Source organism: Leptosomus discolor, chromosome 6, assembly GCF_034619465.1.
Source record: "Leptosomus discolor isolate bLepDis1 chromosome 6, bLepDis1.hap2, whole genome shotgun sequence".
Taxonomy (NCBI): domain Eukaryota; kingdom Metazoa; phylum Chordata; class Aves; order Leptosomiformes; family Leptosomidae; genus Leptosomus; species Leptosomus discolor.
The window spans coordinates 4,262,431-4,323,378 of record NC_141396.1 but is presented as its reverse complement, the minus strand read 5'-3'; the positions used below and the strand labels follow the sequence as shown (position 1 = coordinate 4,323,378).

The following is a 60,948-nucleotide window of genomic DNA, read 5'->3' as shown; positions in this document are numbered from 1 at the left end:
GTAAACTGAATGCTACGGCGAGTACAGCTGGGTAGTGGTCCTTTGGCCACCTTCCTACTGGGGGGGGGGTGTTGAGCGCGGTGCCGGTAGCAGCCCTTGGAAAGAAAACAGAAGCCCTTAGGAATTACAGCCCCGGCGATGCACGTGAGAGCCCACCCAGAGCTCTGCGGCAGCAGCCGGACGTGGATTTGGGTGAATTTGCCCTTTTTCGGTCAGTCGGGAGCCGGCAACTGAGGAGGTGCCCGTGGCCAGCGGGAGCCGTGTGCCCCCGAGACCGGGGACGCGTCAGTGATGGGGGGTATCGAGCAGCAGGAAGACTCAAAGCCGAGGACGTGCTGTGGCTGTGCCGCTGCGGGGACACGGGCCGGAGGGGCGGCCGCAGCCTGGGGGAACGCCGGAGCGGCTGGACCCTCCCAAAACGTGTGAGACAGGCGGCGCCTCCCACTACGGGAGGGCTAAAAATGAAGCGGGGATGTATTTTCTTCTAAACGTTGCATCGAGCGACACTTTAAAAGAGCTGGAGGGTTCCCCAAAATGAAAAGACACCCCTGTCATCCCTTCCCCAAACATTTGGGGCTGGCCCTGCCTGCCAGCACCCGGCCTGGAGGGAGCGGACGTGGCCGCGGCGGCGAGCAAAACCTCTGCGGCGCCAGGGCAGGGATAAAGCTATATAACAGCTGACGGGTTCCACTGTGATGGGAGATGCCGCCCGCATCCCGAACCACCGCAGAAAAAGTGCACTAACATAACCAGAAATGAGGAATAACACCTGTACGAGCGGCTCTCAGCCCGTTCTGAGGTACCCACAGCGGTGCCAGACCCCGTTAGAACCGTCACGCCTAAAATTGCTGTTGGGATCAACGACTTTTCTTCCTCTCCCGCTTTTGCAGAGCTCGGGAAGTAAACCCTGAGCTCGAGGGAACCTGCAGAAGGGGCTGGAAGCCACTCGTACAGCTTTTCTAGAGCTTTAAACAAACAAACAGCAAAATAAAAAGAGGGAGAAGAAAAATACAGGTGTCCTTCTAAACCTGCTAGCAAGCAGACAGCTTATTTTTACCGAGGAGAATTCGTATCGTACAGACGTTAATGGTCACCACTTGATCTGTGCTTAAAAAAGGCACAGGAAGAGGAAAAGCTTTCAGTGCTGCTACCTGGATTTTCAGCCTTTCGCCAGCTGACTTTGTCAAGTAACCCCGCGGCGTGCCTCGGGCGCGCAGCCCCTTCACAGTAAGACAGAGGCAAAAATAAAAAAAACAAGAGGGTGGCAGCCGTGCCTCGGGCAGCAAAGGGGGCACAGCTGCTGGTAAATGGGTAACAGCCCAGCCCTGCTCCCAACGGGGCGCTGGGAACCCAAGCGAGGGTGGCACCGAGCCTGATCGGGGCTTTTTCCCGATGGGTTTGAGGGAGGGGCCTGGGGAGAAATAAAAAGAGGGGAGAAAGGCGTTTGAGCATCCTCGGGCAGTGCTGCTGCGGATGCTGCCCCGTGCGGGCCAGGGGTCCCTTTGATTCCTCATCAGGAAAAGGAAAATTTAAAAAAAATAAAAAAGAATTAAAAAAAAATCCAGCTCTTACCATTATTAAACGTCAGCAAAACACCTCGCTTGTGATTTCCTTCTCAGGGCACTGCCAGGGACGTGGGGAGCGAGGAGCGGGGCCGGGGCCGCGGGGGATGCGGCAGGAGAGGCGCCGCAGCCGCCCCGGCAGCCACCAGCCAGCGCTCGGTTTGCAAACCTCAATATTCTGGTTTTCCCCTACTTTTTTCCCAGGCCCATGGGGGGGTGGTTTCTCCTTGTGCATCCCTTGCTGAACAAGCGCAGGCGGGGCCCGCAGGGGGTGCGTGACCAGCCCCGCCAGCTCCCACCCTGCGTTGGCAAAAGCCATTTACTGGCTAAATGCGCGTTTTTGGCGATCCCTGTGCCTGGTTGCCCCTCCTCCCCCTGTCGGGCAGGCAGTTTCCTCCAACGAGCTGATCTCTGGCTACAGTAGTTACGAAGAATTTCAAGACTTACACACGCACGCACACAAATTGCTCTAAATACCTGATGAAATTTTGGCAAAGCTGCTTCGTCCCCTCCGGCTGGCAGGAGGAGAGCAATGGCAGGACCCCGCGAACCCGGCGCTGGCAGCGGGGAGCCCTCCACGGCTCTGCTGGCAGCCCCCTGACCCCGGGGCGAGAGGCCCCGCTCCCTCCTCAGTTGTTTTCTATCTGCTCGATATCTAGCTCGCCGTCCAGCTGGAAGAGGCTCTCGGTGCCCGTCCCACCGCTCCGCCACGCCGCCCTGTCCTCCTCCTTCCCGCCGCCCTCCTCCTCCTCCTCGCAGGAGAGGTCATCCCTGCTGGCCCGGCGCTCGTCGGCCCGTGAGCGCGGCGGCTCCGGGACCGGGGTGCAGGCTGGGGTCCTGCCCGGCATCACCTCCGGGGAGCGGGGGGCCGCGGTCCATGGCTGGGGGCCGGGGAGCCGCTGGGAGCCGTCCTCGGCCGCGGCGCTAAGGCAGGTAAGGCTGTTGAAAGTCTGGCGGTTCTGCAAAGACAAAGGGGAAGAGGCGGCTGAGAGACGCGTGGGGACGGGGACTGGAGGGAATCCTGAAGCTGCTGGGACACCAGGCGAGCCGAGAGTCCCCCGTGACCCCCAAACCTGTGAGTCCTGCCCCTGCAGCGGGCGGCGGCATCAGAAACACCCCCCAAACTTGGTCTGGATCAGCCCCATCCTCACCTCCACCCCACCCATCTCCCCAGCGCACGCGTTAAGGCAGGACAGAGCTGTTTGCAAAAAAACCCAAACGAATGTTTCCAACAACTCTCCTTATTAAAGCAGCCAAGAGAAACGTCAGCCCCTTCTTCAAGCAGCTGGAGCTCGTGCGCGGCTGAACCCTGTGCTGCGATGGCTCGCGGCTGTCCTCCCTTACTAAAGACCACGCGAGGTCAGGCCTCTGTCGCTCGTCTCTCTAACGACGAGGCTCCACGGCTGGTTGCCTTGGCCAGAAACTCGATTTAGTTTCTGTACCGTCACGTCTCCGAAGCCGTTTCGAACTCCCGGCAACGCCGAGGAGCTCCCAGGCATCCGAAGCCCGCTGCCGCAGAGCAGCCCCAACCGCGCGGAGAGGCCGCCTGACCACGAGCGCGCTTACCTGACCGGGCACGCCTTTTACCCGGGCTGTTTCTTGACAAAGGGCAAACGAAATCCTAATTAGCGAATGCCAATGGAAATACCGTGGCCACCCCGCTGGCCGGCGGCCAGAGCGCATGCTCGGAGCAGGAGAAGGCCGCGGAGCAGCTGGTGGAAGCCTCTCGCGAGAGGCAGCGGTCCCGCGCGGCCGATAAACACCCGGGGGGCAAGGCAGCCCCCCTCGCCAGCCGGAGATGCTCACCTCCTCTCTGGCCCCCAAATCCGCAGAAACTGCACCAATAAACAGGTACGAGCAACAACGCTCCCCTCCCCCTGAGGTTCTGCCTTCCCTGACGTGGGGCTGAGGTGCAGTACGAACCCTGAAGCACCTTGGCGATGAAGCAGGGCCCCGGGTTAGGAGATTCCTCGCTTTTAAAGACGCCTGTCTTGGGGGAGCCTGGTTTTAGTCCCAACGGAAACCTCCGCGATGAGAAGACCACAGCAGGGCTTATCTTTCGTCTCTAGGCTGGAGGAGATGGGCACATGGAGAAGAATTACTCTACAAGAGAGAAACTACACTCCGTGGTAAGTTATGGGCAGCTCCTGTCTCGGTGGAAATAAGGATCAGGCGGGATTCCCCAGAAGCTTCACCTGGCGTCAGTCAGTATCTTCTCGAACAGGCTGCCTGGTGGGGTTCAATCTGCAAAGACAGACACCAGCAGCTCTTTGAGAGTCCGGAGCAGCAAGAAGTTGGCAAGTCCAGACGAGGTGACCACTCGTTTATCCAGGGGAAGGCAAACCCTGGTGCTGTTTCCACCATCGCACCCTCTCCCCAAGAGCCCGGGCCAGCCTGAAGCCGGAGGAACCGGGAGAACGTCGGTCCCCGACAGAGCGTCGGTCACACGGGGCGCCAGGGCTGCTGCCTGCATCTGCTGCGACACAGTTCAGGGCCGAACACGCAGCCTGAAGGCACAGCCTTGCTCCAAACATCCTCTTCAACCTTCCCAGGGACTTTATGCACATTCGCTTGAGGTTTTTTTCCTTTCAAATCCACCTAAGCCGGCAGTAACTCTGCTAAAATAACTTACCCCAGGCTGCAAATGAAGCAAAATCCCCCCTCAGGGATGCAGGTCAAAGCCCCACCTAGTTCACGCTCCAACCATTTCTTAAGAGATCCAAGGTGCTTGTGCTGAACTCGTACCCGCTGACCACACGTCGCTGGAGGGGCTTTGGGCGCCGAATGACGCACGGCGGTAAATCGAGTCGTTGCAGGAGGTGACGCAGAGGCTGCTGCATCTGAAAGGAGAGGTTCCTGCTGCCCAAGGAGGAGCTGGCCGCTGCCCAGGCTGGGGAGGCTACATTTCACATGGCCTTTCGCCTCTGGAACCTTCCAAAAGGGGGCCTACAAGAAGGCTGGGGAGGGACTTTTTACTAGGGCCTGCAGCGATAGGACGAGGGGTGATGGTTGGAAGCTGGAAAAGGGCAGGTCTAGACTAGATACAAGGAAGAAGTTCTTCACCCTGAGGGTGGTGAGACACTGGCACAGGTTGCCTAAGGAAGTTGGGGATGCTCCATCCCTGGCAGTGCTCAAGGCCAGGCTGGATGGGGCTGGGAGCAACCTGGTCTGGTGGGAGGTGTCCCTGCCCATGGCAGGGGGGTTGGAACTGGATGGTCTTTAAGGTCCCTTCCAACCCAAACCATCCTGTGGTCCTATGATAAGCCCCAAGCCCATGTGAAAGAACAGGCATTTGTCCTTTAAAAATGCAACTGCACCCAGTCCCTGCCTCATCCTCCTCGGGCTGAGGCACAAGCCGTCCCTCTCTTGCATGGTCTGTCCTCCAGGTGCTGAAGGCGTAACGGCTCCAAGCAGAGCTGCACGGGGTGGTTAATGGACAACCTGTAACGACCACTGCACTTGGAGGAGCTCCGAGGACATAGGAGAAGCATTTTCTCAGTACTTAAAAAAATTTGCAAGCGTATTTCCAACAGTGATGTAGGCACTTGAACGGCCTAAGTCTCCTGGAAGTCAACAGCCCTCTCAGAAGTGCAAATCCCTTCTACAAACAGAACTCTGGCACTTCTGAGAACGTTCGTTCTTCTCCTTCTGCTAATCGAGCTCATCTCCTGGCTCCGGCTCGGTACCCAGGCACAGGTATGCCGGGCTGCTGCCGGTGGGCTAGAGCATCCTGTGAGGATGGAAGATGTTCCTCTCTTGGAGAAGGAGATGGGTGATGCCTGTAATGACAAACGAAGGAGGACGCAACCTGGAGGGCAACTACACAGGTCCACGGCGCACTCCTCCCATCCAAACGAAAAGTGCTTCCAAGCTTGGACACGTCTCGGAGAACAGCCACGAAGAGACTTGACTTCCAAGGAAATTCTGCATTTTACTGGACTTCTTCGGCGAAGACCATCAAGCCAACAGCCTCGGCCTCCCTGCTCCAATCCACACGTGCTGCAACCCCACATTTTCCACGTACAGCCTTGAGTCACTCCAGGTAATATTTTTACCTTCCCTGCAAGAGGATGGAAAACCCCTTCCGACGGTCCCGCAGCTTCCAGCGCCGCAGCGGCTGCTCCCGGAGGAAGGCCACGGGCGGGCGCCGGGCGTTGGCGCTCCCTCTGACGCAGGTTTGCCGGCGCTCGGCTCCGGAGAGCGAGTTCCCCCAGGCACCGGCTGCCGCGAAATCCCACTCGTCGCCTTCCTGGTGCGGGGAGGGGACGGCCACCGCGCAGCCGGCGTCGGCGTTGCAAAGGTGCGGGGATGAACGTTGTGGGGAAAGGTCCCCCCCAAGACGGTGTTAACCGAGCCAGCACGGCCTGTGCCGCCCGCAGAGCAGCGGTGGACCAGCCACCACCGTCAATGCAGCGCCTGTTCTCAACCCATTGGGAGTTTTTTACTCATTTTTTTATTTATTGGGTGAATTTAGCACGTGTTCAAAGTGCTGAGCTGGCAAAACGGGGCAGTCAAGTCCTTTACTGCTATCGGTCAAAGCGCGGTTTTGGTGGCACAATGCGGCACTTGTTCCCCCTGGCCAGGCTGCCCTGGGCCCCCTCTGAGCCTCTCCACAACCTTGTCCTTCAGCGCCAGACCGAGAGGGGCATCAGGCATCGCAAAGAAACCGGGGGAATCCAGACACCCTCCTGGATCTGACACCGGTGGCTTTTGGGAGGCGCTTCTGGCCATCCTGACTTCACCCAGTGAGCATCTGTAATCTTCCACCCACCAAAACACCTTTACTCACAACCACAATAACCCATTTCTGACCACTGGAGGTGCTGGTTCTTCTCCCCCCAATGCTCCCCGAAGCTGCAGCAATCCCGTATGCTGGGCAACCCCTCAGGGAGAGGAAGAAAGTGAGAGGTTGCTAAACCAAACACCTGAAAAATCACGTAAAATACAAATAAGAAGCCCTTGGCCACTTGGAACGAGCTGCAGGGCTGCCAGCCGACCTCCAGAGCAAAGCCCTTCTTGCACGGTGGTGACCAAGCTCAAGCTAGGTCTCCTTTCCGAAGGGCTCTCCCGATGCTCCGCACCGTGCAGGGACCAAGGCTAAAAGCTAACACACACACACCCACACCGCCCATCCATCCTTTTCTGCAGGTTTTTCCTCCCCTTGAGCCTGTGTCCCCATGGGGGACAGGGGCTGGCAGCCCCAACAGCGAGCAGGCTGGAGAAATCCCTCAGCCACCTCTCTCGGTACAACTCTTCCCCTCGTAAAATCACCCAGCTGTGAGCTTTTCCCTGAAACACGTCCCTGCAAACACGGTGGATCTGCTAGAATAAATATTAGCAGGACCGCCAGCCCCGCGGTGGTCACGGCTTTGGCGCAAACACTTCTTTTTTTGGTTGGGTTTTTTTTTTTTTGGTTTTGTTTTTTCCCCACCCTGCCAGGTGACCGCCGCAATTTTCCTGGGGAAGGTGTAACGCTACGAGCTGTCAGCACCGCCGGCCCTACCTACCAAGCTGTCATCACCTCCCGTTAGCACACTGGGCTACAGTTGCTTCATAAAGCTGAAAAGAAGCCGGCGCCAGAAGGAAAGGGGGAAGCGGGCGGCGAGCGGGGCTGCTCCGTGCGGGGACGATGTGTCCCTGCCAGCCCTCCCCAGCCAGCCCCAAAGTCACCTCCGCTGGGGGCTTCTCTGCCCAGCTCGGGTTTAAATCACTCTCGGAGGCGAACGCCTCCTGTAAACCACCTTCAACCCGGGTCGTTATCTGCCGTTTTGGTCGCCGGCATCACGGCAAAGTCCTACCTTGCGTCGTGCGAAGCGCTCGTCCGCGCTTCCACGGAGAACGGCCGGTGCTTGAGGCTGGAAAATGGATTTCCTTTGGCTTTAAAGCTCTGCAGAGCCGCATTACAGCAGCTGCTGTTTATTCGGGCCAGGCACACACCGCGGTTCAATACTCTCCACTGCTTTAAAGGCACCCACAACCTCCTCCAACTCCCTCCCCAAGGCTGGTGTCCCCACAACCTCCTCCAACTCCCTCCCCAAGGCTGGTGTCCCCACAACCTCCTCCAACTCCCTCCCCAAGGCTGGTGTCCCCAAGGCCGGTGTCCCGGTGAGCGGGAAGGTGTGGAAGGGAGATGGGGAGGGACCTGCACCAGGCACCGCTCCGTCCCCAGAGTGAATTCCCTAGAATTAACCAACCGCTCCTCTGGATAACCACGAGGAGCATCTCAGGAGCTTTGCCAACAGGCCCAGGCTGCAGCACTGCGGACGTGCACGTTACCGGCTCGGGAGACACCCCAGACAGGTCTCACCGGCACCTCGCTGGCTGCCGTTTGGCCTCCCCAAAAAGCAGGAGACGCGGCCGTCTCGCCCCGAGCAGCTGCACCATGGGGCTCAGCAGCACCGGCTTCCAAAATCAACATTGCCATCGGGGCGGGGAGCGGGGAGGCCTTACACCAAGCCTGTCCTCCCGCAGAAAGAGCCTCGGAGCGATGGATGAAGTGTCAGGAAAGAAACGGCTGGAATACCTGAGGCAGGAGAACACAGGAGGCAGTTGTGGGGTGTACGAAAGGCAAACGGAGCTCATGCGCCCGGTGCGGAGCCGGCGCTGGGTTACAGGCGGTGTCGCCGTGTCAGGGAGCTCCAACTCATCTGCTCTTTTAATTTTTTTTGGGGGGGGGGGGAAATTTTATCTACGGAGGCATTGAGTAATTTGCAGGCATCCCTGCACCCTTCGTCAGGGCGACGCGCTGCGGAGCGTGCCTGCAGCGGCGTCCCCTGCACGGAGGGGACGGCTCCCTGCGCTGCTCCCGGCAGGTACCTTGTCTTCAGGGTGTGCCCTCCCGGCTCTTCCCCTCTCATCCGCTAACGAAGAACAACATTTACACAGCCCCAGTCCTAATTAACCAATAACAGGCACCAGTGCTTAGACAGTGCCTGGGAAGTCCACAGCTTTAGCAGATAATTTTGCTTTTTATTCCGTTTGGTGTGAAAAACAGCTTTCACGAGCGGGCTCAGAAATAGCTATTATCCTACCAAGTTGCTTCGCACCACGGTTTTAAACAAACAAACAAACAGAAAAGCAAGAAGAAGGCTTCAAGTCATTAAGATTAACCCTGCCTTTGGAGCCTGTGGAGTGAATTTGGCTTTACTCTCAGTTTTGCTCCTGTTTTTGGAGCTCTCCAGCCGCCCCAATGACAGTGAGGACGTTCAGTGAGTTTCCACAAATGCCAAAGAAAAAGCTGCTGTACGACCCACCGACGGGAATCCCTCTGGTGCTACAGAGCGCCAGGGAGATGCTGGAGAGACGAATTCCAGAAAACACAGAGAAAATACAGCAGGCACGGCCACACACAGCACCAGACAGCAGTGGTGCTCTCCGGGGCCTGACCACCCCACCCATGTGCAGCATCCCACAGCGTCCTGCACGTGGGGACACAGTCCCGGCGCAGCCTCCCAGCCCATCCCCATCCATAAGGATTAACTGGAGGAAATCCTCACTACCTGGCCAAGAGCACGTATTTTCCCCCCCAGACGCTGAACCCTTCGCTATGAGCTGGAGGAATCCGTTTGCTCAGACAGGTCATCAGGCAACCTCGCCAGCGATTACTGGGTGTTTATTTATTCCTGTCCAGGTTGCCCAGCATCCCTCCCGTGCCCAGCCTTTCGCAGCCTCCCCAGCTGCGCCTCTGCACCCCGCAGGGCTGCGGCAGAGCATCCCTGGAGCACCGCGGGGTGCTCAGGCCGACACGCTCGGCGCTGCTGGCACCGGGGTCGGGCTGCTCTCCCGACGACGCTGCTGCAACGCCACGGATTTCAGTGGAGTGGTTCTGGCGTGAACAACGGTGAGCCTGAACCCGGCTCGTCCCCAGAGCTGGCAAAACTTCAGGGTTTGGAGGGGCTCGTCTTTGGGGAAATTCAGAGATGTTGGTATTTTGACTTGTCCCGGGTCAGGATGAAGCATCGCTAATATGGAATTTAAAATTTTTTTTAAACCACATTTTTTTGTAATCTCAGCCCTACTCCATTTTCATATTATTTTCAGTACAGAAATAATATTTCTATTCTACTGTGGTCTCACTTCATGCCCTAAATTATAAAGTGAGACCTTACAGATATTAAAACCAAACTTCCAAAAATCTCTCCATCAATTCCTCCAGCAAAATGCTTTCCGAAACTCTCTGAATTCACCCAATCAGCCCATTTCAGTGGTAACCTGCTCCAGCTGCACACTTTCACCCGATTTCTCCAGGTATAATTCACGTAGCAGCACCAGCTGGCGCCCAGCATTACGTCCTACACCAATCTTGTCACCAGCAATGGGGACAGCGCCACCTCACCGACACCACCTCCCCGGCAGGGACGTGAAGCACCAGCACTTTGATTTAGAGATGCCCCAAAGTGCTCCAGACAAACAGGTGACCCCCCCGTCGGGATGCTATCGATGCAGCAGGACGCTGCGTCCTCCGCGCCAGGGAGGACGCAGCGATGAAGAACTGGGGGGGCTGCAGGCGTGGAGCACCTCGGAGCTTCAGCAGCGCGGGTAAAAAAAACACCGGCGAGCAAAGGGATAAAATCATATCATGGATGAGCATAAATCCAGGATTTATGGAAAGGCGGCATTGCGGTGTGTAAACCTGGGACATCAAATGGGAGGCAGGAGGTGCAAGGGTGCACCTAATCCCAAACAACCCCCCGTGCCAGCGTCTCGCCTCCTGCAACACAGGCAGAGCAAGCTTAGCCCCCATGTAAGGTGATAAAGGCAGCCTGCTTTCCCCCAGGCGCCAAATTAACGTTGGGTTGGATTAAAGACGCGAGGGGAGTTAAGTGATCTGGAGTCGTAGAATCACAGGATGGTTTGGGTTGGAAGGGACCTTAAAGACCATCCAGTTCCAACCCCCCTGCCATGGGCAGGGACACCTCCCACCAGACCAGGTTGCTCCCAGCCCCATCCAACCCTTGAGCACTGCCAGGGAGGGGGCAAGTCATGTACCTGTAACTGCTCCTGGGGCACCTGCACCCACCGTCACACCCAGCACCGTGGCCTCCTGCAAATTCGCTGAAGACCTGAAGTACACAGCCCTTTCCTGACACACTCTCCGCTTCAGGCTAACCCTGAGCAACCTTCTGTTGAAAAGAAAACCGAGCTGCTCTCCTGGTTCATGTAGCGCTGCTTTCTGAACTGCTTTGGGAGAGTTTTGCAAGGCAAGAGGCTCCCAAGTAACTTCTGGCCATCACTCCTAAAATTCTGCGCTGAAAAAGATGTTTTCTACCAAAACACCAGCCGCCTGGGAGGCCAACGGCCACGTCGCCTCGGGCCCGAAGGAGCCGTTCCCACCGCTGCGCTGGGCTTAGCTGCACACCCAAACCCCGCTGCACCCCGCTCCATCCTTCGAGTGCCTCCAACATCCTCTGGCAGATGGGATCGATTAAGCACCTTTTGAGGGGAGAAAACCCGCACCTACCATCCGCAAATCCTCCCGCCGCTGCATCCACCGGAACCATGCGAGGGAGCAGCAAACCTGGAAATCTCCTGGAGTGTTGGGGGGTTGGGTGGGTTTTTTTAAAACAAGTGAACAACCACTTTTGGCTGCTATTTTTGAGTAGGCCGATTCATTCGAGGATGAATCTCTTGTCCTTTATAAAAGCCATTCTTTGGGTCCACGTAGCGTATAAACCCGGGGACCAGAGGGTTAAACAGCACGTGGTGGATCAGATGGGCATCTTTGGGATACAATCGGATTTTGTCTGTGCTTGGGACAGACACTGCCAAGCTTTGTTTGTGGTTCCAGCCCTGTCCTCCCATGTGAGCCTGAACGAGGGCACAACACCTGACCCTGCATCCCTGGACCCCACAGTGGGATGGAGCTGGGAGCAGGGGACGGAGCTGGGAGCAGGGGACGGAGCTGGGAGCAGGGGACGGAGCTGGGAGCAGGGGATGGAGCTGGGAGCAGGGAAAGGAGCTGGGAGCAGGGGATGGAGCTGGGAGCAGGGAAAGGAGCTGGGAGCAGGGAAAGGAGCTGGGAGCAGGGGATGGAGCTGGGAGTAGGGAAAGGAGCTGGGAGCAGGGAAAGGAGCTGGGAGCAGGGCAAGGAGCTGGGAGCAGGGGATGGTGCTGGGAGCAGGGGACGGAGCTGGGAGCAGGGAAAGGAGCTGGGAGTAGGGAAAGGAGCTGGGAGCAGGGGACGGAGCTGGGAGCAGGGGATGGAGCTGGGAGTAGGGAAAGGAGCTGGGAGCAGGGAAAGGAGCTGGGAGCAGGGCAAGGAGCTGGGAGCAGGGGATGGAGCTGGGAGCAGGGGATGGAGCTGGGAGCAGGGGATGGAGCCGGGAGTAGCAGGTGGCAGGGCACGGTCCCTGGGTACCACAGGGCCCTTTGTCCCTCAGACCCCCCTCGCCCGGGCAAGGGATGCAGGGATGCTGCTGGAGGAGCCCGTCACACGCACAAGCCCCAGCCCATGCTGGAAAAGTGATTTCATGGCAGAGACACCCACATCCCTGGGCACGGCCCGTTTCTGCTTCCACGGCTGAATTTATTTTCAGCCCATTGTGTTTGGTGAGTCACAAATTTATAACTGGGGCAGATGGGACCGGTTCGCCTGTAAAATCAAAACAATGGATGTCATTGCATTACACATTATTGCTATTAAAAGCTCTGTCGGGCAACTAAAATAGAGCCTGCCACAATAAATCACCTCCTACAAGCATCCTCCGACTACCAAAGTACCTTGCCTGAAATGGTCACTCCAGAGCGGCACCAACACATCAGCCTTTTATAGGGAGATGGATTATTTTTTTTTTTTCATGCTATTTCTGGCAGCGATATGCCCTGGTACCTAAGAGCAAAGTTTTACCGCCGTGGGGAGCATCCAAATTACATCCCGCGTGAGGAGGCACGGCCTCAGGAGCTTACGGGCAAGGGTTGGTGAAAAAAATGCATTGCCTTCATTTTGGGGAAACTGAGGCAGGGAAACTACATTTGCAGAGGGGGCAGGAACGGAGCTGAGGCATACAAGGTCTAGTCCAATGCTGTTACTTCAAAAACAATCCATTCCTCTTAACATATTGCCCTCTATACATTAAAAGCACATGCACTTGGACCTGACAAAGCTCTTAGGCCAGGCCAATCTACGATGCCCAACAGAAGCTTTTCTTTTTAGCGCGGCACAGGGAAAAACTGACGCGAAACATCTCTGAAAGCAACGGAAATCTTGCAGGGGTGAAGTCCCTCGCAGTGTATGAGCATCCTCCCTGGTGTGGCAGGCAGGAGGAGGTCAGCAACGTGGACTTGCCCCAGTGGGCAACCTCAACAAGCACCACTTGCTCTACCCCGCCACGGTGGACACCAGCCGAGATGAGGTTTGCCGTACTTGAACGAACATGGAGAATTGTTTGTCAAAGGAACAGGGAGGGGAAAAAAACCCCTTAGCAGTTCAGGCCAGGAGTAAACATCATTATGAACCTGATTTCCAATATTGACTCGGATTTTTTTCGACTGCTTGCGTTTTTAAATTAAAAAAACCCACCAGGGCAATGACTAACGATGGCAGCATGTGTAATAGTCTGACCAAAGCTGAAACCAGCCGCCCTCCGAGGTCCTCTGCGCCCTCCAAACCGAGTCACTTTCTTTTGATCCTGAACCGAAGGCTTTTTTCCCACCAAGCCACAAACTGACCTTTGCAGGCTCTCATTCCTGTTTATTTAAAAAACACTGGGGCTTGGAAGCTGGAATCTGCCTCAGAAGTTACATCAATAGCAAACTATTTCCTGGGACACGTCTGGAATTTAAAACCTCCAGCCTTTCGCCTGTCACTACCTTTTGGCAGTATTTGCCACCAGCTCGAGTGGATGCCGACGCCGACTGAGATCAGTGCCGCCCCTCCTGCCCTCGCCAGCAAGCTTGAAAGCTGCCAAAATTTAAACAGACAATCTTCTTACGTGAAAACGTAGGGAATTTTTACCCCTCGAGCAGAGAGCTGGGTGGTCAGAGAGAAGTCACTTCTCCCATCCTGCAGTTTGAAACTTCTCCCCACTCAGCGCCAAGACCAGCCCGAAGCATTTCCAGGCTGGTGGGCTGTTTACTTCAGCTTTGGGAGCGTACGAGCTCCTTCGTGCGTGGATCCTCGTGGAAACTGCCATTATTCCTTAGTTTGGAAGGGAAAACGAGGCAGGGGACAGCCTAGCATCAGGAAAGCCCCACGACGCGCCCCACTCCTCTGGATCTCCAGCCCAGGCTGAAGCTGGTTTTAATCCTGAAAAACGCACGAACCACGCATCCACACTTCAGGAGGATGCTCTTGGGATTCCTGGTGCAGACGACTCCACCCTTCGCAGGCACGTGCTCCTCAGAGGACAGTGAAGTCACCCCATGAATGGCACTGTCTGTCTACGGCAGCCAGTGAGCAACGTGAATAGCCCCGTTGTACCCAGCTCCAACGTCTCGGCACCCTCCCTGTAACAGGCATCTGTCAGGCTCAAAGTCTTCTCTATAACTCTTCCTTATCAAGCACACCCCGTGCTTCACCCTTCCCACCTTCTGGTGTCCACTGCTGCCAGCACCCTCTCACCCAGCCTTCACAGCCCACCCGCGGGGCGGATAGCTGTTTATGGTGAACTCATAACCACGGGAAGCTCTGCGCAACCCCGGGGAGATGCAAGGGTATATTGTATTTTAATTACCTTATTTCTGTTCTACAGCACCTACTCTCTGTCCCATATACCATATGCCATACTGTAGAATAAGGAGAAGTAGTTTGCCAGTTGTCTGGGACTCCTCAGCGTTCGTGGGTACAAACCTTGCAGGGAAGTAAATGGATGTTAGAGAAAACTCAGGAGCAGAAGACAGCAGCAGCACAGTATTTCTTCTGAGAGACGTAGCTCTTCAAACTGCAGACGCTTTTGCAGGCTCACGGAGAAGCCAAAACCTTGTGGAGCCATCAGAAATGGGGCACGGGTGCCGCCCCCCAGCCTTCGTTCATTACCAGCGCACAGATCCTAGCAGGGCACTTACACCTGGCAGGAACTATTGTCTCTCATCACATCCGACAATTACTGCCGTGGTGCTACGGCTTACACGCCACGAAGAGGTTTGTGCCGTTCTTTCCACGACAAGTTGCATTTCCAAACGCTACCAGACCATCCTCCATTTCCAGCCAGGGCTACCCCCGCCTGGGGTTAGTGCTGCAGGCAACACGGCTGGGGTAGAACAACAACAAAGAATTTTTTATATATATATAATTTTTCTAATGTATAAAAATGACTCAATTTTAATATGTATATAAATTTTTTAATATATAAAAATGACTCGCTTTTAATATATATATATATATAATTTTTTTAATATATATATATTTTTTTTTAATATATAAAAATGACTCACTTCTAAAAAAAAAATCTGTAAAAAGTATAGCTGTGTTTGGAAATGTGTTCACACCAATTAAAATCTCTCAGTAACAACCCTATCAAAATTTTACAAAGCAGGAAACAGAATGGGCAAGAGATAGCGAGGGCTCGTTTTGCCATTGCCGGGGATGATTTCAAATCCTCACTCGGGGCGGCCGCCGCCGGTGTGACAGACACGTCATGTCTCTCCCTTGCGGCTCCCCAGAGCCTGCGTGAAGGGAAGCAACGCGCTCAGCCAGCACACACACGTCACCATCAGGGTTGGCCCATGGCTCAGCTTCCCACGGATGACTCAGACCGGCCACCAAACCCAGCGTTCATACCGCCGCGAGGCGTTCCGGCGCACCCCACCCCAAATCCTGCAGGAAACGCTCACACGGAGATGTCAGAGAGCGGTGGACGCGGAGGTGGGAGACGGCAAGCCCCCAGGTCACCCCACAGCAAAGGTGCCCTTTGGAGAAGAACTGCACCAGACCACGGGAGAGGAAATCCAAGCAGGTGTCTCTCCACCACACGGCATCTCTAGTGGATTCTGGATTTTTTTAGAAAATCCATTTTTTTTTCGCACCTAATACACCCAGACAGCTTCTCCTAGTGCCTTGCAAAGGGTGAGACCACCCATTCCTGCCAAAATCAGCCCAGCCAGCAGGGCAGCTGGGGTCCAAGCCACCTCCTGTCACCCTTGCAACATTGCTCATCTCCCGTATTCTTTAGCCGCACCCACACTAGAAAAAAGAAAACCAGCTCTTTAAGAAACCTCCCAATTCACGGAAAAATCTGATCCCGACCACTTCGGATCACATCCTGCTGTTATGGACACGGAACCTGGAGCCGCAAGACGGAGAGCACTGCGTCTAGGAATGAGACCACATCGCGACGAGACGAATTAACGCGCTGTCTGAACCACCGCTGGGATTTCGGAGGTTGGATGTTGCCCTTCTTAGGCTCGTGCTTCGTGTGGAAAGGGGGACAAAAGGTGAAGCTGGAAAGCAAGCCCCAGCCCTGCCCCGACGTGAGAGGATGGTTGATGTCCTCGTTTTAAGTGGCACAAGAGTGGCTGGAGATGCCAGGCAGCTCCTTCAGTATCCAAACCCTCCTTGCCTGGGGTGAAGAATAGAAACCGCCTCCTTCACATCTCACCTGCCTCTGGACCCTGGAGATAATTAAATGACACATCATCGTCACCCACTCGCTTGAGTAAGACCCATCGAGTTTATAGCCAGTTCGAAGGCAAAGCGGGCACAAAGTGGAGCGCTGGCGTGCGTTTACGAAGCGCAGAGGGATTTCTGTGGTGCTGTGGCTTTTAAGAATTGTCGCCATTTCAACGACAAACGTGTTCATGGTTTGGTTTCTCCCCGAAGTTGAAGCATCTCTGCTTTGGTGCCACATGAGTAAAGAAGAAGGGGAGCGACAGGGGCTCACCTCCCCTCTCTGAGCTATGGGAATTGCAGGGAGAAGGGACAAAACCAGCATTTTGAGGAATTAAAGGCAATGTTTTCCCAAGTATTTTCCCTCCCAGCAGAACTTTAACATTTACGTCTCTTTCTTAATTAGCCCAGTTATGTGGCCATGTAATTGCTTCCAGGAGCGGCTCCCTCCCCTCCTGCTTGGCCTAAATATCCCTCCTGGTATGAAGAAAACATTTCTTTCAGGTCAAATTATTTTTATTTTGATTCTGGTACTGGATTTCAGGCCTATAAACACATGTGGTTACCAGCACAAGCAAAAAATTAACTGATCCGCTGCCAGAGCCGGATTCTGATCCGATACCCGGCACCCCGAGCTCGGTCCCCAGCTTTGCCATTAGCACCGAGGGACTCACGGCATGCCCCGTGCCTCAGTTTCCCCACCAGGAAGGTGAATGCTTTGAGGTCTACTGGAAAGCCCAGTTTGGCCACTATGGCTTTCCTTTGCTTTGAATCACGCACACCATTGCTACACAAGCCGTTTCTACCCCGTACAAAGCCAGACTAGAGGACACGTGCAGCCACGCGGACACCTTGCCGTTATTTCAGCTCCCCATCTCAAATCACCTAACTTTCCAGTCTCATTCCTAGAGAGGCATTAAAATCAGCCTGGGGGAATACCCAAACCTGCAGGGTTTTCTCGAGCACGCTTATCCCCCATCTGCTACTGCCCACGAGGAATGAGGTGGTTTTCACGGCGTTCCCAGCCCCGGGAGGGTTCTGACCGTGCCCCACGCCCCAAACGCCCGCCCCACCAAAGGCAAGAATGCTCACCGTAACTTGCCTAATCCTGCTCGTCCCTCTGTGCCAGTCCTCCCACACGGAGAGCAGCCTGCCAGCGCTGCTCTTCATAACTGAAGAGCTACGAAAACCCTGGCCTTTGCACAGCTCCCGGCTCTGCTTTCTCCTCACTCTGCTACAGCCCTGCTGCCCCAACCCCAGAGCCGCATCCCTGCCTCGGGGATCCACCTGCCCGCACTGGGTTTCCTCCCTGGAAACTGGGGATGCTCCACAGGACACGCCTTGGGCTGGATCCCGGCTGCGGAGTTCCTTGGTGATGCTGTTGCGGGTTGGTTGCGCTGGCAACCGCATTCGGCAGCGGGCCCGGCCACCCAGCCTGGCCCGAGGGGCGAGGAGGGGACGGGAGAGTGGGTGCCCATCGCTCGCGCTGCCGCCGGCACTGGGGGGGATGCTGCACCCAGGCCATCCCTTCTCGTGCCTCGCAGCATGGGGCTTCGGGACCCTTTCTTTACGGTTCTTGCAGAGGACGAACCACCCCCTCAACTACTTTTGTCTAAACTCATGCTTGAGGATAGTTGAGTAACGCAGGGTGCTCAGGCACCGCTTTCTCGCTTCGAGGTTTTTTTTTTCTGATGTGGAGGACAGCAGCCAGAGAAAACACAACTGTTCCTCAAGCTGAAGGTTTTCCAGGAACATGGACTGAGCTGCTTTTGGATGTACAAGCGATGAGACTTTTGTCATCCTTGGGTCACCTGCCTATGCCAAAGCCATGGCTATCCAAATCATAAATGCGTGCCTGGGCTCAGCACCCACCGGAGAGAAAGGGAAACTCCCACTCACCCCCGCGGACCTCCCTGGCCAAGCTCCGTGTTTCCCACCCGACAAACTTTCCCCCTTGGTCCGACGCGATGGAGAAGCTGGCTTTACCCCACAGCATCCTCGGAGGGCGAGGAAGGTCAGTGCTGTGCCGGGAGTGCCGGTGCCGCTGCCAGGCTTCAGTGCCCCGTGGGCAGGGCCAGCAGCTCGTAGCTGCCCCAAGGATCCCACCCGGCAAAGTATTTTGGTCAGACCTGCCATCTGACACAGCTGGGTTTTGCAAAGCTTACTGGATAGGCTTAGCCTAACTGCTGAAGCGCTCAGCTGGGCCCGCTGGGATAGCTGGTGATCTGCAGCTGTAAGCCAGCAATTTCAGGCACGTCTACCGCAAGGGAAATCCACGTGTGTGCGTCACGTCTCTGGGTGAAGGTGTCCGTCCGTGTCCTCCCAGAGCCTCACCAGAGCCTCGAGGGAGCAGCTGAAGGACAGAAATGCTGGAAAACACTTATCGAGCCCAGCCATGAGCTCTGCTTCAAGCCTCAAGGTCCCGCTGTCTCCTCATCGTGTCCCCCTGTCCCTCACAGGGCTGCAATGCAAGGCTGGGGAGGGACCGAGGAGGGAGTCGAGGACTGCACCGTGTGCGGCTCCTCGCCCACCACCACAGCTCTGTGTCACCCATCGGTCCTTTTCCTCCCAAAAAGTAGAAACCAGAGCCCGGACTCTCCTCTTTCCCTATCCACCACGTGAGCAGCACAAAAAGCAGCTGCAGGCATCCTTCCCGGGACCGGTGACCTCCCGCAGAGACCAGGAGTGCTGCGTGGAGAGAAGGGACTGCACCTCTCTCCTACCACATGGCCCACACCCCTTCTCCCAAAATTCAGTCACCAGACACATCTGCCCTGGTGACACGCTGCAGCTTTCAGCATCCTGGCTATTTCATAACTGCAAGGGATTTTAGAGATAACGTTGCTTCGTGCTGTCCCTGCTTCTCAGCCCGTTCCCATTTACTGCTTCTCTTCCACGTTTCCACTGACAGCTGAAGATTTTGAAGCTCACTTCAGATTAACCCGGCAAGCAGGATTTAAGAATGGCTTGCAAACGGTCAGGGCTTTGGGGAAGAGATGGCACCCCAAGGCCACAGAGGGTCTAGCCCTCGAAGGGACAGAAAGCAAGACCCCATTCTGAGTGCATAGTCTGTGGGAGATTGTGGCCCAGCTCCCGGGGAACTGGAGCAGTTTCCAGGCAGGATCCAAGGCTGCTGGGCTCCCTGAGGATGCTCAAGGAGGGCAACCTGCTGGTCCTCGCTGTGCCTTCATCCTCCAGAAGCTGGGTCTTAGGCAGGTTTGTGTTGGCCCTTCTTTGCCCACATATTAGCCCCTAATACACAAGTCCAACACAGAAGTCCGACAGCCAAATGCTGAGATTTTTTAGAGCCTTTAGCTGCATCCTCAACCCATGCTGGGGCCACCTCCATCCTCCACAGGGTCCCCGCCGTGGGGACGTGGGCTGGCGAGCCATCCAACGCAGGAGCCAATGTGAGGACTCGGCCGTCGGGGTTGCTCTTGCCTAGACTCTGTGTTTCCCTGGGGCCAAGGCCAACCCAAAGCGGTGGGTTAAGAGGTGCAGGGTGCGATCCCAGCCTACGGTTGAGCTCCTTGGAGAAGGGACCAAACCAAAGCCTCAACAGGGACCTGGAAGGGCTCAAGATGAGCTACAGCCAATGCTAAACCCCCGACGGGCACGAAGGGAGCAAGGAAAGGAGCATCCGTGGGCTTGAAAGGCTGCCTCGGCGCAAGCCTTTTATTCCCCAAAGTCTGCAGAGCGGAGTGCTGGCAGCAAAACCAGCTGGATGTGATGCCCCATCTGCTCAGTGCTGCGCCGGGGCGGCATCCCTGCCAGCGGGGTCGGTTTGGGGGGGGGTCTGCCCTACCTGCCACACCACCTCTGTGTCCTTCGTTTGCAAAAGCCGGCAATTAAAGTGTAGAAAATCACGAGGAGCCTTCGGGGAAAAAGGGGGAAAAAAAGGCTTCATTGGCATTTGCAAAGATAAACTCATTAATTCTTTTTATAAAAGATCAAAGCCTCAGAGCCTGCCATGGCTGTTACCTTGGGAAAACCGCTCCCCACTCCTCCGTGCCCACCTTTGGTGCCCCTGAGAGCTGGCCCAACGCGAAGCGACGAGCAAGGAAGAGCAGGTAACTTCTGCTCTGCCCACCCAGCGCTTCCAAAACGCCCATCTTACCACGATGCAAGCAGCGCTCAGAGCCAGTAACCATCGCCCAGGCTCTCAGAATAGCCAGGCGAATAAAAATAGTCCCGTCCCTTTGATCTCTTCGCTTTGCTCAGCTGTGAGCACTCCAGCGGATGCAGCTGGGGCCCATGTGCATCGTACCGAGGCTTGGCAACTCATTCAACGTTTTATTCTCATCCCAAAAGGTCTCTATGACCACCTCCGCCTCCTCCTGAGGTGCTGGGCAGCTTGTCTGGAGGGATACGGTGGGCATGTTCAGCCTTGCAAGCCCAAACCGCTGGTCACGGCAAGCATACGCCCCAGTGGGCAACTGAAGCAAGGTGCTCGCTGGCACGCGCACCGCCAGCTCTGCGTGAGTGGGTACAGCGCGTGGGACTCGGTGACCCGCGCGCCCACGCAACCGCACGCGCTGCTATCCCATTTCCACGCCAAATTGTCCAGACGCAACAAAACCCCGTGACACGCAGACATCACCCTTTGCACGGCTCCTCATCCACCTTCGCACGCGTGCCTGCGCGCGGACGCAAACCCCCACGCGGAGTAGAAACGCCCGTTACGCTCCGAATTTCCAAACACAGCCCCAGAAAGCGCCATCGGAGGAGGAAATGTGGATAAGGAGGATTGCCCCGGCCGCTGCTGGGCACGCAGAAAGAGGAGCAGCCCATCTCCCAGCCCCGGTGCCTGCACTTGGGGCCGCACCATAGGACGGTTTGGGTTGGAAAGGACCTTTCAAGGCCATCCAGTCCAACCCCCCTGCAGTGAGCAGGGCCATCTTCAGCTACATCAGGTTGCTCAGAGCCCCATCCAACCTGACCTTGAATGTTTCCAGGGATGGGGCATCTACCACCTCTCTGGGCAGACTGTGCCAGTGTTTCACCACCCTCATTGTAAAAAAACTTCTTCCTTCCCCCTCTTTCCCCCGGCTGCTCGGCACCGTGGGCTTTCTGCACATTTCCACAGCCCGTCCATGACCTCCTCCCATGCCAGTGGGTCATTAACAGAGCCCTGAGGAAAGCTGGGGTCGTCAGCGCGTGGTGGCAAAAGCAGTTTGGATTGGTGCTGGTTTTAAATTGAGGAGCCGCCTGGGAACAAGCGGTGAAGCCACTTTCTGAGCGAGCTGGGGGGACGTGGCCATCCCTTCGCATTACTCCTCATGGAGCTGATGCTGATTTGGGGACAGTCGGCTTCATCCCCTCCCCGTGGTGGCAGCTCCTGCGGCTCCAGGCAGTGAAGGGGCCGCCTTGCTCTCCTCATGGATGGTTTTGAGGCAATTTGGGTCTTATGCAGATTTTGGTTTGCCGGGAAACTCCCTCACGGGCTTTCGGGACATCCTGCACCGCACATACAGGTGAGGCAACGAGTGGCTGCTTGTACAGAGAGATTTAGGAGGGGGCAATTGTGCTATTCCAACCTGGGGCTAGTAAAATATAACACATGTAAGTCGGTTTTATTGCCCACCCAGCTTACCAGCTAATAAAATAAGCTTAGCATATTAAATGTTGTTGGCATGGTTTATCAAAAGACGGGAGCAACCCTCATGTTTTTCCCCCGCTATCACCTAAATACGCGATTCCTTTGCCCTTTTTATCCTCTAAGCTCCTCTGGAAGAGTAGAAGCCAACTCCTCCTCCAACACCACTCCACTCCTTCGCACACCCGCTGCGCTGCCAAGCACGAAACGCCACGAACTACCGCGTTCTTGCAAGAGTGGAAAATGCACATACGGCGTGGGACGTCACCTCGCTGAGGAACAGCAAGGGGAGAAGCCCTGTGGCTGTTTCTCCATCCCACCCGATGAATTGCTGCCCTGCGAACGACGAGGGGACGCCTCGCGCCCGGCGGGCTTTGCCGACCGCGGCTGTACAAAGCAAAGCAGGGCAGATGCTCCCAACATCTGGGATGAAGCGCAGACAACCGCTTCGAACCGAAAGCACGGGGGACATTTTCTGGCCGGCAGGAGGTGACGGCCCAGCCTGGGAGGTGGCCAGGGCAAACCTGTTCCCACAGGAGGAGCCCTGGGGTTTTCAGACCCCCTGTTATCTCCATCTTGCACAGTGCTGGTGGTGTCGTTGACTTTATGACTATAAATTATTGAGACGTGGGAAATCTCGAATCGTAAAAGAAATGTAGAAAAAGAAGTTTTAGGAGTGCGAAATGGAAACGCAGCTTGCACTGCCCTTCGATGCGGCCGCTCGCTTTGGCTCTCACTAAAGTCCAGTCACTTGGTCTTGCAGGGAGAGGACCTGGGAGCAAAATCCTCCCCGATCCACACTTCAGATCTGTTATCTGGCTTTGCAGGGCAGATTGAAGAGGGAGGTTGGGCTCTGTGTTTGCAACTGAAAATGAAACATGATAACATCTCCAGAGTGGAAAATTACAGAGGCTGAGAGCAAGCAAAGCCCGCAGCGGTATGAATTCGGCTCCTCGTGGAGCCAGGGCTAAATGCCTCAGGGTGCTGCTTTCACCTCGCCACGGCAGGCCCGGGGCTCCTCTCTCCTGAACTCAAAAATGTGGAGTTCAACGTATTTCTGCTTGAAACACGTGCCAGGAGGAAACACCACCACAGCGGACTCAGCACGCAAAAATCAGCGCAGAACAGAAACGCGCAAACTTATTAAAAAAGTCCATTTGGAGGGGAAGGGGTTTTCTGCTCGGACAGAAGGATGAGCTTCCCCCAGCGCCCGCGTTACTCTGCGCACCGCAGCCCCACCTCGGCAGGATGCTGAAGGGCTTTTAGCAAAGCAAAGAACGGCGTCACCTCCCTGCTGAGCCCTGGCTGCAGGACCCTCGCAGGGCTGGCACCGCCGCCGCCTCTTACCTGGGTCATCTTGGCGAGATCCAGCGAGGGCCGTTGCTCCTGAACCTCCTCCGGTCTCCGCCGCTTGACCCCAACCTTTTTGTCGTTCAGGACACAGGGCTGCGAGCGGCTTCGGGAGAGCCCGCCGGCCCGGCGCCCCAGCTCCGGCGTGGAGGCGGGTGTGCTGCTTGCCGAGGGCGGGCAGTACTCGGAGGAGAAGCGGTCGTGCGAGCAGGAGAGGGACCTCTGCATGTCTACCCGGTCTCCTCCGTGCCCGCCGGTCGCCGATTTCCTCGGCTGGCATCCCAGCCGGCTGCCGAGCGCGGGATGCTCGCAGGACAGCGGGTTGGAGCGTGACGGCAGGCTGAAGCTGGAGCTCCTCTGCATGGTGGCAAAGCCGTTGGAGTAGCGTTGCACGCTCCCCCCGCTGTAACACCGCCGCTTCTCAACCGGGGTCCAAACCTTCGAGCCTAAGGGTCGCCAGGAGGTCCCGCAGCTTGACATTTCGTCCGAAAACGAGAGCGAGCGGCACTGGCGCTTGCTGGGGGGCGCTGAGGGGTTGCCGTGGGGGTCACTGAGGCTGAGGTCTTTGATCAGGTTGGTGACAGAGCAGGTGCTGGCTGTCTCCCTCGGCCAGCGTGAGCCCTCCTCGCCCTTGTCCGACAAGCAGTCCCAGATGCTGGCGCCCGGCTGCTCGAGCTGAAGTGGACATTTCCTACTGAGATCTCTCCATCTGTCATTTTCTGGTTCAGAAAGGAGAAAAAAAAACCAAAAAACAACACACATGCACAGGCATTAGCGTTAATTAATTCTGCGATTCGCGTTCTACGTCGATAAACAAAAAGAGTAGCATATGGGACGTTTTCCAGTACAAATTAATTAACTCTTGGAATATGGTTTTCCAAACTGCCAGCAGAGCGGTTGCTGCGGTGCAGACAGAGAGAGAGACAAAGTGATAATCACAGCAGGAGCAAAACTGCTAGAAGATGATAAAAACATGCCTTTGAATATCCAGATTGCACTAGCTCAGGGAAATTCAGCAATATAAAATGGTATGGCCATTGCCTTATCTCTGTGCTAAACCATGTCTCAGATACGTGCGGTTCGTCCTGGGCTCCACAATCACAATTGCCTGAGAGGTTCACAAAAACTGAAAGTGAAGACCACAAAGCTGTAGCGCTGCTGGGGCGAGATGGACCTCGGGGGACAAAACACCAGAAGAGGGATGAGATGAGAGCAGTTGGGATGGTCCTAATAGAAGGGGAGCGTGCCCCAGGCACCGAGCTGCTTGTCGTAGCACAGAAATCCCAACAAGGTCATCAGAGCCTACGGGAAACCAAAAACCATCCCGACCCCATCGGGCTGTCCTGCTCTCAGACACTGCTAAAACATTATTGCTCCAATGAACCAACGTATCCCCACCGAGGCTCTGAGCATCACTCCCAAACCCACCCAGAGATACTGTGTCTCACAAAATTTGGTGCACATAACGAGTACTCAGACGGCTGACGCTGTAAGAGATGCACGATGAACCTCCAGCAGTTAAGATGCTGTTCCTAGGTCCCTGTTGTGAGGCTCATCGTCCATCTCCCCTCTGTCCCTCAAATCCGGGTGCTCTGCCCCAGGTGCCCCCCTGGCCGGTTACCAGCATGGAGCGGGAAGGTGCTACAGAAACTGGGTACCCACACCCTCCTACTCTTCTGCAGAACCTGGGCTTAGCATCTCTTCGGGGCTGCCTCGAAAATCCCAGTTATACTTGCACAGCCAATTCTCTGCCTTTCTGTTAACAAACATAACGCTGAAGGGTTTATTTAAAAGAACAAATCACTTCATAAGTTCACTTTTTTTTTAAAAAAATACACTTTTTAAAAAGTGTATTTGAAATTTTAAACATTTTTTCCCCCTCTCTTTCATTCAGCTTGTTTACACAGGAATTTATTCCTCTGGCAAATTTGGCTTGCATCAGCAGTCTTCCAACCCAGCACAGCAAAAGACGGTGGTGACCTCTTGCACGGTTTTGGGGTGGCCATCAAGGTATTGCTTTTATCAGATGGGTTTTGCAGTGCGCGGGCAAAGCTCCGAGAAACCTGCACCTCCAAAGTTCAGGGGCTAAACCACACGTGGCTACAGGCAGCTCCACGTAGGAAAACCTGGCTGCATTCAGAAATCCCACCGATGGTTGTGTCGAAAGAGAGGATTAAGGGTGAGGACCCCACTCGCACACACGGGCCCGCTGACAGCAAAAGAAGAAAGCCAAATATCACCGAGGTCTGGCTCCCCAGCGCAGGCGAACGGGGCGCTCTGCAGAGAGGCTGTTGACGCTCAACAGGAAAACCATGGTAGGACAACCCCAGCGCCTGCTGCAATGGAAAAAAGTCATCACCCAACAGACCTCCTCTGGTGACTGTTTTTGTCGGCGGCTGCTGCCGGCAGAGGCAAACCATGCTCCCTAACCGGCGCTGCAAAGTTTCATGTGATGGTATCTAAATCGCGCAATACTTTTTAGGGGGTTTTTGGGTTTTTCCACTCAGGTAACTGAAGGGTGAATGAAAAGCCGCGCTGAGCCCGCAGCTGTAGGTGCCAGCGCGAGAGGGAAGATGCAACGGTACAAAACGCTTCCAACCAAGGCTCGGTTTCAAGTCGGGAGGTCAGATTTGGGGCTCCTTACACCACTCCTGGCCAGCTTTCCCTGCGTTTCTCCCTGCATCCAGCTGCTGCTGTAACAGCTCCAGCCACAACCTCCCTGGCTCTGCCCTCAATAACCGCATGGCATTTTAACTGTTGCTGTCCTCATTTTAATAAACACAATGAAAAGTGAGAAATTGGTGCTAAACAACCACATCTATGTTTAGATCTTTATTATTTTCCCTCTGTATTATGCTGCCAGCAGAGAGATTTCTTGGGTCAGGTCAGCAGACAAAAGAAACAGAAATAGAAGCTGATTTTTCATGGCAAGCTGCCACAATCCTCCAGCCGGAGACGTCACGCTGTACAAAAGGCCTTGGTGAGGAGGATACGGGACACCTTCCTCTTTCAGCCCTGCTTCGGCACAAACAGCTATAAATCTTCCAAACCTTGCAAAGAAAACGGTATTTGCACCGTTATCCCCAGCACCAGCCTGGGGTGATTTGCTTTTCCCCTTACACTGTGGGAGCTGGTTTTTTGGCAGGGTCCTCCAAACCCCTGAGCATCACTGACGGGTCCCAAACTACCAGATAACCCAGAAAATGGTTTTTCAGCGTAAACAGAAAACTGTTTGCCCTGAAACAAATTGAAAATGAGGCGGCCTAAGGGCTGAGGGCGTAATTAAAGGATTCAGGAAAGCCTTATTGAGGAAAAGTGGCTGGTTTTCTGTTCAATTTTTTAAGACTGATACTCACATCCTGAGCACGCTGATAACGATAATTGCAGTGGAGCCATTAATACTGCTGCAGTTAAGCGTGTATTAATTTTGTTAAGTTACAAACCTCAGCCTGGTTTACCCCGAGGCAGCAATTTGTTCCAGGATAAAACCCACCCTGAGAACCCCTCGGTTCTCAAGCGAGCTGCTTCGCTGGAAAACTCTCCTTTGCCTATTAGAAAACCAACAGGAGAACATTTACAACCAGAGCATGATGCAAGTGTGGCATGAGGGGCTCTTCCCCTGGTTAAACTGGCCCTTCTTTGGCTGTCAGGTGTCCTTGGATGAAATGGCATCTTTTGGATTTTAACTTAAAAATATAAAAGTAAACACTTCAAGTCACTTAATGAGCACGTCCAGCAAATTTCTTTTGAGAGGAGATCCACGGAGAACGGGATCCATCCCCACAGCATCACGGCCGTGTTTCCAGACGCTGAGCTCCAGGTTTTGCAGGAGCAGCGCACGGACAGGCCAGGCACCTCGCAGCTTCGGGATGGCCGCAGGCTTTTTGAACGACTGCCGTGCTCCTCTGGTGACACAGAGTAAATTTTAATGACCACGTTCATAACCACAGAGAAGGGTGTAAAACCAAAACGCTGACACAACTTTACAGCGACACAAATGTGCTGCTATAATATTTTTACAGTTCCTTTTTATACATAATGCATGATCCTTCTGCTCAAGTTTCCTCTACGTCCTTTTCCCGTGAAATAATTTACATTAATACATAATTTATTACAGCAACTTGTAAAGCAATTACAGGTTTCAATCAATTTTTCTTCTCCTTTTTGGCAGATAAATTCTGTTTGGATCCCAACCCAAACATTTCTCTTCACACAGGTGCACATCCAATTCCCTTTTTTCTAACGTTGTTCGAGTTGAATTTTGGTCTCCCAGTCTCCGTGCAAGGGGGAAAAAGGCAAGATGCATTTTCCACTGCCCCCTTTTTATGTTCGAGGGATGATTGTTTCTAAATGTGGAACAAATTTAATGGTTGTAATTAGCTGATGGCAGTGCCATAGAGCCTTCCCGTTGCGGAAATAAGATTAAAATACGATGCAGGGAGCTGTGCTTCGATAGGAAATGAAAACAACAGGCCCAAAACTTATCGCTGGAGAACAAACACACCAGGGCTCCTCGTGCCAACAGCCTGCACAGGGCAGGGAAATCCCCCACCTCGACGGCGAAACGTGCCCTGCTCTTCAATCTATAAGGTCTCCCCTACTCCAGCTACGCCTCGCCGGCTTTCCCTGCGTGGCTTTTTCTCTTTGAAGGTTGACGGTGCTTGAACATGCACCAAGACGCTGCTCTATGCTAACGATCTTTCCAAAAAAAAAAAGACCAAACCCAAAATCCCAGGAAATCCTGGTTCAGAAGCAGGAGGCGTGCGAGCCCTGCGGGTGCTTTCGGGATGCGATCGAAGGGCATTGCCTCCCGGGGGCTGGCCTTTCTTCTGCCTTCTTGGCTTTCCTTGGCAGCGTGAAAAACCACTTCCAGGTAAGGGGTGTGCAACGACAAGACCCAAGGCTGCAAGCCCCCGGCACGCTCGCCTCTCCGACCGGTGGCACTGCCAAACCGTGCCAGCGGAGGAGCGCGCCCAAGGCCAGAGGAGCTGACCCGTGTGCGCTTCGTCCATCACCCCGCTCTGCTGCGGCGCCCTACAAGGACAAATTCTGGGGGTGCTTTCCAAGGGAAAAAGCAAATGACGGTTCCTTTAAAAAGAGCACCTCGCAGAGGACGTATGCAGGATCTGTCCCTGACGGGCTCCAACCCATCCTCCCCCTCCCTTCTCCAAGCAGGGCTGTGCACGCAATGCCCGCCGCGCCAGGACTCTGATCCTGCCGCCAGGGCGGCCGCGCTCGCAAGCACCTTGTCACAGCCTCAATAAAGCCCTGCTTGCAGCTTGCCTCGAAGATAATTTCTTGCTTACACAGAAAACACGAGGCCACGGCTGTCGGCATGTGCCTGCTGAGTTTCTCTTAGAAGGCCGGACTAGTGCAGCTCCTGGTGCTAACGTAGACGCTGAGCGTTGCTTACCCACCTGCTAGGGAAAGTTTAGGCGATGCTGCCAATGCCTTGTTAAAAATATTGCAAATTTTCTTCTGCCGCCCACCCCGAGACAGAAAAATTTCAATAGAGGAAGTCAAAAGTAACTCCCCAACTTTCTAATATTCCACCTTCTTTCTCTAGCACAGTCACTGGTATCTTCACTGGGGACATGCGACGGAGACTGCAAGGGAACAAAAACCCTATCCAACAACAGGACTATTCTTACACTCCCAGGTGTTTCAAGGACCCCTCAAGGAGAAGCGAAAAAAGAAATTGTGGAGTTTATAGTTTTAGGCATTTCACCTACAATTTTCCTCCCAGCAAAGGGCTATATAAAGATAAAACCCAAATCTTTTTATCATCACACTGGCAAGAGCATTTCTTGTAAATCCAAAAAATCAAAAGATTATTTAGGTCACCTTGAGAAGTGGATCTAACTTTGCATCATCTGATATATCAAGTCTTTAATACTGTTTACACATATATTGAGTTATATTACAATCTATAAGCGATTTTCAGATTCTTGGGGTGTTCAGTACCTTACGAGGAAGCTACACCTAAGATGGGTGGGCTTCAGTTTGCTCTTTTTTACCCCACATTATGCCACGGGTAAGCAGGACTCCAGCCTTGTCATCTTGGACCAAGTGGGTTTCTTGGTCACGGTGCATTATGCATCCCTTGGGGCTTTAACTCAACTACTTCCTTCTCATTCCTGAGCCAATGCCTGTGGGAAGCTCCAGGGTTTGGATGATGCTCTCCCTGGAAGCCTGGCCTTCCCTCTGCCCCACTGTCCCATGGCCACTAGAATCAGCCACAAGCTGCCTTCCTGCCCAAAGCTGCCCTCACCCCCAAAGGCAACTGGGAAGACCCTGTGCTAAGACTCTCAGCCTCTTCTGGCTAAAAACCCGGAAAATTCAGTCAACTTCCCTCCATCCCCCCCCCCAACATCGTGCATGGGACTATGAGTCTTTGCCTCCCATTGGCTGCACTGCCAGTCCAAACTTCACCATGTTCATTTACCTCAGTGCTTTCCACCGACAGAGACTTGGCCCTTTGACCTGAAACATTCCCCCAGTTTTCCATTTGGTGCCCTTATAACCGTGGCTTTTCAAAAAAGTCAAGCAACTTCTGACACTGGATTCGTCTGTGATGTCTCACGCTTGGAGACATCAAGAAAAACGCTTGGGAAAGATGCCCAAGATTAAACCCAAGCCAACCGATGCCCTTGCATGCTGGAGAGACTCGCTCCTCTTGACTGGGCATGACGAAGACCATTACATGGCAAGCTGCGGTCAAGGAGGCGACATTTGGCTCCCTTGGAAAGAGGATAATTTGGCAACCAAGGAAGACCAGCACAGTGCTGAGAAGACGCAGAAGGCTTTGTGAAAGCTCTTAAAGACAAGCTGCTTTTCAATTAGGCATAGACTCTTCGTATCTGTTGGAGAGCCTGCCAGTGCCACAGCACAAGACAAAACCATCTGATTGGGTTTCTTTGTTCCTCACTCATGTTTGACAGTCAGGAGAAAGGGAATGGGCTGTCTCTACCCCTTCTTGACTTTGAAGCTTGTGACCTTCATCTGAAAAAATCCAAATGCTTTCCATTTTCCCCCGCCCCCCCGCAAGGCCTGGAGTTATCAGAGAGCTTGGGAAATATCTCCTGTCAATGCATGTGCTCGGCTCCCATTAACGCTAATGAGAGTTGTGTCCATGAAGAAAAGGGGCAGCCTCTTTGTCTGTAAAGTATTGGCTTTCATAGCAAGCAGCTTGGCTCAAACTTGACCTACAATTTTAATTGGGTTTTGAGACTTCGCCTAGTGACAGGCTCCCCCCCTACAAAACCCAAAGAGCACAATATAACAGCACATCCTCCAGCACTATCAGTTTTTCAGGATCATCGTCGAAGGCACCAATCCCCCAGCAATTTTGGTGGCTCTTCAGCATAAAGATTGATAGCAAGCTCTGACACAAAAGGTATTAAACATCCTATACCATGGTTACTGTCAAAGGCAAAAAAAAAAAAAAAAAAAAAAGACATTTTCCTTATTATTTGAGGCCTGTCCAAACACTTTGTGCCACGCGGTAGAACATTTTAGTGATAACACTGATATTTATTACTCGCATTGTGCAAACAGTCAAGAGCCACGGTCAAAGGCTGGATGCTCAAACACGATCTCAGCCCCAGAATGCTTACAATCTCAACTGCAGGGGTTACTCTAAAAATAAGCAGATATATCAAAGGGAAAGGAGATAAGCAATTCGCTCAGCAATGGCAACAGGGCAGGACAACCACCTCTGGGAAGGAGGGTGGCATGGGCGTGATGGCCGTCACTAGCTGGTGGTGGAGTGGGTGCCCCTCTGTCCCCAGTGTGTGGGGCAAGTGGGTAGATGGCTGCCCCGGGATCTGCAGGTGAGCATTTTTTGGAGAGATCGAGCTCGTCAGGACATCTTCCCACCCATCACTATAAGGATGTGAGAGTGGAGGTGGAGTAAATATGGACAGAAGTTTCTGTTACTTACCCATCACGCCACAAGAGAAGAGGGTAGGTCCTTGACTCATCTTTGGAGTGTGCTGCAAACAACCAGAGAAACTATTCACTTCTCGCAGACTCAACCAGGGCACCAGAAATCACCCCGCCTCCAGCCTTGGCAAAGCCGCAGGGCACCTGGCAGGGAGGAGAGCCTCGGGCACCCGCAGCGGTCCCGTTTCGGCAGGGACCAGGGGACGGACCCACTCATCTTCCCTCAATGAAATCAAACTTAATTAAAAGCTGCACAGAGCCAGTGTCAAGGCCCGAGCTGGCAGATCACGGGTCCTGCATCTAATCCTTATCCCCAGGAATAGCTCCAGCGAGGTGCCCAGCCCGAGGACCCAAAACACCGGCGAAACTAAACTGGGAGCTGCAATTCAACAGTAACTCTGGACTGGGCAAGAAACAGCAGCAGTGGTATCTGAACCCCATCCAAACCCATCAATGCCTCCTGTCTAGGTACAAAGCAGCTATTTGGGTTTTTTAAAACCATAGAGCGTGTTTCTAAGGCAAGGCGTCCTCACGCCAGCCCTTCCAGGGAGTCTGCGTTCGGATTGTACTGATTTGCACTAAAAATAGGGAAAAACGCCACTGTATGAGTACAAAGTAATCCTGAATGCTTTTTATGCTCTTTTTTTTCCCCAAGAATTTTCCTCTTGACAGCGTAGAAGAAATCATCAGACTTCTAAAAATGGGCATGGACAGTTTTATATACAATAAATCACTATGTCATCTGCAGCTACATGCCATTTCAGCTATGTCTGCAAAAACACGCTTTCATACTAATTGTTCTTTCATTATCCCCCAAAATATCCATATTCTGCTTCTGAAGTGTCTCTCCTGGCAACACCATCCCATCTGACCAAGGCATTACATCATCTGAGGGAAGCACCAGCATGACCTCCCCGTTCATCTGTGCTGCCATAGCTGCGTTTTAACTGGCGTTAGGCCACTACATCTGCACCTTCTCTCCTGACCCACGTTTTACACGTTGCCTGCTCACATAATGATCATCATCATCGTCATAATAATGTACCAAATGCTGGCACCTGGCTGTACAGAGCCATCCAACAAAAGGATCCCACTTCATATACAAAATATCGTAAATATTGAACGCAGAGGGATGTGGAGGCAGAAAACAATGAGGTGGTGCAGATGCGGAGAAGGTAAATAAGGGTTAGTCACCTTCTTTGGAGCACACGCCACTTTTCTAGATGAAGTAAGGATATTTCTTATCTGTCAAGCCCCACCTTAGGAAGGGGCAAGTAGAATTAATCAGGAGACAGGGAGGACAAGCAGCTGCATCCAAAGCGGAGCAGCAATGGAAGTGGGACAAGCCCCAGAGAAGGCAGCCATGGCGCCAGTGCACATGTGTGTGGTAGCCCCAGAGACCAGTTACCACCTGCAAATGCAGGAGGGAAAGGAACATCTTTAGGTGACATATGTCCCACATGGAGTATAATTGCCATTCTGTAAGAGTTTTGCCTCAACACCAAATTTGGAACTGAACCAAACGAGCCCATCGGGTGTTGGCAGGTGGTGCTGCCCCACTGCTCAGACATTTATTTCCTTTAGGTTTTGCTTTTCGGCCTTTCCCACGGAGCCAAAGAAAAGCTCTTGCTTTCTTTGGGGCACCAGCCTTCTTGGGAACACCTGCCCCAATTTAACAGCCCAGAAAACCCAGCAAGTCAACTTGTGCATCCAGGACTACCACGGCACGGCTGACCCAGCCCCAGAGCCACGGGAGGCACTCGGCAAACACACGAGGGCAAAGTTTCGCATTACAGCTCTGCCCCTCCGCTGCCTGCCATCGGACCGCCCGGGTGCCCATCCCTGCCCGCAGCGGCAGAAGAAACTACTTCTCATCTGCCTCTCTGCGGCAAGTTCCCCTCCACCTGCCCTGCACACCTCCTGGGGCACGGCCGGCATCGGATGCTCGGGCTCCCCCCTCACTGCCCCAAACAGCAGCCACAGGAGATGCTGCCTTCCCAGAACAAGCCAACAGTATAAAGGAAGGATATTTTTCTAATGTATCAATATCCTTCCTTCCCAAATTTCAACCTTTTAAGGCAGGATTTAATACTGCCTCTGGCTTGCTTGGCTTTTCCTCCACCACCAGGGCAGCCTGTCTTCTCCCCAGCACGCTGCGCTATCTGCCTGGAAAGCCCAGCCGGACAGTTTGTCATCCTCAAACTTAGGAATTTATATTTCTTTTATGCCCAAAATGCCCATTTATGGCTAATCCTGCCAGATGCTTCCTGCTGTGTTCCTGCACACTCTTATCTGAGACTCTCAGCACACCCTGCGAGGAACAGCCTTTTGCTCTAATTTCTTCTTGGACTACGACCATCTCTCCTGAAGGACAGAGGAGCAAACGTCCATGTCCAGCCTTGCTCTGGGCTTTCTCAGATGGCTCTCCATCACCCCACACCTCCTCCTCCTGTCCCTGCTCCCCACCCTCGCTTGCTCCGACATTGTCCCCAGACAACCCGTCACCCCTCACTGGCCACTACTGTTGGTCCACTCAGCTCCACGGCCTCGCTCGCTCCTTGTACCATCGTTTAGTTTGTTTGCTGCCCCTGAATTTTTGGGGTTTTTTTTGTTGCCTGCTCATTCGGCATGGTTGGATTTGCCTCTCTCCAGGCTGCCAGCGAGACTGTTAAGTACCACAGCGCTGCCCTTCGCCATCTCCCACTTAATCCCGCTCCCCGCTTGCTCATCCTCCTGATAATGATGAGCATCTGTTCGCTGCTGGTGAAGCAACTTCTCGCCTGTGTTATTCACAGCGTTGATTTTATTTTCTTCTATTGTTTATCCCATTGCACGCTTACCAAAATCCAATATGCAAAAGCCACAGCACTCCAATCATTTACTAATCACCTGGTCCTCAGATATTAATGCAGCTCAGTAAAAATCAGTGCCATAAACCATCTAAAGATCCAGCCCTGAAGCACAACAAAAACCTTATTACAAAGCTACGGAAAAGCTCTCAGCAGCAAAGTTTCGAACAAAGAGTTCACAAAGCTTACCAGCTCAGTCCTGCATGTTATGGAGTCAGCACCTTTGTTTTCCCGAGTTTTGGTTAAGATCATCACCATGGTAATGCAGTCCTGCCTCGGAGTCCATCAGGGTCCAGGCGAAGGGTGCTGGCAGCCGCGGTCTGGTGAAGCTCCTCTTTCAGTCCATGTTCCCCCGGGAAAGGCTCGGCCCCGCCGGCTCCTCGGGGGATGCGCAGGAACAGCCTCCGAGCGTGGAAAACTCCCTGCACGCACACAGAGAGAGGAACAGCTTTAAGGGATCACCTGGGGGGACGGTGGGATGGAGAGTGGATGCGCTGGGCAAGGGGTGAGCGCTGCCCAAAAAACACCCTGACGGTGGTTACTCCAGGGGAGTATTTATTTTAGACTCTTAAATACTGTTGGTGTTCCTCTGCACCCCCTCAGCGCAGAGGTGTTTCATGGGACAGGCACTCGCACGAGGTGTTGGAAGCACGTAAGGCACACAAGGAAATCCAGAGGGGCAGAAATGTTTCAGGCAAATAAATAAATAAAATTTCCTCTGAATTCTCCCTTTGAAAAAGGAAACTCTCATCCCCTCTACCGAAGATACCAAGACTTTGAAAAATGGGCTCATTAAAACCCCAGGGCTGATCTCACAGAAGCCTTTGCCCCCCAGACCAACTGGGAGCAGATGTCCAACAGAAAAAGCTGCTCCAGCATCATTAAGGCTGTGAAATCCCCTGGATGCCCCTGTCGCACTCCAGTTACTCCCCGATTCCCAACCCATGAAGAGCCCTTTGAGGAAAAAACAAGGCCAAGAGTTGCTTGCCAAGGAGAGAGCTCCCTGCCCTGAAATCCTAGCGGCCACACCATGCCTCTTGATCCTTACCTATTTCTTCGGTAGCTTTAGGTAGGAAAAGCTAAAGGCTGCACAACGAGGAGCACCTATTAAAAAATGAACTGCAAGCCAGGCTCATACGGCACCGCCCAGACTTGACCACGAGCTTTGCCTCACCTCCTGGCATCCTCTCCGATAAACTTACTCCAGTGTAAAAGCAGACAGATTGCAATTCAAATCTGATTATAGAAATTAGTGTTTTCCCCAAATCACTCCCCTAATCCTGTTTTGCTGTTTCATTGCCTTAAAGCAAACAACCAAAACCACCACTTGCACGATCTGAAGAGCATAAAACACTGATCTAGTAACATGCAGTCAAAACCCAACTGCAGTACTCAAGGACAACATTTGAGAATATGCCATGAAGTATTAAACCTCATTATAAACCGATATGGCTTCTCTTCCCAGCCCGTAAATCATCTTTTCTGTGTCTACTTGGATTAGAGCTTGAGACGGTGTTGTGAGTAGCTCATTTGAAGGCCAGCTGGCTGGTAAAGAAAAATCACCTTCTATTATTTTGTGAGGACAAAGTTCATCCAGAGTGCAAAGCCAGGATTGGGAATCAATACATTTTCTCAAGATTTACTGTTCCCAAGGGCACCTGCTACAGTCTCCAGCTTCTTACGGGAGATCGGTGGGCTTATAAGACACAATTTACTGGTAGCTTCATCACAAACCTCTGGGCAACCCAATGACCAAATGGAGACCGTCAAACAGAAAAGTAAAGCATTTCAGACCGCCAAAATGACACACCACTGGTGAGCCCAAATCATGTATTTATACTATGGATAGCCTGGGTTTGTGTGAGGAGAGCCCCGGATGGGGCGGCTGGAGGACCAGCTGACTAACACAGAGATGTGCCCCCATCACCGCGCGGCTGCAAACCCGCTGGTGATCCTGGAGGCAGCTCAGACACCTCTGTTACAGCACACGGACCCCCAAGGTTATGCTCAGGAGCCGCCCCCAGGCCTGCGCTGGGGCCAGCTTGGCGACATCAAGTTGTTTTCCAGGAGCAAGCAGAAAGAGTCACTGGACGGTCATTAATTGGCTCCATGGGAGTTTTACATTCCTGCATTTTGATGGTCCTTGCATCAAGTATATTGGTAAGCAGCAAAACCTAGAGGTCCTGTTCAGGAGGGACAGCTGCTTACACCAGGCTCGGAACAAACACAGGGCGAAGGGACGCTCCCCAAAAAGGGCTGCACCTAACAGGGAACAGACAGGGACAAGCGAAAGACGCATGGAAGCAAGGACCAAATAACATGGAAACAGCAACACAGGGGAAAATGAGCAATGCCAGTGGTAAGCTCGCTGCTGAAGCCTCCAATGTTTCACACACAGCAAGACCCCCAACACCAGTACGGGGCCCCCAACAGCACAACGTGGCAGCTGCACAGCACCCCATCTCCTTTTCCTTCTCCTGAGTGCTCTCCCTGCAACCCTAGCTCCACCAGCTACCACGGTTGAGCCGCTGACCGAGGACAGGGAGCAGGGCAGCGGCTGCCCTCACCCATGTCTGAGCCGGCTGCCAGAATAGAGCTCCCATTCTCCAAGGAAAATCCCCAAGGAAAAATCCCCCCCTGCCAAACTTGCGGGGCCAGCACCCCCCCCAGGGACCGGTGTGCCCACAGCAGCCCAGCAGACAAGAGGTGCTTAGACCCCAGTGCGTGCCTCTGAGCCAGGGATGCTGAGCCAGGTTTAAACCCCCTGCTACGGGTGAGGAGCAGGGGACCCTTTGGGAGGCTCCAGCCTTTCCCCAGCGCTGGGCAAACGCCCGGAGCAGAGCTGGCAGTGCCCTCTTGCTCCCCTGCACCATACCACAGCTAGCTACGGCTATACCAGAGACACCTTAGTCATCCAAAGTTAACAGATGGACCCCTCACATCAAAACTGCCTTCTGGTTTTTCACAGAGCAGCACCTTTCTCTTTTCTTCTTCCCCCGTTAGCCGATTTTTGACGCTGAATGAACATTTTTGCATCCTGTCCCACCTCCTCTACCAAAATTCTCTTCCCAGCCCGCTCATCTCCCTGCGAACATCTGTACTAAACACACCATCCCACAGGACAACAGATCAGTATTATGGCAGACTAAACTGGAGGCAGAGAAAGCAATGCCAAAGCCAAGTCCCCCGAGCACCTGGGGATGGGGACTAAAACCACTTGGGGTTTGTATTTTTATCCCCCACAATCTCAGTTGTCCCTGATCCTGATGCACAGATAGGAATGCTCGCCGTGGGGCCGGACTCCCTGCGTTTGGGAGGACGTCGGGCCCATCACTGGCGTGGCGGCAGCATGGGAAGCAAAGATCAAAAAAGCATTCAGAGCAGCATGAAAGCAGTTAAGCCCAGTTCCTCATTAACAGGGTATGATTTCTTCATGAATAATTATCTTTCCCTAAGGTAATGGTTAACGTTGCTGCAGCAGACTCCTATACACACCCAGGCGTGCGGCAGCGTACAAGTACAGGCAGACGCTCCCTGCCCGAGCCGGACGGGCTGCAGCGCACAACATCTCACACCACCCCTCTCCCTGCTCCACTGCATCTCCTGCAATTAACACAACCCTAACGATAATGCAGCAAACTGTGAGCAAGCTGGTAGTTAACACCACCCAACGTCGGGTGGTCCCAGGTGTACTTTTAGGTCTGGGCTCTTTTGTTTTAACCACCGCTTGGTTGGGTTTTGAACTCATCCCACCGAGAAACTGCAACAAAAAAGAAAACTTCCCAGTGAAACGTGATCTTTGGCTCCCCATCCTGCTTCACCAGGCTCCTGACGCACGGCATGACCCAGCACGGTCCTGCCCCATCACGTCCTACCAATGCAAACAAGTGCTGTGGGACAGAAACGCTTCTGCAGACCCAGGATGGGCTCCCTACTGACTCTGAGGAGGAAACTACCGTGTATTTATAGACTGGAGGCTTTCACACACACACACGCTAATAAAAAGATACTCCTCGGGGACCATTCATTATTTTAAGAAATGTATTTCCTCGTTTGCAATCAGATAAAGGAACTATCTTCATCGCTCTGTCGAGGTTAAGTTTAGAGCCGGGCCACGGCCGCTGGGATGGACACGATCCCCTGAGCTGTACACAGCACTCACGAGCAGCACTAGTGCATGGAAACCCCCAGCTTTTAGCAAACTACATTTTTTCCATGGGTATTGCTTCAAAATACAGACTGAGCGGAAGCCTCTGTGATCTTTGCAGTTGCAGAGGTGGAAAGAGGCTTCTCTTAAGAGCTGTTTTCTAGACAGTATCACAGCAACCGAGCGTTGGGTTGGAAAAAAATTACGCTGCAAAAGTCAGATGATCCGACTTTCACCCACAGGCTCGAAAGGTAACACTTGTGAACAGATGAGCTCCTTACAAGATACCAGCGAGGAGCACAGCCCTAGAGCTGCTCACGGGGGGGCAAAGAGCCCTTCCCTGCAGGGAGGGCCCACTCCCCGCCCCACGAGTGGTGCTGCCGCAGCGGACTCCAAGCACCACGCAGCCGCCGAGTCACAGCCGTACCCCGTTTGCCTGCTCCACTGAAATGTATGGAAAAGAGCTCGGGATTTAGCAAACTGTCTGTCGGATGCTCTGCCACGCCTGGAGGGAGCCTGAACAGCAACCAGTATCGCACACCAGTACACCTGACCCCCAGCAGCACTCTTCGTGAAGACAACTGAGGACCAGCATCGCACAGATTTCCACTCGCTGTGGGACCACCACCCTCTGTACGGAAAACATTCAACCCCCCTCCAGCTCAAATAATCCATCTCCAGACACAAGCACTGACATAAAACCTATTTACAGGCAGAAAGGGCACACGGGAACGAGGAGCCGGAGCCGTATTTTGCATACTGATACACCTTGCGAGCAGCACAGCGGGATCGCTCTCGGAATATAAATCACCCACCCCTGCTGAATTTTTAATGCTGCTCAAAGCCTTCAGTGAAAAAGCCACGACCTGTGCAGGACCCCAATTCCTACCCCACGTCCCAGCACGGTTCGCTGTGCCTGAAGAAATACTCAGGCATCTTTTAGACTGCACAGAAAGTTTTCTTAAACCCCTGCAAGAAGAAAAAGGGAAGCATTTCTGACCTTTCCTTTCTGATGAAACTGAGAGCTGCCCGTCCCTTTCTGGGTGGAGGATTCCCAGTCATTTCCAAATCCCTCCCAAAGTCTGTGAAAGATGAGGAAGGACAAACACCCAAGCCCAGCCTTCCTCCTTGGCGTAGCTGCAGACTTGGCTCTACCACCATCAGCAGCGTCATTCCAAAACGCTACGGTGCAACCAAGAGCATGCTTTGGCTCAGCAAAAAAACATTCCCATTGCCACACCATGAACTCTGGCTGTACGGCTCCGGAGAGCCAACGCTGATGCCACACCAAAGCACAAGGTGCTTCGGGAGGCAAGGCTGGAGCAAGCCAAGTCTCCCAGCTCAGTGCATCGTCCAGCAGCCGCTGCCCCAAGGTTTATCCTAGGGCAGGAGGGTGCAGTGACACGAGTTCAGAAGTTGCAAATGCCACCAAGGGAGCAGCGAATACGAGCAAGTACAGACACAGCAGTTTGACACAAACAGCTCTCTGAGAGGAAAAGCAGTCAACGCAGATTTGGCACTGGAAAACACCAACCTCACCTCCGCCGAGCAGAAAACAACGGGCTGAGTGAAGAGCCGCCGCGATCACCGAGTTTATTTAACACAGTTTAGACCCACACGTCTGAAGAACTAAACACAAGCCCTCCGGGCCAAACTCTGAGCATGTTTCTAAGACTTAACCGCCCTCCCCCTCTCACTAATTAAAGAGAAATTCCCCTCCCGTTATGCAGATCTCAATTTCTCCACGCAGCCAGAACACTGCGGAACCCAAGGTACACCACAGCCAGTCAGCCCCCCCTCCAAACGCTGCAGGTGACTTACTAGGAATTTGGGGAAATAGCCAAAACTGATTACTGCGATTGAAAATTCTGGGGTTTAAGACTTTCTACAGAGCATCACACTGCAATTTTTATCCAAAGGGGAAAAAAAAAATAAATCACGGTCCCCTCCCCATCCTTCGTCTTCTTAGGAGGGATTTGGGGCTACACTGAACCTCCTCGAGGCACAGCCTGTCTCACCATCAGTGCTTTGGACAACGCCAAGAGGTACATCTTCAATTTGTTAATTGATTGTGTTATAAATTTGGAAAAAATCCTCGAAGACTATCGTTTGCACGTGGCTAAGTGTGGGCTCATTTCCTCACTCGGGCAATAATTTGCCTTCTGCAGCAGGGCTGAGAGGTGCTCAGCTCTGGTCAGCTTGCTCCCCTTGCTTGAGCACTCTTCCACATCATCAGTGAATATTGATTTTATTTATGGGGTAAAAAGCTACAATAAATGTAAAAGATGCCATTCAGGGCCTGAGAAGAAGTCTTTACACTCTGAAAAAGCCCCCTGGGTTAGTCCTGAGTAAACAGGATCATGAGTCAGCACACGTGCCTTCAAACGACAAAATTTCCACGGATGCAGTCGCGTCAGGATCGTCCCCCGGGACTTGGTCAGGAGGAAGGAGCTGCCCCAGGCTGCCCAGCCTTTGGAGCAGAAAGGCTGGAGCACTGCCCTGTCTCGCCCTGAGCCTGCAGTCACCTCCTCCTGCTCCACAGGGTCTTCCTCAGCTCCTGGAAGGGCAAGCACGGTGCTGGCAAGAGGCAGGAGAAGGGCTCCGGCGCAGGAGACCACGTGTCCTGCACGGTGCTCCCCTCCTACCTGGCAAGGAATTGGGCTCGCCACATGCTCCAGGTACTCAGAAATTACCGGCCAAAGAAAAGGAATAAAGAAATGTCCTCCTCTGCCTCCTCCTGGCAGCTAGACCAGACTTTTCCAGGGCTAACAAGATAAAGACACGCTTTCAGCATTAGTAAGTAAGAGACTTGCCTACACTTAATGTTTTTAACGGCCGGCATAGCACGGGGCAAAGCAGCAACGGGTTGTGTTTAAGAAGAACATCGCTCTGTAGGTCTGCACAGCTTCGAGAACCACACATCACCTCGTGGCTTACGGCCAACAGCTTCACGCAGGAATGGAGGTTCTCACCAACGCAGCCCAGCACTCGCATGCGCCGCAGAGCTGCCGGCACAGGACAACCCAGACGGAGCCAACCTCTACAGCCACGCTAACAAAATCCACAGCCAGAAGGAGACCGAGGTTTACCGCAACAGCACCCGTCTCGATGGGCCGCGTTATGAACAGAAAATATCATGTGCAGCCACCATGGATGGCCACATGCAACCTGGCTTATGGAGGTCTGAGATTAACCCTCATTATCAGGAACAACAGATGTACCGAGGTCCTGCCCACAACCATAAATTAATTACTAACCAAACAGAAATCCATCATTTCAATCTGATCCCTGGCTCCAAGTGCCTGGGCATTACCTCAACCTGACACCAAAGACACACAAGTCAGAGGGGCTCAGCACCCTGAGCTCCAAACCACATGTCCAAACACCCCCAGCCTCTAAGGAGAGCCTGAAGTCCAGCCTCATATCCAGACCTACGTGTTTGGGTTGGACCTCGTCTGCAGGCAAGCTCTCACTGAAAAGAAATAAGAGCAATTAAGGAAAATTACACACCATCTAGTTGAGTAAAACACATCAGGTTTATTGCCCCCGTGCTCTTATGGAATAGGAGTGGCAGGGGAAAGACTCCCTTACACACGAGTGGCGAACAGGGACTGAAAGGACAGGGTAGGGGCAGAGGCGCTTTGTCTCAACATCTTAGCTCGAGGAAAACGGTGCGGGCAGTGACTTTGCCTTTTCCTCCCTGGCAACTGAAAAGGAAAAGAAGAGAGCAAAATTAGTCATTGCAAAACTGCAACCGGCAAGCGAGCGGTACGAACGAGGAGACTGCTGGTCTCCAGCGGGAAGGTGACGTGCAAAGTGACTACACAGGACCCAGCTCGCTGCACGAACACTCACGCACGGTAGTCAAACACAAGAGCGTACACATTTGGAGCACTAACATGCAGCCTTCAATATCTCTTGGTTGTACATTCAGCCTGCACATGAATTTTCGTGGAGGACCAGCATCAGACCTTCAAAGGGATCCCTCCTTAGCCAGCCACGTGCACAGGCTGAGGAACCGCTCCAGCGAGAGAGGGCATCCCCAGCACATTGCTCTGCCATGGAGGAACGTGTGGCCAGCTTAGCCCAGACCTGCTGTGGCAGAGCTCAGCCCCACCAGCCCAAGATCCTCCTCCCCCCAGCAGGACTGGCCCCACGGGAGCCCCACAGGAACGCAGCCCTCCCAGCAGCCACGCTGCCTTAAGGATAGGCACCGCCAATATTTCTGCACAGCACCGTGTGGGCCGTGCAGGCATATCCTACAGGACCCTCTTAGTCCCAACGACCGTAGAACTGGCACATTCTCTTTAAATAAACCCGTAATCATTGCCTATACCACTCATTAGGGGACTGCTTTTAATTGTGAGTAATATTTCCAAGGAATATTGCATATATTGGACCAAGGGTTGTCTTTGGAGAAGAGCAGCGGCAATGCAGCCTGCTGGTCCAATGAACCATCTCACCTTTCTGCTTTTCTTTTTTTCCCCAATTGTGAGATTTATTACAAGAATTTGCAATGGTCTATGAGACACTGTGAGTGTTGGCCACGCTCCCAAAAGCTGAGGAATTGCTGAATTGAGAATTGCTTTGGCTGCTTAATCTCAACAACTAGGGATGCTGAACAAGCCAGCAGAGTCCAGGTTTACTTTTAATTACCGCTTGGAGTGTGCTGCTCTAGTAAACAGACACAAAAAACAATTCTTGTTTCTTCCTTATATTCTTTTTCCATATACAACCCGAAATGTCTGAGACTGAGACAGTAAACATAGCCCCACCATGCCATTTTTTTACAGACTCACTTCTCAAGCACAAACAATTTTAAATAGCACAAACCCATCTTAATAACTACCTCTAACACAACATCCACTTACTTACAGCCAGATAATAATGCTCTGAGGGTCAGGGGGGCTTCTTGGCCAGCCCAGGCTCTTGGGGTCTCTGCGAGAAGCATGTCAGTGCTGCAATGCTGACTGTAACACTTTCTACTCATCAGTGACCACAAAAAACCCCACCACATGGACCAAGAATGAGCAAGTTCTGGGACATCTCGCAGTGTAATTGAGGAAAGCTTGCCAAGTGCCAGAACACCATCATCGCCCTCAGAACAGATTTGGATACTGCTTGCAAGTCAGATATCTCCCTTTTATCGAGGCTGAGCTGGAAAAATCAGTAGAGGCTGACAGCCCCTAAAGAAGCAGCTGAATTTAAAGCAGGGAAATACTGGATGCATGCATCGACTGCCAGACTTCACATCATCTCCTACCACTTCCCCTTTAGGAATAAACACGCAGTGATTGCAGAGCCCTCACGTGAAGCCCAGCAACATGATCACTTAGGACCTTCCAAAAATTGAAATTATCAACCTGGACTAGGCAGGCCACATTTTAAGAGTTTCGAATGCTTTCAGCAGACAGTCTCTGTGCACACATGCCCACCGTCGCCTGCAAACCCTACGACTCCACTGTTTGCATTAGACCACAGTACTTCAGCTCTTGGGCAATCTCTGGGGTTTCATTCCTCAGCTGAGAAATAGCTTTCAAAGAGCTCCTCGGCTCCTGAAAGACGAACCTAGAGCCTTTATTAATCCTCCTAGCAACCGAAAGGCACATTTCCCTGCTGTTTGTCCATTCGTTGCCATCAACATTAGCAAGAGGAAGGTATGGCCACGGAGGGAGGGAACGAGTCCTCTGGGGCTGGGAAACCTTTGCCCACGCTGCCACCTCCATCTCCCCAGCACACTGGGAATAAATTTCCAAGCCCTGCATCTTCCATAAATCTCTTTAACGAATGAGGAGCCAAACATCTGTGAGTTGTCTGAATTAGCGTGAATTTGGCAGACTGAACAGCAAACTTGTATCGCCCTGCAGCCTTCAAATTTCTTGTTTTCCTCGGGTTCATTAAATACATAACAATCTGTTACCAGAAGACGGTTCCTACGTGCACAGGCTGCCAAGGAGCCGGTTTTGATAGCCCTGGTGGAGATGGGGAAATGGGTTGAGGAGGAAAGGGGGACTCTTCCTAATGCAGCAGGGCAAGGAGAAGACGGGCTGCACCCACCCTGCCTCCTCCAGCAACCGCCCACCATGTGGCAAAGGCCGTCTCTGACACGTAAACTCGATGTAGCCAAAGCCGGAGGTGATTTTTGGAAGCTTAAGGGGAACAGAGCTTACGAGCGTGGCACAAGCAGGGGAAGGTGCCTTCAAAAGCCAAGGATGTCCTGCAGCAGCATCCCAACTGGGATGACCACGCCGCATCCAGATGGAGAAACCAGGCTCTGCAAGGGTTATTCACACCTGCGAGCAGAGCCCTGGGCACAAAGAATCCCTGATACTTAGGGAAATCGAGGATTTCCCACTGTTGCTGGGCAAGCCTGGCAGCACGGGGCCCAGCACGCAGCGAAGGCATTTCAACACCAAGCCACGGGCAGAATGGTCTAACGCTGTGATGGGGAACAGCACTGGAGGCTTCACCTTCCCTCAAAGGAAGTCTTTCGCTACGAGGAAGAAGTCAAAGCAAACACCCACTCACCGTGTTTACCCATTTAAATCAAAGCCAAAGCAGCACCGAAACGCGCCCGACAGCATTTCCACAGAGTCATTCATTGAGAGTCTGAACTCGGGTTTCAGCTGGCGTTTTTAATATCGCAGGGAGACGCTTGCGAGGCTGGAATAATATAGATTCTGTTGCTATAATGCACTCCGAGCTCCTGCGAGGTGTCAGCAGCACGTAGAGCCCAAACCTCCTGTAGGTTTGGCTCCTTCGGGGGCTCCCCGAGGGCTGGGCAGTGAAATGTTCCCCCCCCCCCCGCCTCCATGCCACTGTGAGCCTGGGGTACAGCTCCAGGGAGCTGGCTGTCGTTGCCCCAAAGCAAGGTGCCCCACCAGGCGATTGCTCAGCTGGAGAGTTAATGCCCACAGGAGACAATTTTCCCAGGGTTGGGATGCTTCACCCCCTGGAGGTGCCCAATTTCCACGCAGCTAGAGTGGGATGAGCCCCACTACAGTTTGGCACACATAAAAAGTTCAGACTTTGCAGTCTGTCTCGGAGATGAGGGGAAAAAAGGAAAAAAAAAAAGTGGAAATTAAAACAGTCCCTGCTTTTATTTGGGCTGGCAGAAACACCATCCTGCTCAGCCTTCCTTGAGCTCATTTATGACAGTGTGAACATGCAGAAAAAGGTGAAAAAAAAAAATCTCTACATTTTCCACCCCAAGAGTCTCCATTTCTGGACACTCTCCATACATCCCTCTTCCTCCCATCCCACAGGCAAAAATCAGGAGGAGAAACAGATTCCTCAGTGCTGTGGAAATGGGAAGCCCAAAGAACAGAGCGTTTGGCCCCAGCACCAGCACAGCATGAACCACAAACCCCCCCTCCCGAAATGACATCCCGAGGAGAACTGACCTAAATGCTGCATCCCAGCCCAGCTCCAAAGCTGCCAGCAGGCTATCAGGAAAGGAACTGCGCCAGGTATTTTGTCAGTGCCCAGTACAAACAAGGCAGCAAAATTGTCCACCTTCATCACATGGAAAAATACGTATCAACTTGCTACACTAATAAGTGGAGGAATTAATGAATCCTAGAATTTGTAAGTCGTTATGAAGTCCCTAAAATAACAACACAACCTTAAAATGCATGAGACCGCAAGCTAAACATCAGGCTCTGTTAGAAAACAAGATACAGGGGTTTTTCTAGACATTAAGGACAACAAGAAGACCCACTGACAACGTTGCTCTGCAGTCAGGCAGAACAGCAGGAACGTCAGTCACGATGCAGAAAAGGGAGAAATGGTCAATATATACTTTAACACTGTCCTAAGGAGAAAGTAAAACGATACAGTCACGTTTGTCAGGAGTAACCTGGGATGATATTAAGCAGCAGGCACTAAATATAGATCTTTCTTAAACAACAGCTCCAAATAATTTACACCTTCAGCTTCTAGAAGATCGTGCCATAAAGCCTTCTGAACGATCACCGCCGATGCTCCCAGAGGACGGGCGCAAGCCAGCCTGGTAAACGCGATGGTCCCGAGAAAACGAGCCCTGCAAGGCTCAGGTTTCAGCCCAAGGACGGAGAGGGAGGAAGCACAATTAACAACGCCGAGAAAAGAGCTCTCGTCTCACTTCACGTCCTTGTGCCAGTAAAAGGGAGCGCTGGTCAAGCAGGCTTGATTAAAGCACAGAGAAACGGATGACAGTTATCAACAACTATTTAATAGAGACAGCTCAAACAGACCTGCAAATAAACTGGCAATACGGGCTTCAACAGAAACTAGACTTTCACCTTATGCCATATAATATTTCTGGCAGTAACTGGGAAGGGAACAGGACAATCAGTGCTGTGCCAGTGACTCGAGACTAGCAAAGTGCTAAATACAGAGAAGAACAGCTTGACAATACAGAATGGAGAGGAGCAATCAGCAGTTTATAACTGAGATGTTCAGATACATTTAAAAAAAATAAATTGCTTAAAAGACACTCACCTCGGAGGCGAGGGCGCATCCCCAGGCTCCTGCACCATGCAGCGGATTATCAAGGCACGTGGGCTGGATACATTTGGGGATCTCCAGAAAAGACAGTATTGCCTCTGTGCTCTGCACTCCACAACCGCTACGGGCATCGGGAACCTTCTGCCACGTCTGATTAAGGTCTGGAGAAGACCCCAGGAGTAACTTGAAGGGACTTGAAGACATGGGTACAGTGCAAGACTGGGGGAACATGGAGCAGTAACTGCTCAGGAACAACCTGGCCACCTTCAGAGAGGGAAGGAGGTCCCGAGCAGGTCCTTCGGATGGAGCAGACGTGCAGTATAACACCACCCAGCACTGCGGGAAGTTGAAACTACAGATTCAGAGCAAGGGCGAAGTGCAATTTTTTCCTGAACAGCACAGACAATAACCATTGCAATAAGTTACCAGCACAATAAATGACACCGGTAGGTTTTCAGTCCTCACTACCTCTTTATCTTCGCACTGGCTTTTCTAAAAGACATGCTCCAGCAAGAATGAATTGGGAAAATGACTACAACTGGTGATACCCAGAGCAGTCTCCAGGAGCACAGCTCTCCTGCCTCACCGCCCTACGCCTCGAGCGAGCTCTTGAACCCCCGTGCCCAGCAGCCCCCGTGTCCCAGCACGGTCTGCAAGGGTGGCTTGTGCAAGGACCAGGAGGGAGGGCTGACAAACCAGCCCCTCTGCAGCCTGACTGGGCTCTTGTTTCAGCTCTAACACGGCTCTTTTTTAACCTGCCACCTTCTCGGTGTATCGTGAGGGCGTGCAAGAGGCTGGCACAGGGAGGGCATCAACAGCGCAATCCATCACACCGGAGAGTTGGAATTGTATTTTTTTTTTTTTAATTAAGTTTAAAATACTTAATAATTCACCCGAAACATCCATGGGAAAAGTAATATTTTACCAACAACCATATGCAACTGAAAACATGGCTGATAGCTTCATTTAGAAACTATCTGTAACTGTGAATCTTCATTAACCACAACACTTTCGCTCTGAGAAGTACCATCCATCGCACTGTATTTCAATTATAACACAACTGATAGTCCAATAAAGAGAGAATCTTTTTCTGAATTAACAGAGGGGCTACAAAACCAAATGTGGGTATTTTTAATGCTTTCTGTATCTTCACAATTGTAACGGATCGTCAGCGTTGACAAACAATTGTAGCTTTTGGCATCTGTTTAGTAGTATCAAAAACTTGTCCTTTCAAGAATATTACACAATATTCATTTGTCATGGGTGAGACAAAAAAAAAGGATGTGATAACGGGGTTAATGATATATATACTTGAAGTAATTTTATAGCATCAACAACTATTACCCAGCACACCAGGAGGCTATTTTCAGTAACATTAAGGTAAGCACACAAATACACAAAAATCAGAGTCACTGTGACTTTCTCACATCACTTGAAACAAGAAATTGCTACTGCCACCTTGCTTAACTGCGCTGCTAGGCTGTCCTAACCACAGACAAGATTAGTTGTCATCATTAATGCCATTTTCCTTCCCTAACATTTCCCAACGGGGCAGAGTAGCAATGACAGTGGTTGTACAAGTGGTGCAGCTGAGGCAGAGGAGCACGAAGGCTTGTCTCACGTCACTGCAAGAGTCATCATGGGGAAAAGGACAAAACAGAATTTTCTTAAATGCAAGTAAGCACATAACATGCTTTCACTCATCCCTGAGGAGACCCTGAATTTAGGAGCAGGATGAGCGGTGCACCTCTCAAGCCCCACAGTCCAGACTGGCCGCTGAGACCACAGCAAGCTGCTGGTGCACCTCGACAGCAGCATCATTCTGCTCCACGACCCTCAAGCCCCGCTCCTCCTCTGACACTGGAGGGGTTTGTGGTCCTTCCTTTCGAGGGCTGGTATTGAGCTGAGAGGGAAAGCAGGTTTTCCAGCTGCCGGATCGAAGTTTGCCAGATTTCCTTTTTTTTTTTTTTTTTTTTTTTTTAACCAAACCCTAGGAGATGTAATGATACATAAGCACAAAACGGCCACAAAGTAAAACTCTTCTTTCGCTACGGTCCCACACCTACCACACAGTGCAAGCCCCACACTTTGGCTGCTGAAAGCAAAAGCTATGGCCAAGATCCACAAATACAGGGAATGATACAGCCCAAGGGGTGCTTCAAATGGACTACAGAGGAGTGACACCAATGATGCTGCTACATTTAATCCTCTAAAAGCAAAAACCATGACCAAGTCTCCCTCGGGGTTTTTTTTTTTTTTTTTTTAGCAGGGCGTATAGAAACTCAATGCACCAGAACCGATTTTTCACACTCACTCAACCAGTCCTTAAGCTATTACTCAAAGATGGTGATTACGGAGCCAAACTCATACATGTACCCCCCACCTGCCCGTGGGGACCCACAGCCTGTGGTGCTGGGAGCAGCCATGCTTCATGCAGGCTTTGGTGCTCCTCCAGGACACAGTTTCCTCCTTCTGTGCGTCTCAACAGAAACTTCTAACACATCAAATCTTATTTATCTTCCACAGCACGTCAGATGCACAAGATGTGATACCTTACATATCAAACGTCATAGGCTTCTAACTCGTGGATCAACCACCTGAAGCCAGGAGAAATTCTGGCTGTCGATTAATTGCATGATGACACTTCTTAATTTTCAATACCTACTTTACCTGCTGACGACCAAACGCTCACGCCTCCACAGCTCATGCTGTCAGAGCTCACACCAGCTCGGCAGGGCTTCAGGAATCAGCTCTTGCCTGGGAATTTTTGTCTGTCTAAAAGCAGCCAACTTGTAAAAGTTTGGAAAAACAAAACGGCCCGAGGATCTGCTCTCCGGCTCGCTGTACCAGAGTGAGTTCTGCATTGCTGCTCTAAGTAAATAGCTGGGTCGCGGGCAGCGACTGCGGACACATAGCGTGACCTTGGAAAAGTCCTTTTCCATCATTATAACACAGGGATACTTGAGCGCAGAACCAGAGCTCCAGGGCTCAGGTCTGCCACGGCCCCAATCGCTTTCGAGGAATTTATGGAAGGTCTCATCTCCAAAGAGAGCGGTGGCGCTCACGCCGTGCTACGCCCGGGTCGGTGGGGAGCGGGCTCGGGCAGGGAGGGTTCCCCAGGGGGGAGCAGCTCGACAGGCTTCATGACCCCGCAGGCTCAGAGGCACAGAGGAGGAGTATGGTGGAAAATTCCCTTCTCTTCGCCCGATGAGTTTATATTTAGCTCTCTGGAGAGCAGACGTGCTGGAGGAGCTGTTGTTTTGGCGATATTTTTGCACGGCCCCGCAGGGACCCCTGCAAGGCGAACCGCGGCGTGCCGGGGGAGGCTGCCAAGAAACGGCTATCACCGCCTCGCTCCACCACCACGTCGGACCAGACACGTGAGACTGCCGATAGTCACAGCCCTCCGCTACCCGTCAGACCTCCTTTTTCTTGTTCTGTTTCCCCCGAGTCAGCAGCCTTGCTTCCTCTTCCTCCTCCTCCCCATTTTGGGAGAGAAAGGAGCAAAAAAACGTCAGCCACGAAGACAGCTTGACTGAGGAGCTACAGAGGAGCAACCTCCCCGGCTCCTCTCCTGGCCTGGTCCCCCCACGGCCGTGGGAATAACATGTGGGCTTGTCTTTCTGGAGGTATTTTCAACTATTTCAACCCTAGTTTTGGTGAGGGCAGACCTGATGGCAAAGGCTCTGCTTTCCCTCTCCCTCCCCTGGGTCGCGGGAAGGAGAATTGACCCCTCCGGGCAGAGCTCTCCCAAGAGCCATGAGCATCGCTGGCACCTCACCCTGCCCCAGCCCGCTGGTCCAAAGTCTGCTCTGCCACAGATTAATGTTCATTAGGCCTATTTCCCAGCAAAAGCGTTCCACAAACCACGCGATAAGGGCGGGGGAAGGGAACAAAACCAAAATCAGCCCTTTCGCCCTAGGGTGCCCTCTTTCCTACCTGAGATTTTACAAGGAAAGCACAGACTACCTTCATCCCGATGAGGATCAAGAAAAGAAACTCTATACAGCACTACAAAAAACAAAGAAAAGGGAAGAACAGCCTCAAACCACAAAGCTGTCACTCGAGAAATCCGAAGTTGACCAGTAATAATAAAACGGACAAATTGGATAAGCCTTGTTTCCCTCCATTCCCCTCCAGGACATGGTCCATTGGGCCTGTTCTACACAGAAATACAGGTGTTCTGGCAAAAAGCTGTATTTCTCGTTCTACTTACACCTTTGCTGAAAGTGAAGCAAGCCCTTGATACTAAAAAAAAATTAATTACATATAATTAACTGAAGTGGATTTGGGATTTATATTGGTGTATGTTTACTATTTGCATGTGCGCATATTTATGCACATGTATTTATTTATGCAGGTATCCGTAACCGAAAATTAGCCCACATCGGTGCTGGCTCTGTCCCACAGTCTGCTTAATCTCCATATAGAAGAACCTGGATCTTACCCACATAAATCAATTATCTACCGAATCGATTGGCCCCGATTTTACATGCAAAGTTCTGCATTTGACAGCCTGAGCTCTTACTGATCTTCCTCCTGAAGGCCATCTGCTTTCTATAACTGAAGCGGTTCTTGGAGTCCTTGGCCCTGCGCAGAGCTGGAAGTCGCCAAAGTTTCCCTCCCTCCTCTGGGTTTAACCTGGGAGTGAGAAAGTCTGGATCCAGGGATTCAGCTGCAAAACCGCCGGCACGCATGGCTGTGCTCCACGGGGCCGTGCTCGGCAGGGCATCCTTCTCTTCTTTGGAGTGGAGAGAAGGAAACAATCCCACGGCGGGTTGTTTCGATTGGGTTTTTCTGGTCGGGTTTTTCCCCTCCAACCTTTGAAAGCAGAGAGGCTGTGTCCTTCTCTAAGTGCCTCAGCACGGGGTGAACAGCCCTTAACCCTGCACCCCTGAGCCCAGCTGCACCAGAGGTGGGTCTAACATAACACATCTACCATGACCACAAGCACCCTCGGGCTCCAGAGGACTTTTAAAAACGATTAAATCAATCAGAAGCTCTCTTCAAACCTACAATGAGCCACGACAGGTAAGGACAGAGCAAACCGCTCTGAAACTCAAGGTTTTTTACCATCACTCTAATTAATCTGTTTCATGACCCACCCCAAATATTTTCTCTAGAAACATTATCTACATCGTTTCGGGGTTTCTTTATTTCTATTTCCATCCCTCAGCCAAGCCCTGGTAAATATTTCTGCCCGCCTCAGAGGCAGGCCAAGGGAATCTGCGCTTTGCGATCCGAGGGAATGCAGCCGCAGCCTCCCGCGCTCGGAGACATCCGATATTGGCGAGAGGCAGGCAGAGATGCTCACAGCCCTCCGTGTTTTTACAGTATTATCGCATGACACTGCTACCTCTGCAATTTGCAAGTAGTTTTTAATCTGTCAAAACAGACTTTTATTATCGTTTGAGGATTCGAAAGGAAAATATGCACATCTGGTTTCAATCGCAAACTGAAGTTTGGTCTATCAGCCTATTTCATAACAAATTACGCTTACTTCTTACTCCAGAGGATTTCCTACGGAGGAGATGCGCTGCCAAGGTACACCAGCGCCTGCGGAGACCGCACGGCACAGAGACGGCGGCACTACCCAGTGACAGGCGCCGCGCCGCTGCAAACTCCCTCTCTCTGTCAAGTAAACTAAAATTATTGAGGAGAAACCCCTTATTCATTAAGTCTTTGCGTACAGCTATACGTGAAATCTTCACGTCCCGTACAATTTGAACAACCTGACGTCACTGAATGGACAAACAAGACTTACAGACTTTCGAGGACAACTCGGTTGCCAGGGCTCTTTCCACAGCAAGGAGCTGCAGCCATGAGGGTGCCCCGGGGGGGCCACAGACCTGCACCCCTCCCTCACACCATCAGCTACTCCACATGTGCCAGGTGTGAAAACCACAGTAGGGCACTGCAAGGAGGTGGGCGAGGGGCCCGGGACGGACTGGAAGGCATCTCTGCAGCGATGCTCAACCACATCCACTGCTCCCCTGGGCTGCGACACGCCCCCGTCAGACCCCGAGCCTGGGGAGTTGTGTCCCGAGCTCGCCGACATCCAAGTTTCAGCCCCGTTAAACATCGCTCTCGGCCCGCAGAAAGGAAAGCACGTGTTGATCCATTCGGAGGAAGAAATGACAGAGGAAAAGGCAGAGCAAGCGGCGGAGGAGAGGCAAGCTCGCTCCCAGCACGCTAAACTTCGCAGAGGCGACCTTCCCTCCCCCAGGCACGCCGGCCAGGCGACGTGAGCTCGTCCCGAAACGCTTTTCTGCTGCGGCCAAACGCTCAGCATCCCCGCACCCAGCCCGCCCCGCTCCCCGGGCACACGCCAGGAGCCATCCCCGCTGCACACCTCGCTCCCTCGGGCCGCTCCAAGCCGCTCCTCCGCGGCCGAACCGCGCAGGACCGGGGGGTGTCCGCCCTCAACGCACCCCCCACCCCCTCCGTTCTCTCCTCCCCCCCCCCCCCCCCAACGGCGACCTGCGCTTCCCAGGGGACCGAGGACCCGGCGGCACAAAGGCGAGCAGCCCCCAGCCCGCTCGCCCTCCGCACAAAGGAGGGCAGCCCCCCCCCCCCCCCATCCCCATCCCCCCCATCCCCTCCGTGCCGCCGCGTCCCGCCGTACCCCGGGCAGGGTAGGGCGCACCGCCGCCCTTTGTCCACCGCCCCCCCCCGCCAGCGCCGGAATGGCACCTCGGGGGGACCCCCTCCCCACAACTCAGGCGAGTGACAGCGCGGCGCGGCCCAGCCCGGGCGCTTACCGTGGTGGTGGCGGCGGCGCGGCCCGGCCGGGCCGGCTGTGGGCGCCGCTCCGAGCCGCGCTCCCTCTGCCGCCGCCGCCGCCGCCGCCGCCGCCGTGCTGCGGGCGGGGCGGGAGGGAGGGAGGGTGGGAAGGAGGGAGGGAGGGTGAAGGGAGGAGGAAATGCGCTTGTCACTTCCTGAGCGGGGCCGGCGGAGGCAGGGCAGGGCCCGGCCCGCACCTGCGGAGCCCCGCGGAGCGCCCCCCCCCCCCCCCCCCCCCCCCCTCAGCCCAGCCCCGGGGAGGCGGGCAACGGGAGATGTCGCGGGGCGGGAAGAGCCCAGGCCGCCGCCCTGAAGGGGCATCCCCAGGGTTGAACATGGCGCGGGATGGGGGTCAAACCAAAAATGATTTTAAAAAAAAAACAACAAAAAAAAAAAGCGAGTCGCGGCAGCGGGCAGGTGTGGGCGCGGGGGACGGGAAGGCTGGGTCGGGCGCTGGTCTCTCCCGTGGCGGCATCGGCGCCCTCACGGCAGCGCCGCGGCCCGGCCTGCGAGCGGGGCGGGCCGGCATGAGGCTCCGCGGAGCCGTTCGGAGGCCGAGAGTGACTCCTGGTGGCACGGCCGGAGGGGGAGGAGGAGGAGGAGAGCTGGGCTCTCAGTTCTGGAAGGGTCCCCGCCATGAGAAGTAGCGCTGAAGTTTTAGTACATCACCGACATACACCACCCGCCGCTGTACCCACCGGTGGGATTCGGCAAAACTCCTTCGTTTGCCTCTGTTTTTCCAGCCTTTCTTTTGGGAAGAGGCATTTGGCAGAACGCAAGCTCAGCAAAATACTGCCGGGCTGAAGGTGGCCATGGGTGCTCTGCAGTGCTCAAAGGCAGGACTGCTCGGCTTCACCTGGGAGATGGCCTTCAGAAGGGATCTGCTGGAACAATAACGTTTTCCATCCATCCCAGCTGAGCTGCGCACAGCACGTAGGCTTCTTCCGAAAGCGAGTGTAATTAGTGAACAAGGAAACTACACGACAGCTAAAAGGAAGATTTAGAACTCATTATGAAACCAAGCCCGAACATTAATCTTGAACACATGCAAGCAGGCAACGCAGATGTCATCAGGAATGAATCCGGGGCTAAATTTCATCCACCCAGCTGGATGGCCGGGCACACTGCTGGGGATGGCAAGTGGGAACAAGTAAGGGCATGTGCGCACTGAACGGCAAGGGAGGCTTTAGCTGTGTCACTCAGCGGTGCTTCAGATGTCCTGCCCCACTGATGGGCCGCCCAAGATACCAAATAAACGTCGAGGAAGGCTATCAGGTAGTTTAATGCAATAAAGAAGAAAGGCAGTAAGTAAGCAGAAGGAGCAGGAGAAAATTTAACAAGGGTGCAGCTCCCGCCAATGCAACGAGGACTCGTGTCTACACAAGTGGCTCCGTACTCAGTACATGTAAAATTAGGCAGGAGGAGCTGGTGTGAGCGGGCTACGAACGGGAAAAAGGGCTTGATGATGCGAAGGGGCTTTTGCATCAAGGTCCTTCATCCCACTCAGTATTTGCTTTTCTTATCGCGGATTGAGACTAGCAGCAATAAAACATTTGCAAACTCCTTTTCCAAACTTCGGGAAATCGAGTTTGAAAACGTTTTCTTACGGTTTCCCAGCTGAATATTTCAGTAATAAAGCTCGCAGCGTAATTGAATCCATTCCCGTGGCAGCCTTGCGCGGCGCAGGCTTGGTCTCCAAGAACCAAGCAGAAGGTTGCTTTCTGTCTGCTGCTGCAGCTCGGTCCAAACGCAGCATTTTCTACCTCGCATCCTCTGCGCTTTCTGACAGATGAGCTGGCTGTGGAGCGTTACCGCCACGCGTGAGAGCCTGGTGCCAAAGCACAAACCTGTCTTGCACAGATAGTATTTTCAGTAACGTTGGTTAAACGTAAAGGCTGGCCAGAGGTCAGTGACAGCATAAAAAAAAAAAAATCTTTGTCAGAAGGGGAAAAGATGGAAATGACTTACAAGCTTTAAAGAACTGGGCATGAGAGTTTAGTCATGATGGACAGAAAATTCATTCTGTTAAATCCTGAGCTGATTTTGTCTCGGGTGTCGGCGCCTTTGCCACCCACTGGCTAGGAGCCTTCCTTACAGAGACGGAACTCTGTGGGTAGGAAAAACCTAACGATCCCCATGGTCCTTCTGAAACGATACTGGGGTCCAAGTCATTAAACATTTAGATGTGACAGTGCTAAGCACTGGGGAGAGGCACCATTTCCTTCACTTCCAGCGCACAGGCTGCAGTTACAGCCTCCTTTCTGTGTAGCCTTTCTAATGCTTCTCTGTCTACTCCAGTTTGTTCTTATTCGAGTCATATGCATCATGGTTGCTAATAATTTCAGAAGTGTCCTTTTCACTCTGTGCTGTTCTTTTGAGCACCCCGGTAATCCCAGTTATTTATGGTTTTATCCTTCTGCTTCTCCTGCCAGGCGAGGAACACGGGTAAGGGATTCGCCCAAGGCCCAGCAGAGAGTCGGAGCGTCCCAGTTGCGGGCTGATGTCCCAGTCACCCGGCTGTGCTGGGTACCGCGTGCTCACAGGGACATCTTGGCCCATCTGAAGGTCTCCAACGGCACAAAATGGAGACCAGTTTCAGAGGCCGCGCTCCAGTTTCAGGGGAAATCCTGAAATTCACAGAATCCAAATAACGGCGAGAAGTATTTTTAACAAATATTTCCTACCCAGGGAACAAGCACATCTCTGTAATGCGATCAATGTGTTCTAGGACAGGGAGTGTCTGAATCAAGGAGACCTGATACCCAAAACAAGTGAAGTGTTGCTGCGCAGAGAGGGTTGTAGCGAGGTGTGTAGTTCTGACTACATTTGGCTTAGGATGGGATTTGCACCAAAACGAAAAACCTTTTTTTTTTTTTTTTCTTTCCCCACAGGTTATTTGCTGCACACAGGCAACAGCTTTGTGTTTTGGCTCCCCGCTTCGCTTGCTGCCTCCCTCCCTGGGCAGAGGGCACCACTGCTGAGCTGCACGCTGCCCCAGAGTAGTGCAATGGACAAAATAACGGATAAAATAAAGAGGCCATGAAATACACGGGCGAACCCTCCTCTCACTTGGACGCACCAGTGACTCTCTCAGCCACGTTTGTGTCTGGATTGGCTTAAGGTAAGAGTTAGTTGACCCTCATTCACAAAACCCAAGGCAGCTGTGGACATGCCCCAAGGCAGCACGCTACGTTGGATAAGCAGAAATGCAATACCCATGGAGTTCTGGGTAGGGCAGCAGCCAGCGAGGCTAATTACTCCTGCAAATTGGGGCGAAAGAGCCTAGACCCTGCTCCTTGAAACACCAACTTGTTTTTTAGGGGAAGCATTAGACAAAAATCTATCTGACAAACCTCCAGCCTGCCTTTTCTTTAGTGTTTCAGGCTGGATGCAGGCTTATCGCAGCATGCGAGCATGCCTGTGCTGCTAACGAGAGGTTTCAGTTCACAACCCTATCAACATTTCAGATTACTCAATAAATGCACATTCTTCCCACCTCTGCCTGACATGTGACACTGTCCATGAATACTTGGCCACTGGAGTGACTGTGCTGAGGTTTGTTTCTGCTCCCTCACTAGTGTTTATTAGCTCTGGCTCTCCAGCATGGGTTTATGCACTTATGACCATTATCCAGAATTTATATGCTACCTTGCAGCTATATCATTTGTTTGCCTGACAGCGCTCAGTTTAATTTCCAGTAAGCCAGAAATGGGCTCATTTCAAGCTATACTGTTACCTAACAAATGGAAGTTAAGCCACAGGTTGGCTTTTCCCTTATTTGTGTCAAATAAAACACGCCAGCATTCCTTTCCCTCCTTTGTCTTGAGGCTACAACACCTCATCCCCTTTCACTGAAAGCCCTAGGTATCCCTTAATTGTTCCTCAATTCAGCTGCTACCCACAAGGGTTAGGTCATGCTCAGCGTACGTCCAGCCAAGGCTTACGACAGAGGTGTCCCTTCTGCGGGCACCCGTGCCACCCCTTCAGCCAAGGGGCAGGGAAAGCTGCGCAGCGGAGCCTTCCTCTCCTCATACCCCAGAAAAGGCAGCGAGCTACGGGAAGGCAAGGGCAGATCTTACACCAATCCAAAGCCCTGGCCCGTCTGTTTTTCTATGTGCTCTCCGCATTTTTACAGGAGACTATTCGATATGTTCCAATGCTTAGAGGGGCTATAAAATCAAGCAGTTATTGTTGTAGCAAGTCGTGTTCTTTACCTTTCGGCACGCCAAGAGTAGGAAAGCAATCCGAGTGCCAAAACACTGAAAATTTTGCTGTGTGTTGCTAAATACCATACTTAAAGATTTTGTCTGGTATGAAATAACATAAATTTTGGCAGTCTGGAACACAGCAGAACGGACATAGCAGAGTATATATATTATGCAGATTTCCCTTACAATGGCTACAGCGCTGCCAGTGCATTCCTGGAACGTGGAAATACGTGGAAGCCAGTGTCAGCGATGAAGAAAAGGCAGACTGTGCCTAATGTACCAGAAAAGCTATTAAAGAACTCATCCTTACGTAAAAATAACTCCAGAGAAGCTGCCAAGATCAGTGTCAGCTCAGCATCGTAGCTTCACAGGTACCTTGCACACGGGGCTTCATCCTGCACACCTGGATACAAAGCCCAGTTGTTTTAAGTGAGTGGTTGCAGTTAATCACCTCATTTGCCCATTCGGGCCTTTGGCCCCTCAGGCCCACAGATGTCACGGCCTGCACCAGAAACCTACGCAGAACTGAAACAAACTACACGTAAATTATATGAGAGAACATCTCCATTTCTAGCCACGGAGGTGCTCCCTCAGAAGAGAACTTTTTTCATTGCTTAGAGACAAGCATAATGCTAACGCTGCGAGGATGTCAGCCCAGCCTCGGAGAGCGCTCTGGTTCTGTACAGCAAATCCTGTACGCAGGCACGGCTTCCACACCGGTATCCCATGGTCAACCTTTGAAGCACCTTATTATTGCACTGAAGATGTGCAGCAGTGTGCTCACAGCACTGTTTATTGCACAACTTACACACTCTCCAGAGACCGACAGCCGAGACCTGTGTGGTAGGACATGAACTCCTTAAACTCAGGTGTAAACAGCTGTCCTGTAGATAGCAATGGCAGGATTAAAACCCCAAACATCTGAAAGCTCCTTTTTAAAATGGTTTTGAAAGACAGAAAGCAAAAAAAGCTGAGAGTCTCCTGTTGCTCTAGGTGTCAAATACGCCAAATCCTATGGCACAATCGAGGCAGTTGGCTGTTCCTGGTTTTCAAAAAATGGTGCTGCAACACTGGTTTTGAAACCGAGAGGGTGAGCCCACAATTCAAACACTTATTTCAACCTGATGCTCTTGATAAAGATTTGAAGAAATATTCTCCTGACAGCATAGAAAGCCTGTAATTACAGGCTTCATCATTGCTGGCCCTGCCTGGAAAGGCAGCTGCCACAACTCTGTTAGGGTTTCTGATATAACCCAAAAGCCCTTCAAAAAAACTGTAGCTCCCACAAATACTTCATTTTAGACCCCCGAATTATGCTGAAGTTCAAGAACAGAATATTCATTCCACATCTCCTAAGACTTCCAAAAAAACCCCCAACAATTTTAAAAAACAGCCTACAGACAGCAATGCAGTTGACAATTCTTGCTCCTTAAGGACTGTTAAATGAAGATACTTTCTTATAAATAACAAGTTGGTCACCAAAAGGGAAGTCAAGGAGTCAGGGAGCATTATCCTTCCCCCTGAATTTTCTGTGTTCATTCAGTTCTGACATGATTTTCATGTCTGGTACTTCTCACTCTTTAATTTATGATTATAGAAGTAGTCACTTCAAGAAGGTACTGTGATGCTGAAAGAGCAAAGGCTTTTTGTCTTGAGAACCTGTTTACCCTACTCTCTATCAGAGTCCCATGTGTGGAGGCTCCCCTAGATCTGACATCTCAAATCAATGCTTATTTCATTAATTTCACTTGGTCTCCTCTTTCAGATATTTCATCCTGACAGTTCACTTCCCTGATACACTCCATAAAAATCCAGGGTAAATGCTCCAAGCTCTTCCAGTTGTACAAGCCCCACAACAAACACAATGGCCTCTCCTCCCCGTAAATGCCTCAAAAGAGAACCCTTAAATGCAGTTTGCTTGGCACTAGCAGGTATCAGGAGGCAGGTAGCAGCTATCTGAGCTGTGCCAAACACAGACATTGATGGAGGTGCTGCTTGTCAGGGCTTATGTGCTAAAAGCCATCCTCCATGCTCCTGGGAGAAAAGGTCGGTGCAAAAAGAGGGACCACCACGATCCGCGCACCCCAGCTCACAGCTACCAGTTCCAAGAAGTCCACGCGTCCCTGGAGTTGCACACACTGCCACTGAAAACACCTGACTGAGAAGATAAGCTCTAGCTTGCATCCGATCTTGAGGTTTAATGGCTTAGGGAGAAAGGGAGGGACTTCATTTCAAGGCTCTGGATCCGTCTGGAGGACACTGGCTAACGCCTCCCTTCCCCTTTCCAGTCTTTCCAGGCATCTCATTGAGCTCGGCATCTGGCCTACGACGCCAGGTGCAAAGCCCACTGGCACGGAGAGAATTTCATCCTTCGGCATGTTGTCAATCAACAAGGGAACAGAAACCCTTTCTGTTCTGCCTACGTTTTATGCAAAGCCATACCCACATCCAGCCAGGTATGCCAGCTCTGCAGCGTCACCCAGCCCAAACTCGGTACTGCAGGAGAAGTCTGTGGGCTCAACTGCTGCCGAGATCCACGGAAGATGTTAGTTTTACTACCCACAAACCTCCTATTTGACAGTGAGGTCGCATATACAGCCCTCGGATAGCAAAACAGGAGTAGAACATCTTTCAAATGCTGCATTTATTCTGCTGTAGTCTGGCGTTGCAGCTGAAACCAAGAGTCACACAACTGTGTAGTTATGAAGATACCAGCCTTCATGAGCTACCATGAAGCACTCCACAAACCACAAGCAAAGACTCACTTCTCCTAACTCTCTGCTTATTCCTCTAGCAAGATGAACCACCCTAAATCAAGGACATTCTTTGACATGCCATTTGCAAACCCTACTAGTCAGAAAAAAGCCGTTGCTTAAGTCACAGCTGCTACCTAGACTCCATTATTCATAAAATACCAGGTTTCCAACAGAGCAGATTTTAAATAGTAAGCCTTTGGTTATTATTGCCTTAAAATAAATCTCCTAAAATGTGTTTTACAAGCATTTTTCTACTCTCCAGTGATACTTGAAAGTGCTTGGGTCTGTGAAAGAATATGTAAACTACAGATCAGATGCAGAAATCCTTAGTTTCAAGCAAAAGCTTGTGTGCTCGTTGGAGACTAAAGAGGGGCCATGAGAAATTTAGGAATCAAAACCTTTCCACACATGAGGGCCACTCCATTTTTCCACTCCCTACCCATCCTCCCTGTAAAGGCACCTATCTGCAGGCTTGCTCTAGTCAGCTTTATCGAGCATGTTGCTAGAAAAACTTTATAGGGACCCAAGAAGCAGATAGGCACGTGAATTCTGCCCCAGAACAACAGAGACATGAAGATGACTGACCATGGACAAAGCCCAGACCCTTGTCCATGGGAAAAACACATGCCTGTCCCAACCTCCTTCAGACAACCAGCATTTAAGGCTCCTAACAACAGGCCCATGACATCTTTGGGCAGCAGGATGACATTTCCACCTTACGACT

At 52.5% G+C, this 60,948-nt stretch overlaps 1 protein-coding gene across 1 annotated transcript; it reads right to left on the bottom strand.

The window, feature by feature from the left end:
* Window positions 1-2,191: 2,191 nt before the first annotated feature.
* On the bottom strand, window positions 2,192-34,101 carry FAM53B (family with sequence similarity 53 member B). Its single transcript, XM_086467082.1, has 4 exons — window positions 34,033-34,101; window positions 30,993-31,044; window positions 23,048-23,769; window positions 2,192-2,521 (listed from the first exon to the last, which is right to left on the bottom strand). Exons 1-4 carry the CDS (start codon window positions 34,099-34,101, stop codon window positions 2,192-2,194), a joined length of 1,173 nt encoding a protein of 390 aa, XP_086323208.1.
* Between the last annotated feature and the right edge of the window lie 26,847 nt (window positions 34,102-60,948).

Coding starts and splice junctions, on each gene's coding strand:
- FAM53B (XM_086467082.1), bottom strand. CDS start 34,101: ATGGTGATGATCTTAACCAAAACTCGGGAAAACAAAGGTGCTGACTCC. Junction 31,045..34,032: donor TAACATGCAGGACTGAGCTG/GTAAGCTTTGTG, acceptor GGTTGTTTGCAG/CACACTCCAAAGATGAGTCA. Junction 23,770..30,992: donor CTTCTCTTGTGGCGTGATGG/GTAAGTAACAGA, acceptor TTTCTGAACCAG/AAAATGACAGATGGAGAGAT.